The 70,567-nt window shown below is 32.5% G+C and overlaps 8 protein-coding genes across 14 annotated transcripts in view; 5 read left to right on the plus strand and 3 right to left on the minus strand.

Moving 5' to 3' along the window:
• Window positions 1-4,218: 4,218 nt before the first annotated feature.
• Window positions 4,219-18,746, plus strand: LOC107905153 (calcium-transporting ATPase 3, endoplasmic reticulum-type). 4 transcript variants are annotated; one of them, XM_016831728.2, is made up of 34 exons: window positions 4,219-4,454; window positions 4,550-4,600; window positions 4,735-4,768; window positions 5,033-5,050; window positions 5,889-6,025; window positions 6,730-6,804; window positions 7,138-7,183; window positions 7,470-7,529; window positions 7,629-7,709; window positions 8,647-8,732; window positions 9,467-9,568; window positions 9,984-10,037; window positions 10,132-10,233; window positions 10,343-10,401; window positions 11,010-11,154; window positions 11,538-11,645; window positions 12,066-12,218; window positions 12,433-12,537; window positions 12,851-13,047; window positions 13,688-13,799; window positions 13,919-14,017; window positions 14,108-14,253; window positions 14,785-14,842; window positions 14,993-15,085; window positions 15,378-15,428; window positions 15,558-15,689; window positions 15,969-16,070; window positions 16,403-16,457; window positions 16,702-16,787; window positions 17,341-17,489; window positions 17,588-17,693; window positions 17,798-17,851; window positions 18,035-18,083; window positions 18,248-18,746. In XM_016831728.2, the coding sequence occupies exons 1-34, from the start codon at window positions 4,422-4,424 to the stop codon at window positions 18,313-18,315; spliced, it is 3,006 nt and encodes a 1,001-aa protein (XP_016687217.2). In that variant the 5' UTR covers window positions 4,219-4,421; the 3' UTR covers window positions 18,316-18,746. The 4 variants fall into 4 exon arrangements, 3 of the variants coding, with proteins under 3 accessions (XP_016687217.2, XP_040969847.1, XP_040969846.1); XM_041113912.1 differs by lacking the exon at window positions 5,889-6,025 and having other exon boundaries at window positions 4,230-4,454; XR_001686460.2 differs by lacking the exons at window positions 17,588-17,693; window positions 17,798-17,851; window positions 18,035-18,083; window positions 18,248-18,746 and having other exon boundaries at window positions 4,227-4,454; window positions 16,702-16,924; window positions 17,341-17,487.
• Window positions 18,747-18,924: 178 nt separating this feature from the next.
• LOC107902601 (serine carboxypeptidase-like 19) lies at window positions 18,925-31,851 on the minus strand. The gene is made up of 26 exons (XM_041111902.1): window positions 31,639-31,851; window positions 31,412-31,557; window positions 30,967-31,043; window positions 30,743-30,865; window positions 30,425-30,631; window positions 29,719-29,820; window positions 29,185-29,256; window positions 28,966-29,084; window positions 27,554-27,667; window positions 27,226-27,284; window positions 26,641-26,747; window positions 25,636-25,682; window positions 23,773-23,922; window positions 23,550-23,695; window positions 22,887-22,963; window positions 22,663-22,785; window positions 22,449-22,551; window positions 22,341-22,378; window positions 21,540-21,641; window positions 21,370-21,456; window positions 21,160-21,303; window positions 20,997-21,068; window positions 20,760-20,878; window positions 19,511-19,624; window positions 19,362-19,407; window positions 18,925-19,234 (listed from the first exon to the last, which is right to left on the minus strand). Exons 1-26 carry the CDS (start codon window positions 31,749-31,751, stop codon window positions 19,151-19,153), a joined length of 2,691 nt encoding a protein of 896 aa, XP_040967836.1. The 5' UTR covers window positions 31,752-31,851; the 3' UTR covers window positions 18,925-19,150.
• Window positions 31,852-34,677: 2,826 nt separating this feature from the next.
• On the minus strand, window positions 34,678-39,024 carry LOC107957898 (peptidyl-prolyl cis-trans isomerase FKBP62). Of its 2 annotated transcripts, XM_016893519.2 has the most exons (13): window positions 38,585-39,024; window positions 38,391-38,477; window positions 38,048-38,305; window positions 37,857-37,937; window positions 37,680-37,760; window positions 37,379-37,573; window positions 36,890-36,979; window positions 36,628-36,803; window positions 36,231-36,353; window positions 35,989-36,135; window positions 35,426-35,553; window positions 35,226-35,346; window positions 34,678-35,064 (listed from the first exon to the last, which is right to left on the minus strand). In XM_016893519.2, exons 1-13 carry the CDS (start codon window positions 38,787-38,789, stop codon window positions 34,945-34,947), a joined length of 1,812 nt encoding a protein of 603 aa, XP_016749008.2. In that variant the 5' UTR covers window positions 38,790-39,024; the 3' UTR covers window positions 34,678-34,944. The 2 variants fall into 2 exon arrangements, with proteins under 2 accessions (XP_016749008.2, XP_040969848.1); XM_041113914.1 differs by lacking the exons at window positions 38,391-38,477; window positions 38,585-39,024 and having other exon boundaries at window positions 38,031-38,049.
• A 1,958-nt stretch (window positions 39,025-40,982) lies between these two features.
• LOC107960685 (uncharacterized) lies at window positions 40,983-41,468 on the minus strand. The gene has a single exon (XM_016896985.1). It carries the CDS (start codon window positions 41,466-41,468, stop codon window positions 40,983-40,985), a length of 486 nt encoding a protein of 161 aa, XP_016752474.1.
• An 11,598-nt stretch (window positions 41,469-53,066) lies between these two features.
• Window positions 53,067-54,947, plus strand: LOC107957897 (lecithin-cholesterol acyltransferase-like 1). The gene is made up of 2 exons (XM_016893517.2): window positions 53,067-53,683; window positions 53,779-54,947. Exons 1-2 carry the CDS (start codon window positions 53,301-53,303, stop codon window positions 54,686-54,688), a joined length of 1,293 nt encoding a protein of 430 aa, XP_016749006.2. The 5' UTR covers window positions 53,067-53,300; the 3' UTR covers window positions 54,689-54,947.
• Window positions 54,948-62,395: 7,448 nt separating this feature from the next.
• On the plus strand, window positions 62,396-66,067 carry LOC107957896 (uncharacterized). The gene is made up of 3 exons (XM_016893516.2): window positions 62,396-63,383; window positions 64,021-64,208; window positions 65,059-66,067. Exons 1-3 carry the CDS (start codon window positions 62,717-62,719, stop codon window positions 65,590-65,592), a joined length of 1,389 nt encoding a protein of 462 aa, XP_016749005.1. The 5' UTR covers window positions 62,396-62,716; the 3' UTR covers window positions 65,593-66,067.
• A 1,873-nt stretch (window positions 66,068-67,940) lies between these two features.
• Window positions 67,941-68,571, plus strand: LOC107961267 (uncharacterized). Its single transcript, XM_016897443.2, has one exon. The coding sequence runs from the start codon at window positions 68,022-68,024 to the stop codon at window positions 68,448-68,450; it is 429 nt and encodes a 142-aa protein (XP_016752932.2). The 5' UTR covers window positions 67,941-68,021; the 3' UTR covers window positions 68,451-68,571.
• Window positions 68,572-70,114: 1,543 nt separating this feature from the next.
• Window positions 70,115-70,567, plus strand: part of LOC107957895 (uncharacterized protein KIAA0930 homolog) — a 5,167-nt gene continuing 4,714 nt past the window's right edge. For 2 of the 3 annotated variants that reach the window (XM_016893512.2, XM_016893515.2), the window contains exons 1-2: window positions 70,116-70,411; window positions 70,486-70,567. The exon at window positions 70,486-70,567 is cut by the window's right edge and continues 108 nt beyond it. In XM_016893512.2, the coding sequence (XP_016749001.2) occupies window positions 70,380-70,411; window positions 70,486-70,567 (114 nt within the window). In that variant the 5' untranslated portion in view covers window positions 70,116-70,379. Of the gene's footprint in view, window positions 70,412-70,485 lie in introns of all 3 variants that reach the window. The other variant, XM_016893514.2, reaches the window with a different exon arrangement.

The raw sequence follows: 70,567 nt of genomic DNA on the forward strand, positions 1-70,567 counted from the left end.
TTTTTAGATCGTTGACTCCAGCCACTTGCTCGGGGATCGTCAGCTACTCGTCACACTATCTATCGTTTTGGTACTATTATGTTTTGGAATTCGTATGGCATGTATAGAATAGACTTAAGTGAATGATATTTTGAGATGTTGTTGTATATAAGCCATGTGAATATGGTAACTTTTGAATGTCGGTATAAGTCTGAATTTCGATCTTTGATTTTGTTTGGCTATGCATATAATTGCTAATGAACTTATGTAAATGTGAATGTATAAATGTAGTGTTTTGGATTGGTAACTCTTCATAACCCACTCCGGCGACGGATACGGGTTATAGGGGTGTTACAGTTTCACTGTTGTGAATGACGCTACATATTGCAAAAGTTATATACCTAAAGCACTAACTTTCGGTTCCTTATCTATTTGAACTCAGACTTTTATTTACATCAAAGATATGAGTCACACATATATAGTCTGTTATCCACTCAAGATTTAGGTATGTCAAACTATGAATGTCATAAGTTAACAAATCCATAAACAAATTTAGAATCTATTCTTCTTGGGTCCAATCAGTCACATCTATGTCTTTATCTTATAGGAATCATTTGCTCTGATGCCCAAGATAAAGCATCTCCTCAGTTGGACTTGGTAGGCGACATATTTGTCTTTCGATCGGTTTGCTTATTTCTGATTAGACTAAGGACATGTTTAGGTTCGTCTACTAACACAAGTTGTCTTTCTGTATTACGATTCGACCACGAAATACTGTTTAGTATCAATTAAACATTCGACAACCACTGAGTAACATTTACTTCTATTTTGCTTTGCATGCAAAAATCACACGAGGCCAATTATACGAAGTATATTAATGTAATCTATAAATTATTTTATTAACCAATTTGTTCGAAAATATTATAAGTGTACATAGACGAAAATACAACACATAGGGCACCAGATCCAACATTAATGAGACCCCCTAGAAATGTTAGAGGTGTTGCAAACCAATATGAAACTTATCGAGTCATCAGTGGGGCTACCATATATAAGAGAGGTTGGTTGTACATTAGACTTTGTGGGAAAAGTAGTGATGCAAGTTGAGCAGTTGGATCGAGTAATTGCTACGAGTAAGGTATATCTCAAACACTTATCTAGTGTTTTACCTTATGACTTACCATTGACTTGGCAAAGACATAAGGGCCTTTTTAGAGTTTTGGAGTGAGTAAGCCGAAGGGCTTACAAACCAAAGTCAATGACAATACTCAAGGTTTTTGTGTAGATCAAGAAGATCTCGATCGAGGTAAGTCACAATAGGGGGAAAGTAAGCGCGATAGCCTCTTACGATCAAGATGTAGAATAGAGAAATACATTTCGATTTAGGCAACAACGAAGATATAAACTGAGGCAAATGTTTCGAGGAGTGGAACTACTGACAGAGAGACTAGTTGGGAATCAACCAATGCATCAAAATCGTTCTGAGACGAGCCAAACTAGTGTCATTCCTAAGACGCGACAAAGGCATCACGAGAATGGATGGAGGAGAATGTTATGAGTAGTGGATCAAAGCTTGTGACCATTGCACACAAAACGTTCAATGAAGGTCAACTAATTAAATGGGGGCTCATTTGACCCATTTTGGATTTGCCCGACTCATGGAACATATGAAGAAGTTCATCTACTTGAAGCCTTTGGCAGCCGAGTGAAACATTCCAGTAAAACTAGTGTTACCAAGGTAATAAATGTAATTCCTAAGGGATAAAGATGTATAGAGTTTAAATCCTTGTTTTTTCGTTATTCTTTCGTTTCGAGTTGCTTTCACCTCATTTTAGATGTCTTGGAGAATTTCTAATGAGAACTCTAACCTTTGCGAGACTAAATTTTTAGCCCCATGACACTAGCCTCCTTGGTCCTTCTTCTAAAGAAGAAGAAGAAAAAAAAAGGCAAGGGAAGAGGAAAAGGGTTCCTAACACTTTGGTGGTTGAGGACAAGAGGTCTGATAAGGCCACTGTCATTGAGGCTCACCCTATTTCATGCTTTCATGCATGCAAACGAGAATTAGAAAAGAAAATGGTAGAAAGGAAGGCCAAAGGTCTACCTTTGGCGGCCAATCAAAAGGGCTCTCTGTTTTTCTTAGTTTTTTCTCTTTTTTTATTGACAATGAATAACTTCTTTCTTTGTTTTTTTTTCAAGGTTTTGTATTGATTCTTAATCCCTTGTTAACATTTAATATATTTTTGCTTAATCATGTTTTATTTGTTGTTTTGATTTGTTTTTACCCTAAATTTCTTTTCAAAACTGTTTTTCTCAATTTTAATCCATTGTACTGCATTTGGTACTAATTGTATTGCTTGAATTCAATAGTATGAGGGGCCTGGCCATTGCTCTCATGTTCACACCATGCTGTGTTAAAAAATTAGGGTTTCTAACCATAACCATTCCTTAAAATCTTTTTAAGGTTTTGGGCTCTGATTAAAAAACTAGAAATAGGCCAAGAATAACTGGAAAATGGGAATGGCCTGAACTTTGGGCTTAATCTTGCATTTGGGCTTTTGACTCAAATACCTTAGGCTTGATTGGATTTAAAAAACAAAGTGGACTCCAAATTAGAAATAAGTTAGGCTTTAACACAAATTGGGCTGAAAGTTGTATTGTGCTCAAAATTACTACCACTTTAGGACTATTTTGGGCCTTACAAATTAGTAAAAATATTTGGTTTCGTAAAACTGACTTCGACTTTAAAAATTAATTTGGCTCTTTAAAAAAATAATTTGGATTTTTAATTTATCAAATAGTTTTTTTAAAATAAAATAAAATATTTTAAAAAGTATTTATTTTTATTAAATTTTTTAAAGAACCAGGATACCTAAATTTCCACCCACTTTATGCCCAAATTTTAAGAAATTAATTAAATTAAATTAGAAACAATTTGATATTGTTCTTAACTTAATCAAAACCAAAATTATTTTAGAAACAAATTAAAGTTGATCTTAATTTAATTAAAACAAAAATTAAATCGAAATTCAACTTAATTTATTTTAAAACCTTTAAATTTTTTGAAGAAATAAATTTTGTTTTAATTTTAAAGTACCCCAACTAATCATGTCTGGAAATAGAAATTTATGGCTCATGAGTTATTTTGAAGCAAGTTCAAATTGTAGGTACTAGTCTAAATTAAGTGTTTACAACGGAATAACATATTCTCGTAATGATGGTAAAGTGGTCACTTTCATTGAACATTTAATCAATCGCTTCAAATTTTATCTCAATAAATATATTTGTTAAGAATTAATATAATTCATTAATATTAAAAGAGGGATTTTTTACTCATTAAAAAAAAGTTTGCAAAATGTTATTTGTTCGGAGTTGACGGATCACTCTACAAGTTTAGTGTTGTTTGGGTTGAGGGTTTTATCTTCCATTTCTATTGAGAGCTTGAGTGTTTGAAGAGGTAACGTGTTCACAAAGTAAAGCACCTTATAAGATGTTTGAGAAAGTAAACCACGTGCAGACTCTCAGAAGAGTCACTCCTATTTGAACTTTTAACAAAATCGAAAGATAAAACTCTACTTAAAACAATATTAAACATATTGAGAGTCTAACACAATATATGATATTCAACGAAAATTCATTTAAAACAAATTTTAATGATACAATGTTATTAACAAAAAAATTTCAAAGTTTATAATTTTCATATTTAAAATGAATATAAAAATCTAGATCATTTCATTTTCACCTTTACTTCCAAATGGTTCAACAGCCAAACACGTTCCAAATCTAATAAAATTCTCTTGGAAAGTCTAAATCAAAGTCATATGCATGCAAATTCAATGCTTCCATGTTCGCGAGTGGAAAATTTTTTTAATAAATATTAAAAATTTCTATATTAAATATAAATAAGAATTTGGTTGAATTAAAAGAGATTTTTAAAAAAAATTAAGTTGATGTTTATATCATACGTATCATAGATTTATATAAAATCTAAGACTTAAAATTATATTTATATTTTAAAAAAACTTTTAATTTTAAAATTGAATTATTATGTAATTAAATTGTAACATAAACTTAATCATCCTTAGTATATATACATACATAACATAAATCCCACAGAAAATTTATACGCATGGCAGGCCCAACTTAATGTAACTATGCGCAAATTAAAATTCGGTGACCCGAATCGAAACCGAACCCACGAAATCAGATAATAATCCCAATGCTAATTAATTAGATTAATACTAGGCAGTAGGAGAGTTATTGATTTTGGCTATTAGGAGAGGTTTACTTCTATTCTACTACAACGGAGAGCAGAAAAAAGCGTAAATCTCGAGCGCCCGAGCCGAAGCGAAGCAGTTGTTTTTTCAATTTCTATAGAGCGAAGAAAAGAAACGGACGAGGCCAATCGCAAAAAACACCGGCAAACCTTTCATCTCCGATCCTCAATGGAGGACGCCTACGCTAGATCTGTTTCCGAGGTACTTCACATTTCCATTTCTCTAAATTTTTCATTCAAATAAAATTTCTTCTACTTGCTATAAGAATTTGAATTAACTTGTTTCTTTGTGGTTAGGTTTTGGATTTCTTCGGAGTAGACTCGTCGAAAGGTCTGACTGATTTTCAGGTAAGTTTTATTCTTTTTTCCTGATCGGACTTGGAGTTTAATTTTAGTTCATTTATATTATAAGTTATTATATTTAAATACTAATTGCATTGGCCAATTTTTTCTAAAATCGGATTTCGTTTTTGCAATTCCAGGTTTCACAACATGCAAGGCTTTATGGTAAAAACGGTAAGTTATTTTATAAATAAAACTTTTACTTATTTTTTATGTGGAATTGTCAATATGTAAATTTAGGCATTATTTGAGGCTCTGTCATGATCCATGATGGACGTTTCCTTATGGCTATTCATCTTCCTTAAGCTTGCAATATTTTAATCCACCGATTTGATCATGATTATGATTCTTTAATATTGTGAAATTTGATCTTCATTCTCTTCCCTCTTGTAATATTGTTTTTTTCCTTTATTCGCATGCTCGTTTTATCATCTCCAGTGCTTCCTGAAGAAGAAAGTAAGTACCTTCAGAACACCGTCTCATTTTCTGTTTTATTTTTTCAAATTGCTTTCACAAATACATTTCTGCACCTTGTTGTGTTTGTATTCGGTTGTTGTTATAACATTTATTTGAACTATAACATGTGGATAATGTTAGTCAGCTCCTCTGTATTTTTGTGGACTTTTTGGTTGGTTGTAGTTGATGCAGTGCATTTACTTTAACTGTAACAGTTTAGCTAGTCTAATGAGCTTCTTTATATTTCAGTCAACTTTTTCTTCATCAAGCATCGATTTTGAGGTCTGCCTATTTTTAATTGAATTTAACTCAAACTTAAGAAAATTATGTTTTATTGAAAGCCATTTGACATATATGTGGGGTTTTGGGGAGGCTTTTCTCCTTTCAGAATTAGCTTAAAAATATGACTGTCTTGTGAAATCATGATGATCTTCTCATTGGTTGTTGCTTGGAAAAAAGATGACGCTTGCTGTGGGCCTGTGGCTAAAAAATCTGTTTGCTGGAGGTTGAGCCTATTACTAGGGCTATATTTTGTGTGTTTTTGCTTCAATAATTTATTTCTAGCAATTTTGCATTTTGCTCACTAGTGAATCATAAGAGCAGTTAGTCTTAAGTAAAAGTAGTATTGTCAAGAGGAAGCCTGGGGTCTGGGATTTGCCAAGCCCATGAATTATTTCTCTTGCTGCCAGTTAGTGATCAAAGTATTCAAAATTGAATTTCTTGTTGAATGGTGGATGTTAAGTGATGCTCTCTCAATACCTTTTGTGCTCCTGAACTATCTCAGCATACATCATGTTAAAGTCTGCTAATTATTATTATTTCACATTACTGAACACAGGGACTCCCTTTTGGAAATTGGTTTTCAAGCAATTTGATGATTTGCTTGTTAAGATATTGATTGCTGCAGCGCTTGTTTCGTTTCTTTTGGCTCTGATTAACGGAGAGACTGGTTTAATTGCATTCTTGGAGCCTTCTGTAAGATGACCATGCTTGGATTTGACAAACTTATTTCTTTGAATAATTTTCCAAAATAATTCATATGCATTTTTAAATAATTTTTTAAGTTGTTGAACAGAAAAAATGATGAGTCTTTGTCAAGAGATTGTTAAGCGGAGCATTCAGTCTAGTGGTCAAGTTTGACTAAAGCGTATTTTCTAAGGTGGCAATATGATTGATGCTCAAAGCATGGTTTCATTTGGACCAACGTACAAATTGGCTTACAGAATGTTTAATGTATATTTATTTAGTGGAAGCACTGATTGCGAGATTTCTTAGCTTTTGGGGAAAGAGGGGAAAATTCTATGACTTGCAGTAAATTCATTTGAACATGGATTCATGAAGTTAGGTATATAACCTGTAAATTAATAAAATGTGTCTAGTTTAGCCATGCAATCTGTTAAATGGAAAATATGGTTAGGTGGCTTTGAGATTGGCAACTCTGATTATACTGTTCTAGTTTGTTATATGAAGTCTCTCACTTGTCCAAGGAAATATGAACCTTAAATCTTCCATATTTGTTGCCTAACTTATTTATTGGTGCTTGTATTGATTTCCAACTTTCTTACTCTTCTGTTGTCTGCTAATAGCGGAATCTGTTTTGTATTGTAGATCTGGAGGCATCTTAATGCTTGATCTACATTTATCGCTTTAAATAATATGTTTGTTTGTTTAACCCACAGGTTATCCTTATGATATTAGCTGCCAATGCTGCAGTAGGAGTCATTACAGAAACAAATGCTGAAAAGGCGCTTGAGGTATGTTTGGATCTCAATCCGAGTCCAGTACATAAATTTGTTCTATATAAACGAAGCCTGCAAAAGCTGGGGCAATGAACCTATGGTCAGTACATGAGAGCTGGAGAAAGAGAGTGAAAGTATGACCTCATAAAGGCAATAGAAGTCTCTCTCTGACCTGGGATATCTCTGGATCTTTCCAATATATTGATCACCACGAAGCATGTAGCTAGTATCCACCATCTTAGGATGATATTAAAGGAGATAATTCATTGGTCCCTTGGTCTTTTCACACACAACAAAGACTCATTTGATATTTTGTATTCCTCTTTTGTTTATTTATTTTTATTGTAGGAGTTACGTGCCTACCAAGCTGATATTGCAACCGTGCTGCGCAATGGTAAATCAAATAATGATATAATCACATCATTTACGTTATGGTTTTAACGTGGTGGTATGATGAGGCAGTGTTTAGTTTGTTGTTAAATGACATTTTTATATTACAATAGTTAATGCAGATAAATTGTTTGCTTTTTTATTTTTCAGTTTGCTTGTATTGTTTTTTTCCAAAATTTTTCTTCTATGTTTGGGTAATGATTTTCATAACCGATTGTGTTTCTGGATTCAAATAGACTTGACTGAAATGTTAGTTGAATTCATTTTGACATTCTAAGTGGCTATTGCAGGTTGTTTCTCAATCCTTCCTGCAACAGAGTTAGTTCCAGGAGACATAGTAGAAGTTAGTGGTAAGATTGTTAGGTATTCTTAATTTTAAAATCAGTTGTCACTAAATGTTTTTGAACTAACAGAGCTGTTGTTTTTCTTGCCTTCTACAAATTGAATAGTGGGATGCAAAATTCCTGCTGATATGAGAATGATTGAGATGTTAAGTGGTCAGTTACGTGTTGATCAAGCAATTCTTACAGGTACAAACCATTATTCTGTATTGTTGTATCATGGCTTCTAGTTTACCAAGTGAGGTGGCCCTTCTGGACTATCTAATGAATTGAGAGAATATTGGAATTTGGGTTGCTATTTTAGAGAGCACATGACCTAGAGAGATGCTTGCAATAAGGTTTCTCTGAGTGGTGATTTTTATGATCACCTTTGGAGTCAGACCTTCGATTTTTAACTTTCTCATTTTCAAGCTAGATAACCAGGTTTATTGATTGTGCCATTTGTTGAATATTGTGTTTAAACCTTTGACTATTTGAAGTTTGGTTTCAAGGAGAATCCTTTTAGATTCTGGTGATGATCAGAAGAAGACTTGGGTGATGCTTTTTTGTGCCAAATACTTAATTTGTAGTTGAGTTCAAATAACTTTCAGATTTTACTTATTTCATCATGCTGGAAGCAGAATTACAATAGTTTTAGTAGGCCTTAGAATGATTGACAAAATCTGGCAGTGTCTACTTTTGGAAGCCCTTATATGGTTTTAGCCTTTGTTGCATAGATAGAGCCATTGATTAATGTTTGATTATTTTCTTGGTTCATTGGGGAAAACATTTGAGTTCTGAAGTCGTTTCTGTTTTCGAGTAGACAAATGCATGTGCTTTGTTTGCTTCTTGTGTTTCTTTGTGTTTTCCAGGAAATTGGACTATTTGCTTTTGTTGCATCATATTCGAAGTGGTTCTTAAGCCACAGAATGAGAAGGGATTACTTCCCAGAATATTCATGTACCAGACCGTGCTTATAGTTTTTCCTTGTAGCCTTAGGTGTGAGTCCAGTAGACATTTTTTTTACCCTTCCATACTTGGTTTACTGCTAATGACCTTCTGGTTTTTGTTCGATATCTTGTTATCTCTTTTAATGTTTTCTGCGTGCACATGGTCCAATTCAGCTGAGGATTCTCTGTGTTGGTAGGTGAGAGCAGCTCTGTAGAAAAAGACCTTGAGTCTACCATAGCAACAAATGCTGTATATCAAGACAAGACAAATATTCTTTTCTCAGTAAGACTTCAAAATTATTTTGCACTTCATAACTGTGCACGATAAGTTACTTATGCATGTAAGAAATGGAAAGTCATGGTTTCACTGCTAAAATTAGTTTTTGATTGAGTAGAGTCCAAATGTGGTGCATAATGTACCATAATTTGGATTAGTGTTGGCAAGGAATATTTCACCTTTTTCATCTTTTTAAGATTTTCTGGATCATGAATTTGGTGATCTGAACATATTCATCTAATTGATTGCATGGTAAAAATGCTGATGGAGCACATATGTGCTTTAGGGTTATTCCTTCTTGCAAAGGCAAACTACCTATGCTATTTCTACTTCCTTAGCTGAATACAACTACCATGTTATATATGAGTTTGTACTGAGCCTTTTAGGTCATCTGACTACTGCATTCAAATTAATCTGTTGGATGCTCGGGCGTGCTTTCAGTTTCAAGCTTTTAGATTTTTTGTCTTCTTTTTTCTAGTTTTGGGTGGAAATTATATAAAATTTTAACAGATGGTCTATAATTAGTTTGGAAGTGAAATATGGTGAGATTATAGGCTGACATGTTTTTTATTTCTTAAATCTTCAGTCAATAGTTTTTATGTATAAATTTGATCAGTTGTTGAATCAGATTTGAGATGTTAAGTTTTCTTTCTTTTGCAAGTTACCAACTACAGCCTTGGTAAAAACTCCTTGCTTTTCCATGTTATTGACAACATATCTTGACATTTTTGGATTGCCAGGGTACTGTTGTGGTTGCTGGCAGGGCAAGAGCTGTTGTTATCGGAGTTGGTGCAAACACTGCTATGGGCAGCATTCGTGATTCAATGTTGCGAACGGATGATGTATGTACATTTTCAAATTTTTAACTAGTATTTTTTTTGCCTAAATATCTTTCTCCTGGGGGAATGATGTTCTGTCAGCATTTTTCTCTGTTATATCTGTGCTAATATTAACTTCTTTACAAAATTGCTTCCCAAGTTTCAAACTTGTTCATATTTCATGAGGATTAAAAAATTATGATGCAAGATGCTGTTAATAAACAATACAAAATAGATAATAGCTGTCAGACTGGCTAACTTTCTTTTCAGTTTAGTGCTGAGGCTTCTATTTTTGTTTTTCCAAACCTGTAAAATTCATCTCTATTGGAATATTAAATGTCTTGTTATAACTTTCATCCAAGACTGATTTAAATTATGGTTTTACATTGATGAGCAGTGTGTATTTATTCTAATTTTTCTTGTCTAAAACTGGTTGCAGGAAGCAACACCCTTGAAAAAGAAATTGGATGAATTTGGTACCTTCTTGGCCAAGGTGAATGTGAATCATCTCTTTAAGCTTCAATAGACATCAGGTAGATATGATAACCTACTAGGGTATGTATTTTTAAATATTGGTGTACTTTTAGGTTATTGCAGGAATTTGTGTACTGGTGTGGATTGTAAATATTGGTCATTTCCGTGACCCTGCTCATGGTGGATTCTTGCGTGGTGCAATTCATTACTTTAAGGTAATAGCATGATAATTAACTCTATTTGTTCTACTTGGTGTTTGATTTCCATATCAGACATATTTCCTTACATTTTTTAACTTTCAATTACTTGGTTCTGCCTCCATAGATTGCAGTTGCACTTGCAGTTGCAGCGATTCCTGAAGGGCTTCCTGCTGTTGTAACAACGTGAGTGTTTAATCTTCTTTTCTTGTATAAATATCTCAAAATCATTATGATATCTGTTAAATATAAATATGCTGCTTTGGACTTATGCTTTGAAACTGAATGGGAGATTAAAATGCCTATGAGATGATTGTGTATAGTTGAGGGCAATAAGGGTCAGAGAAGGGCAAACACTCATTCTTAGAACCAGCATTATTAAAACCAAAGAGTCAGAGGGCTAAAAGCTCTCAGTTCCTGGTTTCTCTTGTAGCTGGATCCTCCAGAACCACAAAAATCAGTCGAGGGCTGAAGATATGACATAAGAATTTAGAAAGTCCCTTGTCATATAATTTTGTGTGCATCAAATAGCTGAAATAACTGAAGAATCTAAAAGTGTATCTCAATCTTACATTTCATTGGTAGTTGTAAGCTTATGTTGATTGGTGCTATCAATTATCTGAAAGTATTTTGTATATTCCTCAAATATCTGATGAATTTTTCATCACATTGTTTTTATAGACTCGCACTAATGAGTACTAGTACTAAAATCCAATTTTTTTCATTTCTATGAGGGATTGATATAAACTTGCATTTCTTTTTGGCTGCTTTGTGGTGTTTTTCACTTTTTCTAGGTGTTTGGCTCTCGGAACGAAACGAATGGCTCGACTAAATGCTATTGTTCGATCCTTGCCTTCAGTTGAAACTTTAGGCTGCACTACAGTGATTTGCAGTGACAAAACAGGAACTCTGACAACAAATATGATGTCAGTTTCAAAGGTAATTGTACTAGAAACTTACTCACTGAGAGTTTTATATCTTACCTCCAAAATTAGTTTTCTTCTTGATTTGTTTAGTCATTTATATTATTGCTTCTTTTGTTTCTAAGCTGTTGCTTCCACTGTTGTTGATGGTGAAATTTTGGTTTGGTTTGCATGTTGCAAACATTATGGAAGAAAGCAATGGATAAGTGCACCAAGACACGGTCCCTAATTGTTGTTAATTTTTGAATTTTATATAACATAAAATAATTATATAAACTTTAGCTTCATTGAAGCTGGTTAAAGGGAACCTGCACTTATGGCTTCTATATAATCAAAGCTTTACTATTATTTTAGTACCTAACAGAATGATATTTCTTTCTGCATTCTCCTTTATCTCAGATATGTGTGGTCCACTCCATAAAAAATGGTCCTGAAGTTGCTGAATTTGGTGTCAGTGGGACAACATATGCTCCAGAAGGTTTTATATTTGATAACACTGGGGTTCAGGTATTTATTTGTCGATTATGGAAGCTGCCATATACTTAAAATAATAAATACGGTCCCTCTTGTTCATCATCGTCATCCTCATCATTGCTAGGTTGGCCCATAATTTGGACTGCCTGGGTGTACCCCATGGTTTTCACCTATGTTGGAAACTTACCACACAAAATAAGTTTGAATGCTCTGTACAAGACTTGGATATGGCTTGAATCCCATCGCATAAATTGATAGATGCCTCACTATATTCATTAGATGCAATGATTGGTGATTGTGCTTATCTATTCTAGATATACATTCAGAATATATTGTTTGGGAACAACTGTTTTGGCAAATGAAACTAGATGCGTGCATAATAGTTTCTTACTTCTGGATCATTTAGGATTGTTCCATTCTGCACTTCATCTATACAACATTTTTGTTTTGCAGCTAGAATTCCCTGCTCAGTTACCTTGTCTTCTTCACATAGCAATGTGCTCAGCTCTATGCAATGAGTCTCTCTTACAGTATAATCCAGACAAGGGAAACTATGAAAAAATTGGAGAGTCAACTGAAGTAGCTCTGCGGGTGTTGGCGGAAAAGGTTTGTATACTTTGTTCTACTGGCCAGCTAGATGCAGTTCCTTTCATATTCTGCCACCTTCTTTGCATGCATATTATGCGTGTGACCTGTTGCCTGTATGAGACATCAAAACAAGCCACTGCTAGTATTTTTTTTTTACTCCTCTTTCTGTTTATATAATGTTTTGTGATTATTCATTTTCAGTGTAACTTATTTATCTCACTGATTCTTTCAGGTTGGGCTTCCTGGCTTTGATTCTATGCCTTCTGCTTTGAACATGCTGAGCAAGCATGAGCGAGCTTCCTACTGTAATCACTATTGGGAAAACCAATTTAAAAAGGTTTGGATTCATATTTTGTTTTCTTATGATAGGTTTTTCATGTTTGTGGGATTTGAGTCCAATTGTTTGCATAAGGACAATCTGATATGAATTTCTCTGGATGAGAACAGTTTCTCATGTTTAAGCACTTTAGGGGAAAAAGTGTCCTGTTTTTGTTTTTCTGGATGCATGTTCTGGATATTTTCTGGTTCTGCTTGTTGCTACTTGATTGATTGATAAATTTTGTAGATTTATTATTTTCCACTTGAAAGTTGTCCTAAATTTACCATGATGATGGCTGCTCTTTGATTAATTGCTTATTTGTCCCTTGCAGGTTTCTGTTTTGGAATTTTCCCGGGATCGTAAAATGATGAGTGTCCTTTGTAACCATAAGCAGATGGAAATTATGTTCTCTAAAGGTGCTCCCGAGAGTATCATCTCTAGGTGTACAAATATCCTCTGCAATAATGATGGCTCCACCATTCCAATTGATGCTACGCTTCGGGCTGAGCTGGACTCAAGATTCAACAGGTTAGATTTCATTTTGTTTCCAGATATTCATTAATTTTTTGTTTATGCCCTCCCCACTTTCTGGTTATTCTTAATTTACTATGCATCAGATGCCACTAGCATTAGCCATTAGGGATTTACTCATAGAGTTGAAAGAGAGGAGTATGGAGGTGCCTGACAAAATCCGAGTTCCTGTGATAAAAAAAAATTGACTGTTGTCTGCAGTTTAATGCAATGTGAAAAGAATGTGATTGTTGTGCACATTGACATCTCTAGTCCAAAATGTGTGGATATGAAGAAAGCAAACTAAAATGTACCTCGTTTCTTGCATGGCAGAGTGTTATTGAATAGTTGAACTGACTGCCACATATGCATAGACACTCGTATCTGAGTTATAAAATGACAAAAAATTGGTTATTATCTGTGACGTTTATGAAAACTTATGCTACAAGAAGGCCAAAATCATATGTCAGATTTGATGACAATACATGCTAGCTCTTGTTTTTCAGGGTAGTAAAAGTTTTTGGTGTTTTGATTAACTTGTGGAATTACTGTCTGCTGCTTTATTTTCTAGATCAAGTTGTCATTTGAAGTTTTGCATCTTACCAATCAATATCTTCTGGTTCAGCTTTGATTTACGCCGTGTTTCCTCATTGTTCAGTTTTGCAGGAAAAGAAACATTGAGATGTTTGGCTTTAGCATTGAAGATAATGCCCATGGGTCAACAGACACTCTCCTTTGATGATGAGAAAGATCTTACCTTTATTGGGTTGGTATGCTATCTTTTCATGATAGAATACTTGAATCTGCTTTTATGTGATCGTTGTAATTGCCTAATTGGCTATTCAAATTCCTGATATATTTTCTTTTTACTATTCATCCTTTCTAAAAGGTTGGCATGCTTGATCCACCACGAGAGGAAGTGAGGAATGCTATGATTTCATGCATGACTGCCGGTATACGTGTTATTGTTGTTACTGGAGATAATAAGGTATATTGGCATTGTATCGCCTGGTTCTTGCAAATGTCTATTTTCTTTTCTTGCTGTCACTTGCACATGTAATTTCAAATAAAATTTCAGTCCACAGCCGAATCTGTTTGTCGGAAGATAGGTGCTTTTGATCACTTAGTAGATTATGTTGGGCATTCGTACACTGCTGCTGAGTTTGAAGAGCTTCCAGGAACGCAGCAAACAATGGCATTGCAACGTATGGCACTCCTCACCAGGTATTAATGGTTTGATTTATGCAGTGTATCTGTCTAGATGTTATAGGTCTTGTTATCCTCTCAGCTCTTGGGGTGTGCTTGGTTGGGTGAAAAGTGGAAGGATGGGAGGAGTGGAGAAGTGGAAAAAGAATAAATTATGAGTGTGCTAGGTAGAGAAGAAAAGTGAGAGGAAAGAAAATAGTTGGGATGATCATTTTCCATTCTAATGTATAAAAATCAATCCTTCCAAATTGGAATGATGAGAGGAGAGAAAATGAAAGATGTGTATATTAGTTTAAAAATATGCATTTTTCAAATGTTTTATTTTCTTTCCTTTCATTTTTCAACTCTACCAAGCAATGAACGGAAAGAAAAAGTAAATTTCTTTCCATGTTTCCATCTTTCATACCAATTACATCTTTGGAAAGAAAATTTATATTTTCCATCTTTCCAATTTCCTTTCCACCCTACCAAGCAAAGGCTTAATGTTTTAGTTATCTTCTCCTATGTAAAATATTCATTCTGTTGATATTCATTTCTCTAAATTTACAGGGTTGAGCCTTCTCATAAAAGAATGCTAGTTGAGGCCTTACAAAATCAGAATGAAGTTGTAGGTTTCATATATAACGTTTTCTGGTTATAAATTGCAGCATGATTTATTTATTTCCTATTGCTATTGACTTTGCTGTTATTTTTTTCACTTTATTGATACGCTCTGCTTATTTCTCCAATAATTTGTAACAATAGTAACTTTTATTAGGTTGCAATGACTGGTGATGGTGTCAATGATGCACCTGCACTCAAGAAAGCAGATATTGGAATTGCCATGGGATCTGGAACAGCTGTTGCAAAGGTTTGCATAATTTGCCTCTCTCCGGTTTATTTGCTCTCATATGTTCATTTTCACTTTTAGTGGTAGGATGTCTAAAATCACAATTTTATAAAATTGTGTAACCAACATAAAAACAACTATGCATTCTAATGACACAATGATATCTACTTTCTACATTACTGGCTTTTAAAACCATAATCCTTTTCGCCCTGATGTTCTCATTTTGTTTGATATATGTTCACTTTGATGTTATTTGAAGAGTAATGCTCTTTGGTTTTCTTCATTCTCATTATCTTTATTCTTTCAATTACAGAGTGCTTCAGATATGGTTTTAGCTGATGACAATTTTGCTACCATTGTGGCGGTATGTTAGTTAAATTTTGTTCCATATTCTTCATGATATATTTGTATTCTTTTTATTTTTTCTGTTCTAAAGTACATGCATACCTTCATATAAAGGATGTAAAAATTGTTGTCTTTTCAATTTGGGCAGGCTGTTGCTGAAGGAAGGGCTATATACAACAACACAAAGCAGTTCATCAGATACATGATCTCTTCAAATATTGGAGAAGTAGTTTGTATTTTCGTGGCAGCTGTGCTAGGAATACCTGATACCCTTGCTCCTGTGAGTATGTTGATTTAAGAATTATACTTTAAATTTAGCATCTCATATCTGTTTTGAGTACTTTTCATCATATTGATTAAATAATGACAATGATAAGATATTTACATCTTAGCTGTCCAATAGAATATATCCTGATCTGGGCCTTCTTGTTCATATCATTTACATGATATTTTCATTACTTTCTAAGATTTTTGATAACCTTTCTAAGGTTTTCATTGTCTTATTTTGGCAGTCCTAAATAAATGATACTTTTGATTTTTTCTTTTAAACAATGTCCAGGTCCAGCTGCTATGGGTCAACTTGGTTACTGATGGATTGCCTGCCACTGCCATTGGATTCAATAAGCCGGACTCTGATGTGATGAAGGCCAAACCTCGCAAAGTACTGCATTTATTATTTTCATTATCTTATTTCACCAATCAAGATTATGTTTAAGAAGAAAACATGTAAAGAAGAGCCAAATATTTAGAAATTTTACTGACACTAAAGTGTTTTTTTTTTAGAAAAAAAAAACATAAATATAAGATTGGATTGGTTTTATTAACTTTTTCTTATTTTGGTTTTTAAAAAGTTCTTTTTGATAGTTAGGCATATTGTGTGATAAAAATTACAGATTTATCTTTCTATTTTAATTTTCTAATATGATACATTTGTAGATAACTAATTTTTTGTTTCAATTCAGGTCAATCACTTTACTTAACTTGGTTGTGCAGGTAAGTGAAGCAGTGGTCTCTGGCTGGCTGTTCTTTCGATATTTGGTGATTGGAGGTGCATATAAATGCTGTACTTCTAATTTTATATATTCTAATAATTTGGAATGCTTTGTTTCACTTTTGGGGCATCTTCTGAGCGACTTTCAATCTACAATATCATTTTGCTTTGCTTCCTTCACGTATTTTTTAACAATTAAGTTCCAAGTTTTGTTATCAGTCTCTTACATCTTTTGGATAGACTTAATTTTTTATTTTGTAAAATTTTCATTAGTAATGATTTTTATTCCTGGCTGATGCAGCTTATGTTGGCCTTGCAACTGTTGCGGGGTTCATATGGTGGTTCATTTATTCAGAAACTGGTCCTAAACTACCATATACTGAATTGGTAAGTTTCTATTTTCTTTTATGTTTACTAATGTGAAAAATGAGTTCCAAGTTCCTAGGGTTGGAGATGTCTTCTGGTTGGAGTTTTGATGTTAATGAATGTGTGCCCTTGAGAATGTGTTTGAGAAATATGAAGAGGTAGCTGTTTCTTCCTTGTTATTGGCCAGGGTGCAATTTTGATTTATCTCCAATTTTTTTAATGACGAATTGTGTAGGATAAGCCATTCAATAATGATTGCAGTTAGATTGGCTAGCAAAATTGTTTTAGTGAATGTATCTTTTGAGACTTCTTTGTTTTAACGCATGGACTATCATAATTAAAGAGTAATTTGGTCTGTGGGATTTTTTGAACTTGTTCCCCAATTACATTTTTGTATCTTAAATTTCAACATAAAAAATCAAACCACTTACTTCGTGGGAAAAAAAAAAAAAAAAGAATTACTCTGCACTTTTAGCTTTTAGATTTATGATCATAGGCTTCAAAATCTCTCTTCTAGCTTTGTTTGTCTTCATATATTTCTTTCGAAATACCTGATAAAATTCATTTGTTGTAGATGAATTTTGATACATGCCCGACAAGGGAGACAACTTATCCATGCAGTATCTTTGAGGATCGGCATCCATCGACTGTGGCCATGACTGTGCTTGTTGTTGTTGAGATGTTTAATGCGTTGAATAACCTCAGTGAAAACCAATCACTTCTGTAAGTATAGTGTTTCCTTCACTATTATTTGACCAAAATACTAAAAGGAAAAAAAAGTAACATTTTGCACTAATTTTCCCAACTATATTTAATTTTAGGGTTATTCCTCCTTGGAGTAATTTGTGGCTGGTTGCTTCAATAATCCTAACCATGCTTCTTCACATACTAATTCTGTATGTTCCCCCACTATCTACACTATTCTCTGTAAGTTGATTCCTCTATCTGCTATTTGACTTGATATCGAGTCTATTTCTACTTTCTTTTTTCTTATTTGTGGAAATTTAATGGCATATAACTTTGTTTGATAGGTTACATCATTGTCTTGGAATGAGTGGGCTGTTATCCTGTATCTTTCTTTCCCTGTAAGTTCTAAGTAGTAATAACTTTTCTAACGGGTAAATGCCTTGTATATGATATGGCTTTATGTTGCATTGTTTTTCATGGTACACTCATCATCTTGGCCTTCAGCTATCAGTGGGTGTGGAATATGGCTTTCACTGAGATATTATTTATTTTACTCTACCATTCTCTTCTATCTGCTGCAGGTTATAATTATTGACGAGGTTCTGAAGTTCTTTTCAAGAAACTCCCATGGTAATGCTTACTGTTCCTTTGGCAGTGTATCTTCTGACCTAATAAACAATCATGTGTCTTACATTTGCGACGAACGTACAATATATTGCATCATGTTTCTGATCGTATTTAAAAGAAGTGCTGCAACCATAAAATATTCTTTTGTTTGTTTTGACCTGTTGTAGGTATAAGGTTCAATTTCAGATTCAGGAGGTACGATGCACTTCCGAAAAAGGAATTAAGAGACAAGTGATAATTTTGCTTTATGGGATCCTTGATCTTTTACGTATATTTTGAGCGGATACAAGGCACAGCTGACGGGTTTCTCTTCTCCAGAGATACAAATCGGAACATCTTGCACAATTAGAATTATTTTGTTTTCTTTTTCACCGGTGCCTCTAGATAACCAAGCCATAACGAGGAAAGTGAGATATTTTGGAGCCGTATAAATATATAATATATATTATGACTACTGATGAGTTCATCCATCAATGGTTGGCTTTAGAAAGGAAAAATGCCGTTTGTTTTATGTTTACCTCAGAAATGGTTGTAACATTTTTAGTTATTTAATTTATTTGCTTATAGAAGAAATGAACCTTATAGGTCCAAAATCTGCTGCCTTACATTCAATGTTTGACCTCTGATTCTTTAAATAATAATATGAATTTAGTTTTAATTTCTTAACTCCCTTTTGCATCACCTAACTACCTTCTTGGTAGTCTTAAAAAAAATGTATATCGAGATTAGATGGAGATGGATTATGATGTTCTTAGTTTCAACAAAGAGTAATGTCATAATCCTTCCTTTTACTAGTTGTTTTCAGTTCACTATTGATTCTGTCGGTCTTTGAGGCAGAACTTGCTTTGATCCTAAGTCCTTGAAACGCTCTTATTTCCCTGCTTTTCTTAATATAGCAATGATGAACCTTACCAATGTGAACTAGGTAAAATTAATTGATTTGTTTCACCTAGGCAGATAGCAACGAATTACTATTACAAATAGCATGATGGTTCAAATATTCTAGCTTACATATTCGTTAGTTCTGGCATGCTATATCATCTCTATTATGATGATGATGGTGTTCACAATCACAAAGGCTGTCCAGATATCCACCTTGTAAACATTGCAAAACATTCTGCAGGCTTGTACTCCGGAGCCGTATGCCCTCCTCCCTACAAATTCAACCAAACTATTTAGAGGGTAAATATAAAGATGATGAACATCAACAAATTGCCCTTTAATTTTCATTGAAAGACTGAATTAGAAAAAGAAACATAAGTGGAAGAGCAACTTCCTCACCTTGACTGTAGCAAATGTCATCCTGTTAGAATAGGTCCTTGTATATCTACACATTTTGGCCATTCCAAATCTCAATTAGCTTCTCTCTTACATCCAAATTTCAAATAAATAAATTAATTAGAAAAACTCTCAATGATACGTAGACTGACCCTGCAACTTGGCTTTGCACCATCCATGGTCGCCAATCATCAATAATTTGATAGTTCAGAAATCTTATCCATGCTTGAGTTGCCAAGTGCGGCACCACCATGTCATGGTCGCCACTGCATGGAGATGAAAAAGACAACTATACTCCAATTGTATCAAATATAATTATCTATGATGTATATTACAGCATGAGCTTGAATTTTTTCTTTGAACTGACCAATATAATATTTATTGTTCATTATATTACTGAATTTGCCACTTAAATATTTCTTTTTATTATTTATAAGCTTTTTATCACATTTATAGATATGAATTTTAGTTTTACTAAAATATTTGTTTGAATAAATTTACTTCATAATAAACAATTCTAATTTAATTAATTTTAAGAAAAGGAATTTATAGAATAATAAATAAAAAACTTAAACTTTCCATTGAATCAATTTATATTTAAATTATTATGTTTCCATTAACCCCCCAAAAAAACTAAAAAAAACTGTTATTTTAGTTTTAAATAACAATGTTAATTTTTTATGAAATATGTAATTTTATATTTCATATATAAAATTTTATGAATAATACAATTATATAATCTAAAATGATATAATTATAATTAAGATAACTATCCTATACACTCCTAGTAGAATTGAAAAAATTTCACAAACAAGTCTAGGTTGATGTCATTTGTTTTTAGGGTATAATAAAATAATAATTAAATAATTACAAAATACACTTTGTATCATCTTAAATCCACTTAAAATTTTTTTTTACTTCACTGACAGTGGATAGATTAATTACCTTTATAATTATATTAATTATATATTATTGTTGCAATATATCAAATTTTTATAATTTGTACAAATTCTTTAATAATGATTATGAGTTTTTATTAATACTATATTTGAATAATTAAAATAATTCCCTAGAAAACAAAATAATTAATATAGGCTATTTATGTTTGGAATATATTATTTTGAATAATGTCAGTTTGTATTAATTATATAAAATAAAATTATATTGTATATTGAATATGATAAAATACTTTAATTATGATTTGATAATTTATTATTATAACATTCGGATTGTTATATAAATTAATATATTTTAATTATATTTAATCATTTAAATAATGAATATTACTTAACAGTAATTATAGTAATTAAAAATATATTGTTTAAAAATTAATTAAAAAATTAAACGGGTAGAATCATGTAATATATATAACATTAGAAATTAGTAAAATAAAGTAGCCACCTGTATATTAAATAGCGATAGCCTTTGGCGCTGAGGTTTGCATGATACGGCAAGCTGGTTGGGACATCATTGTTATAAGGTAATCCATGATTGCACCGTAGCCACTTTCCTATGCTTCCCTACATCAAATCACAATAGTTGCTTCTTTTAATTCTACAAAAAGACGCACAACAACTTAAAAATAAAGAAAATAGCCGAAAGTGTTGAGATACATCAATTGAACCAATGATGTCATACCTTCCTAATGTGGAGAGCATTTCGGACATTATCATCGTTAGCCCAATAACGACAGAGGTAGTATGCATAAGTCTGCGGACAAATAAGTTAAAAAAAAATCAAATTTAAGTGCAAGAGGGGAGAGCCTAAAACTAGTGAGCATGATCGAAAATGTGCCATTTACACGACAAGCAAGCGGAGGAAGTGGCTCATCATTAAGGAGTTGGTGTCCATCAAGATAACGCCTTCGACCGGTCTTTCTTGGTTTGGGGGAATCCAAACCACAATCAGGTTCCAAAATATGGGCACTGTTGATTCCTGATATACACTGAGAATTGCAATATCATTAAAAAGTTCCTTTTAAATTTATAAAAAAAAAAATTCATGCATATACCTCATCCAAATATTGAATATCTGCTAAACACGCCTTGTTATTAAGATCTACATTTTGATATTGTCCATTACAGTTTCTCTTCAATGACTGAAAAAAAAGGTCAATAACTCATTGCTTGGTAACAATCTTGTTTTTTGGGCGGTGAAAAAATATGAATTTAATAAATTTACCTCATAGAGCTCATCAGAAATTAGTCCCATTCCATAAACATATGGAATCTTAAGTTTCTTTTCAAGATTAGGCACTGTTTTAGGGTTACCCAATATGTATCCCTAAAAGCAATATAGAAAAAATATTGTCAAGTATATTCCAATGATTTAAGCATGTCCATGTTAAATATTACTACTATCTATGAAAACCATATTATTTCAATCTTGTTAGTATATAGACGCAATGCAGTCCTAACCCATGAATTGAACTATCAAATTGAAGAAATGAACATATACATTAGATTTTATATAGAATGTTTGAATATATTTTAAACTTGAATTAGTGCGGCTCAACCTACATCTTTTTTTTTTTGTTTACTCTTATTCAAGGACAGAGTCGGGATTTTACTCCAAGGGGATGGAACTTTTAAATCCGAACAACCTAATACATTTATATCAAATACAATTTGATTAAGGGGGCGAATATTATATAATGTGTGCATCAAATCTAAAATATATGATAATTTGTATATAAAATTAAAAATTTGAAAATTCCAAGGGGAGACCACTCCGCGCCCCTGGATTCATCCCTACTCTTATTTCTCTTTCCTACTAAAGAATTTAATATCCAAGAATTCTCGATTGTTGTTTGTTTGATCCAAGACTTAATAGACTATAAATTTATCTTAAAATAGTTTAGAAAATGGGAATGCATTTAATCTACAAATGAGACACTATTTCATTGGAGTAAATTATAAGCATCAGTGATTGCATTTTTTTTCTTTAAACAGAAGAAGCAGAGTATCGCAGCAAATCTCAAACCTGTAGATGGATTATGGGTTTAATACCTTCTTCGTTTCCTGCATGATGACAGGGGGAAATGAAAAGTGCTAACTTCATCTCTACAAGATGTTAAGGTCAGGGTTTTACCATTTGAGATCTCTTGAGCAAGGACTGGGACTGGAATCCCAGAATACGAGTCCCCACTAACATAGACTGGATTCAAAATGAAGTCTGGATGAGCCATCAGCCACTGTATTCAAATTTGAAACCTTCTATTTCAGATAAATGATTACATTTACATACACATGTAACACTGATTATCTACTTTAAATTAATGGTCGCTGAACCGAAGAAAGCTGACCTTACGAAGAAATTGATGGAGATGGTGAACTTGTTTCAAGTCACCGGTTTGTGCAGCGCGATTGTTTCTAGCATAGGAGAAACCTGTGCCTACTGGTGAATCTATAAATACGATGTTTGACACCTGAAAATATATCATCATTGTTCAAGCTTCGTTATTAGTAATCTTAAAACAAAAACCACAACAACAACGATCTGGTTGAGTAGATGATATGATTTGATCACCTTTGTCCATGCGTATGGGTTGTAAACCAACGTAGGCAAGCTTCCATTGTACACGTCGACCTTGAATTTCAATGGACCTGCAACGCTGATTTCAATTTGATGATCCTATTTGGATATCAACTTATCCTCTAAGATCTGACTTTAGAAACAAATTTGATACATGTTATTTGTTGATAATTTTGAAAATTTCGGACACATTAATATAAATGTAAAATTACTACTCATCAAAACAAAGGTTAACATGCAAACAACTTTTAAATTAAAAAGAAATTAACTTTTAAATCTTCATTAGACCTAAATTAGTCATTGTTGATTATTGATTTTGGAAAGAAACAATTTTTTTTTCAAGTGTTTAAGCATATTTCGAATATACTGTATTTTGATGGTGTCTGATTTTATTTCTAGTTGATATTTAATTTTATTTATAATTTTTTTAACATGTCTTAAAAAAAATTGACACTTAAACACAAATCTGACACTTGAACAATCATTGTGCTTCACAGTTAGATAGTCCATCAAATAAAATTCCATTCATTCTTGGGTTCTTAGATATGAAGCATCTGGTCGTTAGGGGCACAAAATTTAGGTTTGCAATCGGAAGTGTCCCTTTTTCTTTAAGCAAAGAACATGTAATTAAGTATAGTGGAATATGGGTGGGATTACCAATTTCGAAAACAAGACCAGAGAAGGCAGAGCAGCCAGGGCCACCAGTCAACCAAAACAAAAGAGGGTCGTCTTCAGGTTTCCCCTCCGACTTCACAAAGTAGTAAAAGAGTTGAACTTCTTCTGAATCACCCACACCAACATACCTGACAGAAAGCAACATATACACCCATCAAACAACTATATATCTCCACAACCAAAAAGAGGGTAAAATTTAGGTTACCCGGTTTCAAGTTCAAAAGGAAGAGGTCCTTCAAATCCTGGAAGAAACTTGACAGCAGAACCATAAGCCAAAGCGAGCTGAGAAAGATAGAAGAAAAACAATAGGAGGGCCATCTTATGATGTGTTAATGCTGCCACTAACAACTTAGCTCTTCAACCATGGTATCTTATATTAGTTTCACATTCAGAACGTACGTGGGATGAGCTCTTTTGAATCGTCACAAAACGAGAGCGGCTACACGTTTTTGTTTGTGTTTGTATTTTATTTATGTGAATAAAGTCAGTGGCTATGATTTATTGGTTTGGCTTTCGTCCAACATCTTCAATGGACATTCTGACAAAATTGAAGTGAAACAGTCGGGCGGTCATTGTCTATCCTTAATGTTTACATTTTGTATACGTGTTTGTATTTTAATGAGTCTAGAATTCAATCCATTGTTGAATTTAAATGCGTTTGTTTTTTTATTTAAGATTTTAATCCAACCTTTGAACCTATCCAATCATTTTAACTTGATAATAATTTTAATGTAAGCTTAATAAGATAGTAATTTTTTATAGAAAATATATGAATTAGAATTTTTAAATGAAAAAATTAATAGTATTATTTCTAAAAAAATTTTAAATAGACATTCAATTTCAAATTTTGTCATTGCACAAAATATTTTAACTCTTTTTGGGTTTAATTTGAAACCTTATTAAATTGTTTGTTTTTATATTATATTATTTTTAGGGTAAATTATACTTAAGGTTATTAAATTATTAATAAATTTATGGTCTGTTGTTCAATTTAAAAAATTATAAAATAGTTATTGAACTAATAAAAGATTTTCATTTAAGTTACTGAACTATCTAAACTAATAAAATTAAAAACAAGTAGAGTATATATAGGAAAGAGAAAATGACCATTGGAGAAAAAATGTTGGTCAACTAGCAGCTGGTCCCAACAATTTATATAATTTTTTTTAAAAAACCCAGCATTGGAACGAGACAGCACCACGTGGTGAAAATGCACTTTGTAAAACGCGTTTTCACTCTCTCTCTTGCATGTCACTTGAAAGCGCGCTCTACAAGACGCATTTTTACCCTACCCTGTGCCATGTCACCTGAAAGCGTGTCTTACACGTCATGTTTTTACTTTCTCTCTTCAAAATTGGTCTATTTCCCTAATTTCTAAATAAAACAGCTTAAAAACCTAATTGTTGTTTTAAACCAATATATATGCCTAATTTTGCTAAATATGTTATAAGAAATAAATCTCATAATTTTTTTTGAATATATAATTCTCATAATTTATGGTTTAAAAGAAAAATTAGAATCACTTCTTTTTACACTTCCTAATTATTTTTTTAAACAAAAATTTCTCAAACAACAAAATAAACTATTACTTCTAATAATTTTTTCCACTTTAATTAATTTGGATAAAAGATTTTAAGCATAAAACCAAAAATTTGTCTAGGATCTGAAATTAATTCTGTCAATCAGACAGGTGAAATTGAATTAAGATTAGTGACTTGAGAGATTAACTTTGAATTTATTTATTTCCTATTGCTACTGACATTGTTGTTATTTTATTCACTTTATTGACATGCTCTGCTTATTTCTCCAATAGGTTGTAACAATGGTAACTTTTATTAGAAAGCAGATATCGGAATCGCCATGGGATCTGGAACAGCTATTGCAAAAGTATGCTTCATTTGCCTATCTCATGTTCATTTTCATTTTTTTCATAAGTGGTAGGATGTCTAAAATCATAATCTTATTGATGCGGTCGTTGAGAGCATAAAAAATATTCTATTCCCTGTAAAATAATGAAAAAGAATAGTAAAGGGGAAGTAGGGTCGAATTCTCAGGGATCGGATTATACGAATTCTTGTTTCTCGAAATTCTGGGCAGAATCGTGCCCAAGAAAACCTGCGTGACAGAAAAAGAATAACAGAATTAAATATTTGATTCAGAAAAAATAAAAAACAGAATCTAAAGTTGACTGAAATTGTGATTACAAAAATAATAAAAATAATAAAAAGAGTTGAAGGAAAAGAAATTCTTATTGGTAGATTCCAGCCTCCAGTTGTCTTATTCCGCCTTGGGTTCGATCCTCGGCTTTTAAATGATCCTTCTCAACTTAAGTAAGCCAGTTATAATGGAAGAGGACGCCTACGACCACCAGCTCCAAAGATTAGACTTACGATTTTTAAGGAACCTGACTCTAGCGTGTAATCTATGTTAGATCAACGCTTCTCAATGGTGAATCCCACGCCATTTCGTCTCTTTGGCTCGTCAACCTCTAACGCAGTAAGTTAACGAACCGACTATGCAATCCTTCCAAAACATACAAAGCGGCCGCCTTTGCATATGCTGAAAAGCTTACTTCTTAAGGGTCATGGACAGAAGCATCAGCCCATAGTGCGGAGAAACGACGAATACTTGGCGAGAAGGCTAAGAACAGATTCTAGGCCTCAAGAACCCCTTTTTGGGGAATATTGACAACTTTCGACTAAATAGGTTTTAGTGGCTCATGATAATGGTGGAAAAGAAAATAAATATAAAAATGGAAAAGGGAATTTTATTGAAAGAAAATATGAAGAAACAAAAGCCTAGACTTTCAGGGGAGAGTGTTTACAGAAAAAGATGAACACCAAATAGAGTCACTTCACCCCCTATTTATAGTGTTAAGGAGATAGTCTAATTTAACTTAAATTCTAAAAAGATAAATACATTTAATTAAAGATAAATAAAAATAATTAAAATAAAATCCTAAAATTAAATAATCCTAATAATTATCTTAATATTAATGATCCTAATATAAATAAAATAAAGTCTTATAAAATAAAATCTCTTCTTTTTGCGTTTTTAGTCCTTGTATCTTTCATACTCGCACTTTTGGTACAATCTTTTTCCTGTGTCGCATATCAGCCCATTGTGTCTCCAAATTTGCACTTTTGTCCCTTAATTTTGCTTTTGCCTCCAAATCAGTCCCTAATCGATAAAAAGACATAAATAACTCAAATTAGTAGGATCAAGCTCAGAATAAACACATGATTAATACATAAAAATACGTTATTCTAGAGCATTATCACTTATAAAATACCAAAAATATGAGATCTATTTTCTACATTAGTAGGACCAATAAATATCCTTTTCACTCTGATGTTGTTGAAGTTAAAGTGATTCCCATTTTATCTGATACATGTTCACTTTGATGTTACTTGATTCTGTCATAATCCTCTTTTACCTATTATCAGTTCACTATTGATTCTGTCATGGTCTCAGTGCCAGAAGTTGCTTTGATCATAAATCCTTGAAACGTTCTTATTAATTTCCCCAGTTTAAAGTTCAAATTTAATTGATGAGTTTCACCTCGGCAGATAGCAACGAGTTACTATTACGAATAACATGATTCATGTCTATTATTATTTTGGTGTTTGTCAATCACAAAGGTTGCCCTGATATCCACCTTCTAAACATTGCAAAATATTCTGCAGGCTTCTTGTCAGGAGCCGTATGCCCTCCTCCCTACAAATTCAACCAGACTATTTAGAGCGTATAAATAAATAAAGATGATGAAAAAACAACAAAGCTGTCCATTAATTTCCATTCAAGGACTATGAACGAAGAAACATAAGCAGAAGAACAACTTCCGTGCCTTGACACTAGCAAATGTCATCCTGTTAGAATAAGTCCTTGTATATCTACACATTTTGGCCATCCCAAGAACCTCAATCAGCTTCTTCTTTACATCCAAATTTCAAATTAATTAATTAATTAAAATAACTCAGACTGACCCTGCAATTTGGCCTTGCACCTTCCATGGTCGCCAGTCATCAATAATTGGATAGTTCAAAAATCTTATCCATGCTTGAGTTGCCAAGTATGGCACCACCGTGTCATGGTCGCCACTGCATAGAGATGAAAAACACAACTATACTTCAACTTTAACAAATATAATTATCTATAATAAAAATATGAATTTGGGTAAACTTTTGAACTGACCTATATAGCTTTTGTTTTATAAGTTTTATCGTATTTGTAAGTAAAAATTTTAATTTGGGTTCTATCCAATGTTAGTAGAGTAAAAAATTTTCACAAGCGGATCTAAAATGATATCAAATATTTTTTTTAGTTATTTAATTATTATTTTATTATACCCTAATAACAAATGACATCATTCTAGACTCGTTTGTGGAGTTTTTGTTTTTTACTTTAATAGGAAATAGTCCTTTTAATTTTAATAAAATATTTTTTAATTAAATTTACTTCTTAATAAAATTTATCTTACTTATACATAATAATTTTGATTCAATTAAAAGACTTTCATTAAATGAAAAATAAATTAAAAAAATTATTTATATTATTATGTTTCTATTAACCAAAAACTAAAAAGGAAAAAAATATATTGTTTTAGTTTTAAAATAGAAAACTATATATTTCAACTTTGATTCTCGTTCTAAATTAATCTTCAAACGTTATAACATTTTAATTATATTATTAAAATATCAATTTTATATTAATAAGGTCCTTCTACTACTAAAATTATTAATTTAACCATTAAATGAGAGTCAAGATCTTATATAATATAAATTAAAATGAAAAACTTAAAAGAAAATTGTAAAAATAGATATTGTAAAAATATTGATTTTAAAGTTTCTGAACCTTTTATCAAAAATAATACTCAAACTTTCATTATGTTAGTTCTTTTGACCCAATCGTTAGTTCTATTAAAAAAAAAATCATTATCCAATCAAAGTTCTCTTTCCGCGCTAATTCCATCCTTGCTTTAGCTTCCCACAAGAACAAGTAATTAGCTCCAAAGTGATTATCTCATAATATTGAAAGAAATGAAAAACTCTCCCTTGATATCTAAGGGAAAGATTAATTTTGAAACATATCATAATTTGATTGAGTAAGAAACTTTTTTAAATGGAATCAAACAATTGGAGCAAAAATAATAATGGAACCAAAGTTTAAGTACCACTTACTATAAAATTGAAGGGCTAATTTTTCATTTAAGCCCATTGAAACACTCATTTGGCATGAGTTCAAATCGTGTTAACTCCATCTCTTATCGTCAATATTGTATAAAAAATAATATTTGAATTGTTATACAAATTAATATATTTTAATTATATTTAATCATATAAATAATAATATATTATTTAAAAAATAAAATCACAAACTAGTAAAATTAAATACCCACCTGTATATTAAAGCGCGGTAGCCTTTGGCGCTGAGGATGGCATGATATGGAAAGCTAGTTGGAACATCAGAGTCATAAGGGAATTCAAGATTGCACCGCAGCCATTTTGCTATGCTTCCCTAAATCAAATCACAACAGTTGCTTCTTTTAATTGTACAAAAACACGCAACTGCTTAGAAGTATTGTTGAGACATATCAATTGAACCAACGACGTAATACCTTCCTAATTTGGAGAGTGTTTCGGACATCAGCATCGATAGCCCAATAAAGACAAAGGTATAATTCGTAAGTCTGCGGGCAAAGAAGTTAAAAATCAATCAAATTTAAGTGCAGGAATGGAGAGCCTAAAATAGTGGGCATTTTCAAAAAACATGTGTTGTAGTTCATCTTTAAAGAGTTGGTGTCCATCAAGATAACGCCTTCGACTGGTTTTTCTTTATTTTACGACATTCCAACCACAATTAGGTCTTAAAATATGAACTTTGTTGATTCCTGATGTAGACTGAAAATTGCAAGATTATCAAACAAATTCCTTTTAAATTTATTAAGGAAAGGCACTTTTATGTATATACTTCATCCAAGTATCGAACATCTGCCAAACACGCTTTGTTATCGGGATCTATATTTTGATATTCTCCCTTACAATTTTTTTTCTAATGACTGGAAAAAAATAAAGTCAATAACTTAATGCTTGGTAACAATCTTGTTTTCTTGGGCGGTGGAAAAATGTGGATTAGATAAAGATAATTTCACCTCATAAAGTTCGTCAGAAATTATTCCCATTCTATGAACATATGAAATCATGAAGTTTTCTTCAAGATTACGTCTTGTTATGGGATTTCTCAGCATGTATCCCTAAAAAGCAATTAGGAAATTAATATTGTCAAGTGAATTCCAACAATATAAGCCTGTTCATGTTAAATATCAGTACTATCTATGAGAAGACATTATTTCAATGCTAGTATATAGACACTGTGCAACCTCAACTCATGAACCGAATGTATCAAATTAGATAAATGAACAGACACATAAAATTTCATAAAATATTTATATACTTTTTTAAATATGAATTAGTGTGGATTGCAATGTAAATCTTTTTTTTTCTTGGTTCAAGGGATAAACTTAGGAAAAATAATAATAAAACCCTTTTACGAAAAGACAAAAAATATTAGTAAAAGAGTTTAATTAATATAATTTGAAATCAGTTTTTTTATGGAAAGACTGAATTGATTTTTTCTCCAAATTTCGGTGATTACATTCTCATCTATCCTTCCAATTAAAGATATTAATATGCAAGGATTCTTAATTGTTATTTGTTTCCTCAAGACTTAATAGCCAATAAATTTATCTTAAAATAGTTTAGGAAATGGGAATGCGTTTAATCTACAAATTTTAAGCACCAATGATCGCATTTATTTTCAAAAACGAAAGAAGCAGAGTATCGCAGCAGATATCAAACCTGTAGATGGATTATGGGTTTGATACCTTCGTTTCGTGCATGATGAAGGGGGAAAATGAAAGTGCTAACTTCATCTCTACAAGATGTTAAGGTCAGGGTTTTACCATTTGAGATCTCTTGAGCAAGGACTGGGACTGGAATCCCAGAATACGAGTCCCCACTAACATATACTGGAATCGAAATGAAGTCTGGATGAGCCATCAGCCACTGTATTCAAAATTGAAACCTTCTGTTTCAGATAAATGATTACATTTACATACACATGTAACACTGATTATCTACTTTAAATTAAAGGTCGCTGAACTGAAGAAAGCTGACCTTACGAAGAAATTGATGGAGATGGTGAACTTGTTTCAAGTCACTGGTTTGTGCAGCACGATTGTTTCTAGCATAGGAGAAACCTGTGCCTACTGGTGAATCTATAAATATGATGTTTGACACCTGAAAATATATCATCATTGTTCAAGCTTCGTTATTAGTAATCTTAAAACAAAAACCACAACAAAAATGATCTGGTTGAGTGGATGATATGATTTGATCACCTTTGTCCATGCGTATGGGTTGTAAACCAACGTAGGCAAGCTTCCATTGTACACGTCGACCTTGAATTTCAATGGACCTGCAACGCTCATTTCAATTTGATGATCCTATTTGGATATCAACTTATCCTACAAATAATCAAGAACCATAGATATATTTTGAGAGTGTCACATATTTTGATGGTGTCTATTTTTATTTCTTCTTCTTTTTTTCCTTTTTTTTTTTGGACATGACACTTGAAATATTTTGACAGTGTCACATATCTTACTATTCCGATCTTTATTAGACTTAGATCCGACACTTGAACATTGGTTGTGGTTCATAGTTAGATGGATAGTCAAATAAAATTCCATTAATTCTTGGGGTTCTTAATATGAAGTATCAGCTGATTAGAGACACAACCTTCTTGTTTAAGCAAGTAACATGTGATTAAGTAATGTAAATTACCAATTTCGAGAGCAAGAGCAGAGAAGGCGGAGCATCCAGGGCCACCAGTCAACCAAAGCAGAAGAGGGTCGTCTTTAGGTTTCCCCTCCGACTTTACTAAGTAGTAAAAGAATTGAGCTTCTTCTGAATCACCCACACCAACATACCTGACAGAAAGCAACATATACACCCATCAAACAACTATATATCTCCAGAACCAAAGAGAGTGTAAAATTTCGTTAGGTTACCCGGTTTCAAGTTCAAAAGGAAGAGGTCCTTCAAATCCTGGAAGAAACTTGACAGCAGAACCATGAGCCAAAGCGAGCTGAGAAAGATAGAAGAAAAACAATAGGAGGGCCATCTTATGATGTGTTAATGCTGCCACTAACAACTTAGCTCTTCAACCATGGTATCTTATATTAGTTTCACATTCAGAACGTACGTGGGACTCTTTTGAATCGTCACAAAACGAGAGTGGCTACACGTTTTGTTTGTGTTTGTATTTTATTTATGTGAATAAAGTCAGTGGCTATGGTTTATTGGTTTGGCTTTCGTCCAACATCTTCAATGGACATTCTGACAAAATTGAAGTGAAACACTCGGGCGGTCATTCGGCTCTTTAAGGTTAGAAACTGTTGGGCGATCATTGTCTATCGCCAATGTTCATATTTTGTATATGTATTTGTATTTTAATGAAATCTAGAATTCAATCCATAGTTGAATTTAAATGTGTTTGTTTTTTCGATTTAAGATTTTAATCCAGTCTTTGAACCTATCCAATCATTTTAACTTGACAATAACTTTAATGTAAGCTTAATAAGATAGTAATTTTTTTTATAGAAAATGTTCCAATAGTGTCCATGATTGTATTAAAATTTTTAAATGAAAAAATAATAGTATTAATTTTTTTAATCTTTTAAATAGATAAATTCAATTTCAAATTTTATCATTGCACAAAAAATTAGTGACATATTTTAACTCTTTTTGGGTTTAATTTGAAACCTTATTAAATTGTTTTATTTTATATTATATTATTTTTAGGGTAAATTATGCTCAAGGTTATTAAATTATTAGTAAGTTTATGTTTTGGTTGCTCAATTTAAAAAATTACAAAATTGTCATTGAACTAATAAAAATTTTTCATTTAAGTTACTAAACCATTTGAAAGTTTTTATTTAAGTCATTAGGATGTTAAGTTTTTTATTTTAAAAAGTCTGGCTAGTGAGCTCTAAACGAGCATTTGATGTTCTATATGGAGGATCAATATTCATAGACAAGTAGAAGAGCATACTTTAATTCAAGTTTATCTAATGATCAATTTCAGAGATCAAAGAAGAAAATTGTTTGGATTCTGATTCACAGATTCGTAATATTCAAAGTTGTATCATGAAAAAGAATTAAATTGTAGAAGAAAAGGGGAAGAGAGCTTACGATCGGTAAAAAGGTGTTGGGAACAAAGAATACCATACAACAACAATTTTAACAACTCAATGACTTAAATAAAAACTTTCGAATAGAATGACTATTTTGTAACTTTTTAAAATTTAGTGAATAAAATATAAACTTACTAATAATTCGAATCTAATTAAATCCAACGTTAATTAAAATAATCAATTAAACTTTTCTATTAGTGATTTTGGTCATTGATCACATTGACCATTAAAATAAATTGATAGATCAACCATATTATGATATATGGCAGCTTCTGGTTTAATTTAATATTTTTCCCATAAAATTTATTTAAAAAATCATAAATAATTATAAAAAAATATAAATACTATTAAATATTTAAAAATATGAAAATTGATATGAAATTATAAAAATAAATAAAATATAATTTTTTTATAAAATAATAAAACATATTTAAAATATTTAAACCTTTATAAAAATGTATTAAAAATCTATAAAAATCATAAAAATTATAAAAAAAAACTTATTAAAGTTGATATAAGCTTATAAAAATTATAAAAAAAATTATAAAAACTTGAAGTGGATTGAATCGGTTGGTCGGATCAATTAGACCGAAATCGACAAGGATATTGATTCGAAGAAAGCCATTAGACCAATTGACTTGGAACCAAATGGTTGAACCAATTTTTTTTTAAATTTTTATTTTTTGATTTATTATGTTTTATTTAATTGAACTGGACGAATCAGTCAAACTGGTAAACCGATGGCCTATTCTGTTTGACCATTAATCCAGTTCTGAAAATCTTAATTAGAATATTTCATTATGGCATATGCTAATAGTTGGATAATAAAATTTTGGTTTGATAAAATATCAAAAAAAATTTGATTCAATTGTCCGGTTTCCCAGTCAACCGGTCTAATATGGCTTTCTCTGAATCAATACTCCTGCCAATTTCGAGCTAACCAGTTCATTTCAAGTTTTTATGTTTTTTATATATTTTTTACAAGTTTATATCAATTTTAATATTTTATAATGTTACAATTTTTTTAAGAATTACAATATGTTTTTTTTTAATTTTAAATAAGTTTTATGAATTTTATATTTTTTATAATTTCTTAGAATTTTTAAAATTTTATGTTTTTTAAATACTTTTTATATTTTAAAAATTTTTTATGATATTTTTTATTTTTAAATATTTTTTATGGAAAAACATTAGATTAAATCAAAAACTACTACGTGTTATCATCTAATTGGTCCATCAAATTATTGTAATGGTCAACATGATTAATGACAAAAACTATTAACGAAAGGGCATAACTGATTATTTTAATTAATAAGAAGAGCTTAATTGGGGTCTTAATTGTTTTTTTTTGCATTTTCTTAAAAGGTTTTTTTGACATATAAGTCAAATTAATTTAATTTTAAATTTGAATAACTTTACATTAAGGTACCTCACTTCAGGTTGAATAGTTTGGATAATTATGGATTTTAATTTATCATTTATAAAAAAATATCTCGTACATAAACTAGATTTTAAATTGTTATTCAAAAATAAAATTATTTCACAAGCAGATAGTAAATTGTAAGTTTAAATCGTGTGGGATACAAAATTTCTGGTTATGCAAAATTTTCAAATCTAAATCACAACTGATAAAAGTTTAGACGTCTCATCTGCTCTAAAAATTGTCGGTAGGAACTGATTTTATGTTCATGGAGTAACCATACATACGGTTTAATGGTCAAAATCCAAGAGTCCTACATTCCAAATCAACATAGTGAAACGAGTGAGGCAGACAGAGGAGTGCTCTGTTAATGAAGAACAATCAACCCACCTGTGTTCAACTACAAACAACAGAAACACATACAATGTGCAAGATTTTGGTTAAGGTTCAATGTTTATGAATAAATATGAAATATTAGAACATCTTAATCGCCTCTTCATATCGGGATCATCATTTCTTTCATCCCTTCTTTCAGTTTATAGGAATTAACATTTTAACACTGGGTTCGGTTATACTAATTTTCTCCTCTCTTTCCTGCTAAAACTTACAGGCGAGCAAGGCTGAGGGAGAAGTGCTGGTTTTTGAACATTAGACCTTTTTAACCTTTTGTTAGATGGATAACAAGTGACAAATGGAATTTCTCAACTCTGATCAACTGCCATTCTATCTTCAGAAGGTGTTGAAGGTTCAGCCACGCATTCCCTTTCAGTTGCTGCGGCCTCTTCACTCTTCTCAGGCTCTGCTATCTCAACCTTCAATTTCTGCCATAAAATATTCAAATAGATTCATCTCAATCATCATTAACAAAACAACATGTAGCTCGTCACCTATACAAGTTATGGAGTTGATACAGAAGAGTTTTCCTTCAATATGAATTGTTGTACATTCACCACATATAAAACATTGTTGGAACACCACTCACCTTAACGGGCATTGATGATCCCTTCGACATTTGTGCAAACATGTTTGTAAAGAGTTTAGCATCCCTCTTGTTGCTTTCAACTTGGAGTTGTCTCAGGGTCTTCTGAAGTAGCTTCACCTCCCTTGCAAATGTAAGGAACATGATTATTGACAACTTGGCCATTACAAAGAACTTGCAGATTGAATAAGTTCCGTCTTTACCTGTTTTGGGGGTCAGCCTCAAGAGCTTTCTTGATGTCCATTTCAGCTGATATTAGATCTGAAGTTTTCATATAGGCTTGTGCCCGCCTATATAGAGCTTTCACATTGTAGGACTCGAAATCTAGTACCTAGAGAAAGATCAAGCTTTAGAATGAAGTAAGACGCATGTTTTCCAGCTAATCAACCAGAGCAAAATTTATATGTGATCTTCAGTGCTAGATATAGTACTTAAAAATGCCAGCCTTTGTCTTTAAATTTTGAAACTAATGCATATACCTTCAAGAAGCTAGTGATGACATGAGATATGCCCTCATTGAGAGCTCTTTCACTATTACGTATGCCAAACAATAAAAGGCACAAAAGTGAATATATAATAGTGAAACAAAAGTAAATTCCCAATTTCAATGGAAACAGAGGTTGAACATAAAAGAGGTTTAATTTTGCAAGTTCATCCTTTCATGCACTAATGGCCAATTTCCAAGACATCATTATTACCATACTAACTGGGGGAATCATCTACCATTTCAATCATACAGATTTGTGTTGGTAGCTTGGCAACTCACCTTGGAACATAACTGGATCGCCCCCCAGAAATCACTTAGTTTGAGGCTACATGCTGCACCATTCAACCAGCAAGAAATCCTCAATGCTTTTATTTGCTTTTGCTCATCATCCTGAAAGAGTCCATCTTCACTGACATAATCCACAGCCTAATGGTACAAAACAGATAGCAGAAATTAATTATTTCAAATATACAATCTAGGCTTTGTATTTTAATCAGACAAAATCAATGCTTTGTGATTACCTTATCATACTTTTTTCCTGCTCGTTGATAGTTCCCATCTTTAAAGAGAATATTCCCTTCTTCTTTCTTTTTCCCAGCAGCCTCAATTTTCTCTTGATTATTCAGTTCCCACGGGGCTTTTTCCTATTAAATTCATTAAGCAGATATAAAACACAGCAAATAATAACATGACCATCTAACCTCAGGAACAGACTGACTGGAAAAGAAGAGGGGGGGGGGGATGGGGGATGAGGAAAGAATCCCAAATAGACCAGGATGGTAGATAAAGATTTAGAAGAGAATTTGGACCCAACATACCAGAACTAGAGATCAATGCCTAAGGAAATACCTACTACAAATTAGTAAGGGACTAAAGGAGCTGTCATGTTTAACAAGTCTATAGGGCTACAGTTGTCACCTTAACAAAATCCAACATTTCAACTTCATAGACTAGGTTTGAAGAAGGTGGGACTACAGCAAGATCACGCTCTGCTACAACACTACCAAAACCATACTCAGGACAAATTGTCAACAATGCTTGTTCCCCCTTCTTCATCGTTGCTGCTGCTCGGTCCAAACCCGGAATCACTTGTTCTATTTGTCAAATCGGTAAATAGTTAGATATGGTCCAAAGTTTTTTACAGATCATCTAGCAAAATTGCAATATAAGGTACACCAACCTTCATCTGTTATAAATTCCAATGGCTGCCCTCCATCAACTCCTTTTCTCTCAAATACAGTACCATCTTCTAACCAAGCAATATAGCTAACTGCAAATAAGGAGTAAAGCGTTTATAGAAGAAGCACTGGTAAAGATATTTAGAGCATAGGAATTATGCAAGGCCATGGGATCATCATATAATATATTGGTCGAGTCACCTCAATGAAACAATCCATAATCCCCAACATTTCCCAAACAAGTTGGAAACAAATTTTTCATGTCCAGTTTCTTTATTGCTAAAAGAGCAAGCATAAACATACACCTAAACCTTAAATACCATAATTTTTTAAGCAAATTTACTGTTGACATATCTTACACCTTTAAGATATAATCCAGTACTAATCCCATTCCAAACCTAAATGGAAAGTGGAGCAGTATCCACTACCTCTGAATCTAGTTTGATTTGGAAGAACACAGATAAGATATCATAATGGGTGAATATACTCACTAGTTACTGCAGCACCTTCATTTGCTACAAGAGCACCTTCTCCCTCTTTCAGAATTTTTTTGAATACCTTAGAATCTCCTGTAACATCAATAACAGGCTTGAAAGAGACCAATTCCAGTTCAACGTTCAAAACTGAATTTGGTGGGATACTTGGGAACCCATCAGTAGCCTCCTTCCCCTTATCTCCAAAAGCATCTGGCATTGAACTCAATAGACTGTAAAACTTGCAATATTGGTCTCTTGGAATAAAAGTCAATCAAGATTTGAATTGCAGTAATCCAATTATCATATGACAACATACACTTAGGTTGAACAATTAGCTTGACCTTCTCTCCCCTTTTCATTGTTATAATTGCTTTTGTCAATGCTGGAAAAAGATGACCTGCAAAAAAAGAAAACATGTTGAGAACTTCTGTTTATAAAAAGTTTAATATCTCTTCCCAACTACCATAAAATTTCAACATTCAATCAAAGTTACCATCTTTCACATAAAACTCATATCCTTCTTCAGGGGTTTTTGCTACGATAGTCCCACCGGCAAGCGTCACTTGATACTTGACTGCATAAAGAGGATTTAAAATGAAAGCAATCACTATAAACCTCCTATTAATCAATTTAAAAACAAAGCAAATGATGAAAAATTTTGCAGTACTTAAGAATTCAGAGTACCAAGAACTTCATCTAAATCACTAGGCCGTTCATTCCTCTCTCCCTTCTCCATAATCTTCTTAATGATACCACCATCTTTGCATATGTCCACAACAGTGATCCACGAAAGAAGTTCAACCTCAAATTGTACAATTGAATCAGGTGGGACACCATCACGCCCTTCAGCTCCATAACCGAAATCCGGAGGCAATGTGAACAATACACGTTCCCCCTTCTTCATAGTTGTAATCCCATTATCCAAACCCTTAGCCACTTTACCTATCAAACCCATTAAAACATAAATTAAGCTGAATAAAACAGTTGATCAGGCAGCACCATCAAGATTAAACCTCCAAAAACTCACCTTCACCAAGCTCAAAAGTTATCGGTTCACCATTATCCCTTGTGGAACAAAACTTTATCCCGTTAAGCAAAGTACCCACGAAATGAACTGCATAGTTTCGATCACTGTTTACTCAAAAACTAAAAATAAACCCAAAACAAGGATATTTTTTTTAAAAGAAATTGAAGTCTTGAAATAAATATAATGGAAATCACCCGTGACTTCGTCGCCGAACTCGGGCGTTTCCCAATGGATACCATTGTTGAGGAGTTTTTTCTTGATACCGGAATTACCCAACTCTCTCTCCTCACCAACCTTAAGAGGCGGAGCTGATTCAATTTCCTCCCCAGGTTCCTCGTCGAGGTCATCTTCGCCCTGTACGTCTGAAACGTCGGTTCCTTTCCCTTTCTCTACTTCCATCGAAGTGGGTAGACCACGAAGATTTTGGGCGACGGTAATGTAATGAGTAGATGAGTTATTTGTGAAGTGAAATTAGGAGAATAATGGATGATCAGACAAAATACTGATTATGTGAAGATGGCTGAAGTTAAACGATGTGTTGGCAAGTGTTTTATGTTTCTGTGTGTCGCCTGTGAGTGCATGATTTGCTATTTTTGTTGAGGTTATAGGGGGTGCTTTATCAATTTGCTTTCAAGTTTCTAGACTTATCATTTTACCAGTTGATAAATGCTGTTTCTATCTAGCCCAGTTTCAAACAGAATAGGCCATTCAATTGGAAAGGCCCAAACTAAACAGTGGTGGAATTTTGGAATTTGCTTATGGCCTAATGTCCAATTTAACCCTTAACTTTTACATATTTTATCAATTTGGCCCTTAATCTTTCAAAAAGAGTCAAATTTGACCATCAACTTTTTGAAAAAGAGTCGAATGATGTTTTTTCAACGAGAATACTAACTAAAATATTAATTTTTTTAACATGACAATACACATGTACTCCATGCTAATATTGTTTGAAATTTTTATATTTTTTTAATTTTAATTTTAATCTTTATAATTTTTAAATTATTTATTGACGTGACATATAAGACTATTGGTATTATGTTAGCACAATGTGTACATGGATTGCTATGCAAGTTGCCACGCCAATAATGTAAAAGATTTGTGTTTTATTCATTATTTCCATAAAAAAGGGTAATTTGATTCTTTTTTGAAAGATTAAGGGTAAAATTTAGCTCAAAAAAATTATAGGTAAAATTGATAAAAAATATAAACGTTAAGGACTAAATTTAACAATATGCCTTAATTTATTATGTTGAACAATGCTTTCGTTAGGTGAATTTTAGCCAAAAATTCATTGGTTCACATTATTAAAGTGAGATACAATAGAGATCCAACAAGTTAGAAGCAAGTAAAATACAAAAATACAAGTCGGACAAGAAGCAAACAAAAAAGATAAAAGCAGAGGTTGCACTTAATAAAGCCTTCATCAATGTATCTTAATTACTATAACTCGCCTAATGATATGATTTGTTCTTAAAATGAGAAAGATCAACAGATACCTCAACTCTTTACACTGTAAAAGCACAAAAACAATCAAACAAATAAATAAGAGCTATTAAAACACATAAAGCTACAAATAAACAAGAAAGTAGCCTCATTTCCAAAACATCATATTTGCACCCCAATCCCATACTCATCACCATCACAATCAATGCCTAAAATGGTCTCTGGTTTCTTCAACCCAACTAAAGGTTAATAGAAAAAAAAATCTTGAAAAATGATTGATCAGAAAATGCAGAAATAAAACCTCAAACATAAAAATTAGTATCAAAGAATAAAGAAAACAAAAGAGCAAGAAGCGCTCGGCTTCCACACAGAAAAATGAATGAAGAAATGAGGCATATAAAATTACAAATCTCTCAGGAAAAATGTTTTCTTTCTGATTCATTCTTCATTTAATTTTCAAATTAATAGATTGTTAAATACCTAATTTATTTATAAGGTTTGTTTTAATGTGTAATTTTATAAATAATTATCATTGTCTAAACTTTGTTATATAATTAAATAAAAAAATTATATGCATAATCGCATCGAAGTATTTCAAATAACCTTGAGTACCCATTTCCTGCTAATGCCTCATGTAGAGTAGAAGAGAAATGGAAATGTCTTTATTCTATGTTTCTAGTTTCTACATATGCCTTGACGATTTTCTATGTGCTAAGGGCCAAGGCCATCTTTGGCAACGCAAATGCAATGGGTTTAGTGCAGGCTTATTACCGTTAGGCCTTTCAGATCCCATAGTCTCCATTTCTAAAACTAGACACAATTCTGTGCTTCTTCCCCATTGCAATTATGTGGAGACTCATGAAAGAAATTTCCCACTAAGAGATGTAATTCACGGCCGCAATGCATAGAGCCAGGAACTGTAAATTTATTTCCTGCAATGCCTTGAAATTGATTTATTATCTTTTTTGGCTATCATTGCTGTTGTAGACTTTCAACAACTGAGGTTAAATTACACTAGTCTTGGATTCTTCTTTGGGAATAGTTTTCCCAATTTCTATAATATCTGGAAACAACCTTCTAGAAAACATCTCACAACAACAAAAAGAAACTAAATGGAGGGTTCTTTTTTACGTCCCCTTTACATGATCAATAGGAATCAAAAGAAGTTGTTTTAGTGACAGCATAGCTTCTGCTCCTCGGATACTTGTTTTTATTCACAACAGCAGCAGCAGAAGCATCATTTTCTTCAAATTCACAAGGCTTTTCTTCATCAATTCTTCCCATCACAGTACTGCAACTCTTGGGCAAGGCTTTCGATCCCATCTGCACCCTCAACTGCTGTTTCAAGAGCATCTCCATTTCCTTCCTATGACCCAAGCTCGTCGCGGATGCAGCCCTAATGAGCTCTCTAAGATCTTCATTGTCATTACACGTTGCCGACATTGCACTACTAAAGCTCCTCGGCAACCCTGAGTATTGCGCTGAGCACCCGCCCGAACCATGCCCGTAGCTCACTTTTGAAGCACAACTTGTCAAGCTTCTAACATATAGATCCCTGGCCTTGACTAACGCTTTAAAAGGAACCGTAATGAACCGCATGAACTTGTTATGGCTATGTCTTTTGCTCCTCATTCTGCAATTTTTTCAGGTAGAATATCTGGAAACTTAACGGATGAAAAGTGAAAAGAAAAATGGGGGTTTTGATCTAAAAAACAAGAAGCTTGAATAAAGAAATTCGAGGATAAGAATTAGGTTGAAGAGGTGGGGTTTATTGAGGAAACTAGTAGTGAACCTTTATAAGGTGGTTGAGTAGCAGCTATCAAAGGGAAGAACACATGTTGCTGGATTTGGAATTTTTATCTTTCAAAGGCACGCAGAATTGGACAAAACCCCCTTTGATAACAACATTATAAAACCAGCAGCCGTAGAAGATCATGCTTCAAGTTGACTGCCGCTGCTCTCGATTATCTGCTATGGTACCAACAAAATCAAATTAGGTCCACACGGTCTAGAGTTATTTTATATATTCAATTTACAATTGAGAGAAGTAGTACCAAATCCCAAAGTTGTCTGAGATGGTATACTGTTAAAATTAAAAATCGCACTAATTTTAACGAAGAAAAGGAAATGAGTATTTTATTTTTTGAAAGTTTTAGAAAATGGTCTATAAGAAAGATAAGGCCGATTATATTTTATTTGAGGTCACGTATCTGTTTATTACATCACTTAATGGTTATATTTTAAAAAAGTTGATTTGATTTTAAAAAGTCTTATCTCAATTCTCCAACGATTGAGCCGTTTGGAAAATTAGGTTCCAAGAAAAGCCTACCCGAAGATAAATTTCCAAAGAAAGATCTAGCAACCCATGTGTAATACAATTATTTGTGAAAACAAGAAAAGTAAAAGGAAAATTCAAACTTAGTTTTCGAATGGTGACTCACCTTGGCCTGCAAAGTTTCATATTGATTGTTTCGTGGATCCCCAACACAACCTGAGACTGTGGAAGGAGTGACAACTTTTCTGCCTTTTATTTATTTCATTTTATTTTTATATTGTCTACTATCTAATACTTACATCCGTTTTTCATTAAACTTGCAATAAATTGATTTCAACTTTCGTACGAGAGTAAAATTTTGTTCGCATTCTTTCTTTTATCTATAATATCTTAATCCGATATTTTATTTAAAAATTATTAAAATTTTATAATTCGATTTTTATTTTGAGTACGAAACAATTTTAAAATTCGTAATTAAACTCGTACAATAATTTTATATCATCCTCTATTAAATAAAACAGATGTTATAACTTAAGTCCATCATTTAGATTTTTAATATTTATTTTTTCAACACTTATTTTCAACATTTAATTTTTCAATTTTTCAAACTTAAACTAAATTTATGATAATTTAAGAAAACCAATTATTATTCTTTACAATGTGAGTAGTGTTAGCAAAAATGACGTTGCTAAGAGCAAAAACAACACAATCAAATTGGTGTCTAACTTGATGGGCACTTCTCTAGGCACTAAAAAATAAAATAGTAAACACATAAGACACAATAAGATAATTGCGCAATTCAATTTCTCTATGTCTGCAAAGTCTTAATCAGTGAAAATTTTACACTCTCTTCAACAATTACAAAGTGAACCTACTCAATCATACATATTGTAATTGTTTTTCTCACTCTTGCAATTCAAAGATACAATACTTTCACCATTATGACCACCTCTTATGATCACAACAAGTAAAACCACAACAAATGGTTTTACTATAAAAATAGCACTCTTACAAAAGTATTCTCTCAAGGATAGATAAAGTGCCTAACATTCAATATTTTTTTCCTAGGCAAGCTTCTCGAATATATAGACATTAATTTCGAGACTTGCTTATAATAGAAGATCTAATACAATCCCTATATTTTATTCAGGCTGTAAATTTTAGAATATAGAGAACTTCTATTTCTTCATACTAATTCGTCTTAAAATTCTACATGAATTCTTCATATCTTAAAACTTCTATTTGCATAAAGCCTACGAGAGAGGAGCATAGAATATAGGCAGAGAAATGGGCACTCCCTCTAGCACCAAATTTACAATTTCATATTTTTCAACAATCTCTCATTTTGGCAATTTGTTGAACAAAACAAATAAGGCAAGAAACATAATTCATCTATCAACATAAGGTCCCCTTCATCACATACTTATTAACAATAATTAAACAATCAATTATCAATGCTAGGATAAGTTTGCATCAATAACTAACCAACAATAATTATAATTAAGCAAGTTAATAAAACAACTATTAAAGAAACTAATATCTATATCATAACGAAAAGAAATCGAAGTTCATCTCTAGCAGCAACAAAATAAAGTAGCAGCAAAATCAACTTGTAGTTGTCCAAAAATTGTAAACAAAACAAAAGCTCATAAAAAATCCAGTCCAGATTATCTTCCTCTCAAAATGAGCATCCAACAACAAAAAAAGCAATAACATTTTCACTCATCCTATCTCATTTCTCCCCTTTTTTGTTCTACACAATTTCCAAATTAGCCAACATCGGCCATAACTTGAATATTTGCTATCAAGACTATAACACCCCTAACCCGTATCCGTCGTTGGAATAAGGTTACGAGGTATTACCGGACATATCAGAACATTCACATATACTTAAGCATAACATAATCAAAACATATAATAATCATTCACAATTGTCCCTTATATAGGTCTACGAGACCTTAAACATGCTTCAAAAAGGGGTCGGAACTAAACCGAGCTCACACAAAATTTTTCAAAACTTAAACATTTTTCAAAGTTATAAAGGTCACACACCCGTGTGAACAGGCCGTGTGTCTCACACGGCATTAGACACGCCCATGTATCTAAATCGTGGCAAAACAGGGCATACATACTGACTTGTCCACACGGCCACATGACACGCCCGTGTGCCAGGCCGTGTGAAAATTAGAGAGGCTATTGACTTGGGTCACACGGCCAACCACACGCCTATGTGCCAGCCCGTGTGGTACACACGACCGATAGACACGCCCATGTGTTTAGGCCGTGTCAAAACTATAGGGTATACTGACTTTAAAACTGTAGGGTACCCCAAGGGACACACGGCCGTGTAACATAACTGTGTGTCGCACACGGCTGAGACACACGCCCGTGTAGACAAAAATAGGCCATTTGCAAGACCAATTTGCCACCCTAATTTTGGGTCCTCCTTACATGATCAAAACCAAACATTTTATGCCAAATTCTCAACCAAATTCACAACTAAAACATACATTATTCATGCCATTTCACTAACAACAAATTTCATCCTTTTTAACCAAATCAAAACATACCAAAAATTACGTAGCAAACTCATTCATTCTAACATATCCTTATCTCAATATTTCACAACCAATCTCATGCCAAAACCATAACATTTCCACAACTATATCACATTACCAACTTACCAAATTGGCCATTTCTCACTAGGTCATTCATGAACACATCATATGAACATTATTGAATCACATACTTCATACCAAAAACTCATTCATGTACACAACTAAAACCAAGCCAAATCACATGGCTGGATATACACATTACCAAACATATTCACAAACTTCTAGCCTATACATGCCATCTTCAATATATACATGCCAAAATATAGTTCGATAGTGTGGTGATGATCATCGATGATCCCCGAGCTCCCGGTAGCTTCAATATCTATAATACAGTTAAAAACACACACAAAGTAAGCTTTCAAAAGCTTAGTAAGCCATATACAAATATACTCATCACATAACATATTTATAAACCATTTCATTCATGTAGTTTATAACAAAACATAACCACATATTCACAATTCTCATATAACTCAATTGTTCATAAATCACTTACACATAATACATTTTATACTCATACAATTCATACATTTTTCATATGTCCACATATAAAAACATACTTACCTTTCATTCTTAATCATAATATACATTTCAAACGTACCTGAATTTGGTTACACATTCTCATATTCATTCATTTCTCAAAATACCCTTGAATCGTTCGGAATTAAATAGGATACTCGGAAAGATCTTACAATGCCAACGTCCCGGATGTGGTCTTACATGTAATCAAATATCGATGTCATTGTCCCAAATAGGGTCTTACATGAAATTAAATACGATGTCGATGTCCTAGACATGGTCTTACACGTAAATCATAAGTCGATGCCAAAATCCCAAACGTGGTCTTACACGAAAACACATGTCGTATCCTATGTCATGACATATGTATTCTAACTATTCCTATGGTTCGTACAGGGCTTGTCGAATGTCGTTACATTATCGGAACTTTCTCGGATATCATATATTGAGCTCTTATATAACCATTCATCACAATTCAATGTCATATAAACATAAAAAAATCAATTCAAATATGTTTATTTGTATATTGACTTACCTCGTACAGTTTCGAACGAACGGAATCGACTACTCGACAATTTTCGACTTCCCTCGATCTAATTCTGTTTTGTTTTGTTCTTGATCTATATAAATTCAAATTTAATTTATTCAAACTCACATTCATTCAAATCAATCCAAAAACACATATTTAGGGCATTTTGCAAATTAGCCCTCACATTTTCACATTTTGATATTTTAGTCCCTAATTCATAAAATCACAAAATACACAAAATTTTCTTTTTCACATGCTTAGCCGAATCTTCATAGAGTTCATATACGTCTATATATTTCATTTATTTCACATTTTAGTCCTTCAAAATCTCATTTTTATAATTTAGCCTAAATTACTCAAATTCATCAAAAATTCAAAGATAAAACATATTCATATAACACATATCTTTCATTTTCTACCATCTAACTTCATAAAGCTCACAATTTCATTAATGACATACTTCAAAATCATCATCAAAATCGTAAATATAGGCATGGGCTTGATAGAGCACAAAGTAATGATCACAAAAACGTAGAAATTATCAAAAATCGAATCAAAACCATACCTTAATCAAATATTAGAAGTGCCGAACCCTAAACAACTCTTTTTCTTTTCTTTTATTTGTATTTTTGACAAGAAGATGAGCATAATAACAAATTTCATGTTTTCTTTTATTTAATATATCATTTATACTTAATTTACTAATATGCCCTTAATGAAATAACATTTAAATTCTATTAACTTAGGCATTTTTGTCCATTCATAAATTCAATGGTATAATTGCATCATAAGGACCCCACATATATAAAGACATAGCAATTTGGCACTTTAGCAAATAGAATACATCTTTTGCATTTTACGCGATTAGGTCATTTTATCAAATTAAGCACACAAATGATAAAATTAACACAAGAAACTTTCACACATGCTTAAAAACATACTGTAAACACGAAAAATATTATTAAAATATTTTTTTGACTCGGATTTATGGTTCCGGAATCATTATTCGGACTAGGGTCTAAATCGGGCTGTTACAAAGACCTTTTGTTTATTAATAATCTTCTTAATGGCCTTTACTTTTGCCTTGAGTTTATCATAATGCTTTTGAAGAAAATCAATAGACGCTTGGAGATCTGCAACATTCCTAGCCTTCATACCTTTCAAGACAGGAATGGTGCTCGCAGGAGTAGGCATTTCCTAACTTCCTTCTTCCTCTAAAAAAATTCATCCTCTGAAGCTTGAACTCTTCCTGTCTCGTTCGACACATGTTCCTTCTAACCACTTATGAGAAAATTTCAATTTAGGCACAGTTTTCTCATAAGTTTGTTTTAATCTAACAAGCTTTAAGTCTTGTGAGAAAGGAGTTTGAAGATGAGAGACAGAAAAGGCAGTAAAAACTTCTCATAGTAGACACTATCAAATTTAGTAATTTCATTAAAAATCAACTGGCCTAAATCAAATTCAACCATTTCTACCACTTTTTTTAGAAGAACAACCACTCTTTTTGTAATAGAGTCTTTTTGGCTATTAGGGAGCCAGTTCCTAATTGCAATAGCATAAAAAGCAACATACATAGGATCAAGTGAAGCCTTAGGTGAGAATGAGGCATTTTTATCCTTTATGGATGGGTTGAAGCCTTGGACGAAGTAAGAGTTGCAACATCTAGGAGTCAAATAACTTACCAAAGCACAATTGTAGCGAAGTCTTTAATTGAGCTGGTTTAAAGGAAATACAAGTTCGAGTCCTTCAAGCCTGAAGCGAAAGGCAATGGTAGGGAAGATGAAGAAGGACAAATTAAAAATAACAATGGTATAAGTGGTGGTAACGAGAAACCACATAATGAAAAGTGAGAGCCCAATAACAAATCAAAGGAGTTAGTAAAGTGTTTCTGTAATATCCTGAATTAGGGCTTAATCGGAATAGTGGTTTCGTGACCACAAATCCGAGATATAAATAATTATTTTATAATTATTTTGATGAATATGATATGATTGCATGATTGTGTGAAAATTTCGTGATGAAATTCTATGCCTAAAATGCTTAAATTGAAAGTAGGGACTAAATCGAATAAGTTGCAAAATTTGCATTCTAGAAGTTTTTAGTATGAAATTGCATTGAAATATTAATTAGGAGGTCTTAAATAACAATTTGACCAATTTCTAAGTCTATGGACAAAAATTGGACATGGATGGAATTTTTGGAAAGTTTAGTAGTAAGGGCATTTTGGTCATTTAGTTATTAAAATGAATTAAAAACAAAATTAAAAGCCAATTTTTGTCCATCTTCTTCATTAGGCCGAAATTTCAAGGGTTCTCCATAGTTAGGGTTTGTTTCAAGCTTCCAAGCTCCATAGTAAGTGATTCCAAGCCCCGTTTTTAATGTTCTTTACGTTTTTGGAATCCCGGTAGCTCGATTAAGCTTATGTTAGCAATAATTCAACCTAGGGTTTATATTTGGAAAAATACCCATAGGTGAAATTTGTGTATTTTGATGTTTTATGATAGAATATAGGGTTTTAAATTATGTTAGACAACTTGTGCTACTCGGTTTTGAGTGAAAACGAGTACAAGGGCTTAATCGGCAAAAATACCTAATAGTCACAAGTATATGTTAGAGTAAGAATTTGATGTTGCCATAGAAGGGAAAAATATCAGCATGTTATAAAACATAAGAATAAGGAATAAAGTTTAATTCTCGAGCCTAGGGGAAAAAGTGTAATTATGCAAAAGTTTAGGGGCAAAAGTGTAATTTTTCCAAAGTTCGTATTAAATGCTATTTTGATGAATGTATGTATTAAATAAGATTAATTTGGCATTATAGATCAAGAGAAACGAGATTCAAGTCGCGATCGAGGAAAAGAAAAGATTGTGGACTAAATTGCAAAATCTTTATATTTTGGTACCAAGGTAAGTTCATGTGTAAATAATGTAGCATAATTGTTATTTTTAAGTTATTGATATTAATTATATGATATGCTGATTTTTATTAAGAAATATATGATTTGTGGTTATTTTCGAATAAAATGCAAATTATGTGTATTAATTGTTAAATATAAAGTACTACCGAGTATTGGTTTTGGTATTTTACGGAAGATGGCAAGGATATGTGTTCGAGGAAAATCCCGTTTGAGCCTTAGGAATAGATTAGGATACAAGTGACATGTCACTAGGATGATTGAGCATCCGAACTCGTTGAGTTGAGTCCGAGTTCACTTATAGATGCGAATGTCTGAACTCGTTGAGTTGAGTCCGAGTTCACTTAGGGGCGGGTTACATGATTTCTTGATTTCATATGAGGCACTTATGTGCAAATTATCCGTGTATCCGAGTTGTATTCCGATGTGTTCAACGGGTGAAATTTCTAGTGAAATGGAAGAACACTTAAGATGCAAGCGACGTTTTGGTAAGTGTTGTGAAATGGACACTTTGGACAGTTATGTTCTTAACCCTCGGGTTGAAAATAGATACAACAACGATAAGGTGGTAAGATGATGAATGATGTTTAGAAATGTGATATATGTTTTGGTGATACCATGCTAAAGTTGTTTGGTATATTTGTATTGTTATGTTACTTGTTATTTACATATGAACTTACTGAGCATTTATGCTTACTCCCTCCTCTTTATTTACTGTAGTTTTGAACAAGCCAGCTCGGGAATCGGGACGGGTCGAAGGTTCGATCACACTATCCAAAGGATTTTCATCTGGGTAAATGGCTTGTAAAACTTAAGTATGGCATGTATAGCAATATACTTATTTTGTGTAAATAATTTTATGATATGGCCATGATTGGTTGAGAAAATGTTTGATATTGATAAGTCATGGTGATGGTTAAATTTAGATCATGTTTGATATCATGGAAGTTTAATAGGTTATCTAGTTCATAACAACTCATGAAAAGATGAAATTTACCTTAAAATAGAATATTGCTGCAGCAATGACATGAATTTGAAAAATCACTAAAAATAGTATAAATAAATGATGAGCAAGTTATGAAATTGAAGCTTAATGAGTCTATTTTCATATGGATAAAAAAAAACAGGCATATAAATTATACTTTATGAGATATTTGAAACCTTGTGAAACAGGGCCAAAGTGATTTCTAGATCCTCTATTTTGACTTTAAAAATTCATAATAAATTGTAAAAAAATAATTAGAAGTCATTCTTTATATGTACAGATTCCTTATTGAGTCTAGTTGTAATAGAAACAAACCTCGTAGTCATTGAAATTCTGTATAGAGAGATATCTGATTTGTAATACATAGATGTTAGAGCAGTCGAACCCTGAAACAGGGGAGACTTTAACTAATAAACTGTACTAATTGGCCCAACCAAAAATTCTAGAAAAAAATTAGTAAATAGATATATGAGTCTAGATTTAGGTAAAATTTACGGATCTTGATTTCGAGTTTCGTAAATCGAGATATGATTTTTCTTGTAACTGTGACGCGGGTAGCTAGAAAGCTGTGAATGTAGAAACAAATGATTTGAAGTTCTTAATTTGATAAATTATGTTCGGTAACCCCTCAAGCTCGACTTCGGTGACGGTTTCGGGCGTGGGGGCGTTACAGTTTCTTATGTAGTGGTCCGCATAAGGTGCAAGATTGCCAACAATAATCCATGTTGTTCACGATCAGTAAGAAGATGAAGCAGAGCTTGATGAGAAAAATGTATTAAAGCATGGGTTGATGATACTCAATTTTGCTAAAATGAAGAGGGATCACAATCTAAAAAGGTTGATGTTTGTGGACATCAACATCGTAGGCCAAAGAAGGAGTGCTCTTATAAATACGGGGGCATCTGATTTATTTATATTGAATAAAGTCATGGGCGAACTTGGTTTTTCAATTAGCAAATTGACTAAGAGGATCAAGATGGTAAGTTCCAAAGAGGTCTCAACTATGAGAGTAGTATAAGGAGTTGAGCTATAGATCAGTGAGTAGAAATGAAGACTTTGAGGTAATACATTTAGATGATTACGACTTTGTGTTTGGTTTAAATTCCTTTGACCAAATTAATTCTCTTTTGGTTCCTTTTGCCAATTGTATATGTATCTTGGATACTCATAAATGATAATGCATTGTGTGATGAAAAAGGTGGAATTAATGTATTGTTGGCAATCTAGCTAGGTGAGGATGTCCATTGTGGTAAAAGCACCGAGTTGGTAGATCGAAGTTCAATTACATTCATTAGAGACCCTCTATTTTCTATTTATACCAAAATTTTATAATCATTTTACATTTTATTCACTTTAGTCTTTATCTACAAAACTAACAATTAAACATTATAATCTAGTTCTTTTTCATAATCTAGGCTTAAAATCTATCAACTTAACACCAAAGTTTTCAAGAAATCAAAAATGGCAACTTTCAAAAACTTTAACAGTTTTACGATTGGTACATGGGCTAGTTAAATCAAGCTCTCATGACCTCAAAAACATAAAAATTGTAATTAAAAAAAAAGAGTTGAAATTGCTCACCAATCAAGGGTCGAATGCTTTGAGCTTCAAAAATGGTTTTTCCTTAGGTTTTTAAGCTTAAATAATGGGAAAGAAGAAAGAAAGATAACAACTTTGCACTAATTCACCTTTTTATACTTGGATTAAATCTTAATTAACCTAAATTAATTAATTAAGCCTTAATCATTCTTAATAAAAAATAGTGGAAGTTAACATCTTCACCCACTATTTGATGTAACAAAATGTTTTATTTACCATTTTGAACATTTGGCTAATTAAAAACCTATACCAATTAGGCTTTTACAATTTAGCCCTTACACCCAAATTAAGTAAATAATTGACAAAATTGATGGACCAAACAGTAATATACTTTTATAGGAACTCTGTAAAGGTTCATATTTAATATCTATGGACTCAGTTTACGAAAATGGGCTTTCGAAGCCACTTTTTCCAGCACCACTGAAAACATAATTGTTATAGAACTACTCGATAGAGGGACTAGTTGGGAATCAATCGTGGCATTGAGACAGTTCTAAGACAAGTCAGACCAATGTCATTCTGAGGACATGACGAGGGCGTCGCAAGGTCATGGATCAAAGACCGTGGCGAATGCACACAACCATTGATGTAATTTAATTTGTACCATTAGATCTGGGAGAGCCTTTACTTAAACCCTTGGTGTGTTTAGCTTTCTTATAGCTTTTCTGTTTGCTTCTTGCATTTTCGTCTTTAGACTTTGCTTCTAATTTATTTTGGTGCCTTGGAGAATTTCCTTCGAGAATTATTACTTTTAAGAGATAGGCTGATTCAGAGGGATTTAAAGCAAAAAAAACATCTAATATCAGACTAAAATTCTAGACTCATAACACTAAGATCATATTTCAATAGATAATTTTTTTACCTTAAAATGTGAAGGTACTGGATTTTTGGTAGCAGAAAAAAAGCTAGAACGTGGCAACAATAGAAGGAACAATTTCTACAATGACATGTATTCTCTTTTCTTATATTGGTATAGATATTCAATTTTTTGATTGAGCGTATATATTACAATTTTAACTTAATAATTGCAAATGATTAAAAAAATTAATATGGTGTGTTCAAAATGTCAAATATAAATCTATTAGAAAACAACTTGACTAGTAGCATTGTGAAATAGATTTATCACACGGTACTGTTATTTATCACATTTTGAATAGAATTGAGCCCAAAAAGCCACCTATTTGATTGGTTTTAATAGGTAATAAATAGTGAGTTAGTTTATATATACTTGTAGAATTTTTAAATTTCACAAATAAATATTATTATATATTTGTTTATATTATTTATCTTTTAAATAAAACCATATGATAGATTATTTTAATATTATAAAAGAAAAAAAAATCTAAACTCATGGGCTTTTTTGGGTACAAATTAAAAATGTTTAGTGTAATAGTTATGAAAGAAATCTAGACTTTTAAAGTGTGAATACATAACTTTAGTCATTTGGGTTTGCAATTTTGATATCAATTTTCAAGTTTAGAAAACTTATTTGTTTTCATTCATTTAATCTCACAAGTTAAAAAGTGTTTGTATTCATATTTGGTGACAGTTGGCTTAAGAAATTAAATGTTGGGTAGAAGCAAATTGTTGCGAAATTCAAATACCCGATAGACGAGCTGTGATTTCTAAGGAAACAAAAATGAATGGCAAAGATTCATCTGTTCATTGATGTATGCAAGTGTAGGAGAGAAAGGCATGTTTATAGCAAGAGTGTACATACTAGAAGATGAGGAGACGAGAAAGATGGAGAAGTTAAATAGGAAAAGGAATGAAATAACCTGACAGAAAAAGGGAAGCCAAGCATTGGATTTTGTTATAAGTGTGTATACATTCAACTTCGTTCCAATTCGTGCTTGTATTAACATTGACGTGGATGCATTCTCCACCTCTTATTCCATCTGGGGATGTTCAAATGCCACGACAGTAAATGTTATCCCATATATTATATGCCCTATTCTGCTCAGCTCGATTTCTAGGATTGTAAATAGATAAACCGATAAGGAAACAAAGAAAAAGTAAGACAAAATGCGTGGACTAGGCCTCAAGCTAGCTCTACTCCGCATTGCCATGATGCTGTGCGTATGTAAAGCCACCTCCACCCTTCACCCTCTAATTTTGGTACCAGGGAGCGGCGGGAACCAACTTGAAGCGCGGCTAACAACTGGTTACAAGCCCTCGGGCCTGTTTTGTGGCCGTTTCTACCCAATTTCCAAGGATAAAGAAGGTTGGTTCAGACTGTGGTTCGACCCCAGTGTGCTACTGGCTCCATTTACCAAGTGTTTTAATCAACGCATGATGCTTTATTATGACCCTGATTTAGATGATTATTGCAATGCTCCTGGGGTTGAAACCAGGGTCCCTGAATTTGGTTCTACCAACTCCCTTCTCTACCTTAACCCTAATCTCAAGTAAGCTTGTTGTAGCAATTACTTTCATTCCTGCAGGATACGACTTGACTTGGATTTGGATCTTTTCACTGTAAATCAATGCTTGCTATGTGCAGGAGTCTCACGGCATACATGGCACCGTTGGTGAAGTTCCTGGAAGGGATTGGTTATGTGAGTGGTGAAACCATGTTTGGAGCTCCGTACGACTTTCGATATGGCTTAGCAGCTGAAGGCCACCCATCCCACGTGGGATCCAAGTTCCTGCAAGACCTAAAAGATTTGATAGAAAAAGCAAGCGCTTCCAATGGAGGGAAACCGGTGATTCTCCTCTCCCACAGCTTGGGAGGCCTTTACGTACTCCAGCTTCTCAACCGAAACCCACCCTCTTGGCGCCGAAGATTTATCAGACACTTCATTGCACTTTCAGCTCCTTGGGGCGGCACGGTTCAAGAAATGCTCACATTTGCTTCTGGGAGTTCATTCGGGGTGCCTCTGGTTGACCCATTGCTGGTGAGGGGAGAACAAAGGAGCTCCCAGAGTAATCTCTGGCTCATGCCTTCTCCTAAGCTTTTCGGCCCTGGAAAAGCTCTTGTAATTACTCCAAACAAGGCTTATTCAGCTCATGATATACCAGAATTTTTGAAGGACATTGGATATCCGGAAGGGGTGATTCCTTATATATCACGAATCCTCCCCATGACTGAAGCATTAGCAGCTCCCAATGTTGGTTTGACGTGCATATTTGGGACAGGGGTGAATACCCCAGAGACTTTGTTATATGGGAAAGCAGGGTTCAATAAGCAGCCAGAGGCAGTTTATGGGGATGGGGATGGGACTGTGAACTTGGAGAGTCTATCGGCACTCGAGTCACTGTGGGTTTTTGAGAAAAACCAACCACTTAAGGTGATAAGACTGAGTGGGATTTCTCATACTTCAATACTTGAAGTGCGTGCAGCACTTGATGCGATAATAGCGGAAATTTCTTCCATCAATTCCAAGGCCCAGGCCGAGGTCTCTTTCGAGTAAAGCCGTCGAATTTGGACAGCAATACAAACTTTTCAGATATTCCATTGTAACTAAGAAACAAATTTCTGTGTTTCGTTGCCACACAGCTTATAGTTGGAGCATGTAAGCTTCGGACTTTGGGTATAATTGTCTCGTCAAGGCAAAGGCCGAAAATGAGAAAAATATACTTCATCCAAGCTGAGACCGTTGGATTCGAGTTAGAGGCAAGTTAAATTAGGTTAAAATCAAGTTAATCAATCGAATAGATGTTTTAGGTGAATTGAGATTAACACATATTAACTCGATTAATCGTTTTTTGAAATGATAATCAAATTAATTGAATTTATATAAATATACTAAAATCATATCCATTATAATATTTTTCAAATCCAAATAAATATACTCATAGTTGTATAACAAAACCCAACCAAAATTCATTTAACATTCAACAAAAATTTTAAATATACAATTCTCGAGTCTCAGCCAAAGTGCCAAACCCTTCTAGAATCTGGTCAAATGCAGTGTTCCCCCTTTGGAAGCACTGAACTGGTATGGTTAAAAACCAATACAGATGAGTTGGGTGGCTTCTGCAGGAAAATTGGTGGATGCTTGGTGATACATGTCGAGCTATGGGCGGTGCTTGATGGGTAAAACGGTTGCCTGGGACATTGGAGCCAAGAAAGTTATAGTCGAAAGTGATGATTAATTTGATCAATGACAGTCAAGCTACTGATAGTGGAATGGCACTGGTGAGACGTATATAAACAACTTTGTTTGAGGCAATGGAGCATTATGTTCATACATACATGTTTACAGAGAAGAGAACCTTGCCGCTGATTTCGTGGCCAAGTTCTGATTCAGATATAATTCTGGGCTGAAACGAATCAACCAACCTCCGGCGGGAGTGCAGAGAACTCTTACCGGGGATTACTTAGGGAAAAATCTACTGAGAAATGTTTGTTTGAAATGTCTTAGCGTAGGTTGCTTTGGTGTACCAGTAAAAAAATATTTTGGTTCAATAATGTTGTGTGTTGGGTCTAACTCCTCTTTACTCTAGATATAATTATTCAACTCATAATATATACTCTAAATTTCAGGAAATTTAGAATATAAATATCAATTTAAAAATTATATATAATAAATAATAAAACATATTATGTAACACCCCTAACCCTAAACCGTCGCCAAAATAGGGTTACGAGGTATTACCGAATAATTAGATAATTTACGATTAATATTCAAATAATTATCGAACATATTATAATATAATCATAAGTTCATATAAAACTTTTTTTTAGAAAAAAAATCAATAACCCCTTTATAAATATTTAACCTTTCCTGCAAATTCAAATCGCAACCAATTCAAAACCAATATCGCAACTAAGTTAGGGTTTAGGTTTTAGGGTTTAAAGTTTTATATGGTTTAGGGTTTAGTATTTTATAGGGTTTAGGGTTTATGTCTTTATGAGGTTTAGGATTTAGGGTTTATGGGTTATGGTTTTATGAGGTTTAAGGTTTTTAGGGTTTAGGGTTTAGGGTTTATGGTTTGTGGTTTGTGGTTTAGGGTAATGGTTTAAGGTTTTAGGGTTTATGGTTTAGAGTTTAGGGTTTATGGTTTGTGGTTTAGGGTAATGGTTTAAGGTTTTAGGGTTTATGGTTTAGAGTTTAGTGTTTTTAGGTTTTATGGTTTAGTGTTTTTGGGTTTAAGGTTTAAGGTTTAGGATTTATGGTTTATGGTTAAGGTTTGGCTTAGGGTTTAGGGTTTAGTGTTTAAGGTTTATGGTTTATGGTTTCATGGTTTAAGTTTAGGGTTTAAAGTTTATGGGTTTGGGGTTTAGGGTTTATGCTTTTAGAGTTTAGGGTTTTTGGTTTTAGGGTTTAGGTTTTAGTGTTTTATGGTTTAAGGTCTAGGGTCTAGGGTCCAAGGTTTATGGTTTATGGTTTAGGGTTTAAGGTTTTATAAGGTTTATTTAATTAAACCCTAAACCCTAAAACCCTAAACCATATAATCATAAAAATTCTAAACCCTAAACTCTAAAATCCTAAACTTACTGTAACACTCCTAACCCTTATCCGCTGCGAGAACAGAGTTTCAGAGCATTACTACCTTTTGCAGATCTCTTAAAAAAATTAAAATACTTATCGATTCAATGCATCATATAAAATAAATATATTACCATTCAATCAACAGTTTGGCACTTGTATAAGCATCAAACAACAACATTGTTAATATTCTTGCACATATCTCATATAAATTCAACATTGGTATATCTATTTTCTCGACATGTCGCACTTGAGTTTAATAATAGTCTCAATTACATAATTTTCTTGTATCAACATATCAAAGGTAATCATTTATGTACATGTCATGAAACATATCATGCTCTTACCGTTTCTTCACAAGCATATATCATTCATTTCATTATATCAATATTTTATGCTTCATCATTTCCATATATTTTATGTATATTTATTCTGGTAATAGCTTATATCAAACTTAACATAAATTATATTCCATGTACTTATACTTATTTCGTTTATCCATTTTCATAACTATTTCATACAACGCTTTTGTACATATATTTCCATATGACCAGTTCTTGTAAACATTTTACACAACCATTTCATGTAACCATTCGTCATCTGATACATTTTACCTGAATATCAATTGTTCAACAGTTGTTATAGCGTCTCCCATCCACGGTCTTATTTATCTTTGACGTGATGCCATAGTGTCTTTCAACTATGGTCTTACTCATTTTCTGCATGTTGCCATGGTATCTTTCAACCATGGTCTTATTCTTTTCATGTCACGTTGCCATGGTATCTTTCAACCATGGTCTTACACATCTCATATCAGGTTGCCATGGTTATCAACCATGGTCTTACACATTTCATATCAGAGAGCACACTCTCGCGAACCTCATCCTTACAGTGGGATTACTAGTCCAGGCTAAATCCCCTGTAATATAAACTCATAGAGTATTGTCGGGATTACCAGTCCAGGCTAAATCCCCTACAACGACAATTACTCTAATGAGTTTGGATCTGAATTACCAGTCCAGGCTAAATTCAGACCCTAATTCGGATTACCCGTCCGGGCTAAATCCGTTTTACACATATTCTTCGGGAGGGCTATATCAGGATAGGATCACCCGTCCGGGCTAGATCCTTTTTACCGTCAATTGCTTTTCAGAGATCCATCGAATTTTCCTTTCATTCAACCGGGATTTCTTCTCCTTTTATCAAATTTATCAATTATCAAATTTATCAATGTTTCATAAATTTTCATACAATGAACATTCAAATCATATTCACATAAATAACATACAATCTCAAGCATTTAAGAATATAATTCAAGTTACACGAACTTACCTCATTGCTTGTTTGTGTTTATAATTTCATTAATCTGATATCTTTTCTTTTCCACGATCAAGTCTCATATTTGAGTCGTCCGGATCTTTATAAATAAATTTGATCATCATTTTCATTCATTTCATATTCTAATGCATTTAATTAATGCTCTAGGCAAAATTACCATTTTACCCCTAAACTTTTAATTAATGACGATTTCATCCTTAGGGTCAGGAAAATAAAATTCTTGCAATTTAATCCTTATTTCCAGCTATTATTCTCATATATACTTATAACAATCCATGAATTCTATAAAATATCATAATTTTTCATAATTTCAACACTTTTCAATTTAATCCCTAAAACATGTTTTCCCCCGATCTTGAACTAAATTAATAATTTCATTCAATTTTGTAATTTAAATAATAAAATAATCCATTTCATGCAATTTGGTCATTTCTGACATGTTTACAAAATTGCCCATAAAGTTTTACTTTTATTCAATTTAGTCCTTGAGCCTAAAATATGCAAATTAGCCATGCTAGATGAATATTCATACATATTTTTCCTTCTTCTCCTCTCCATTCCACATCCTTAATGTAGATAACACACTTGTAAGAAACATTATCCATAATTTTTATTATTTACTTTTATGAATATTCAAGCTGTCTATCTACATCATAGTCACTAAATTATTTATATCTGGATATATAGACCTCCAAATTAATATATGATAATTTTCCATGAATCTAGACTCATATATATTCTTACCATAAAAATTTCAGAATTTTTCGTTTAGCCAATAAGTACAGTTTATTCTTTAAAGTTACCCCTGTTCTGCTATCTGACAGTTCTGACCCCTCTTCACTAAAAATTAATTATCTCCTAATACAGGATTCAAATGATGTTATTGTTTGTTTCTATTAAAAACAGACTCATTCAGGATTTTATAAATATAAATTTAATCACATAATTATTTTTATTCAATTTTTTATGATTTTTCAAAGTCAGAACAGGGAAACCTGAATTCATTCTGACCTTGTCTCACAAAATTCATTATATATCAAAATTTACGAATCCATCGCTTACACTATTTCTTCTATGAGAAACTATACTCAATAATATTTAATTCCATATTTTTTTCATCTTCTAATTCGATTTCTACAATTTATGGTGATTTTTCAAAGTTAGTCTACTGCTGCTGTCCAAACTATTTTTGTGCAAGCTATTAATTACCATGTTATAACACCCCTATTTTCTTTTTCTACACCATTTCTCATCACTTTCTCTTATTTTCTCTTCACTAACATATCAAAAATATAGGACCTTATGTAAGAAAACTCTACTATAACATTATTTCCATGCTTTGTCAATAATAACAAACTTAAAAACATATTGAAATCTTGATATACTTACCTTGTTCTATTGATACTAATCTTTAATTTGATTTTCTCTCTCCTCCAGCTTCTATTTCTTGAATCCAACTTGATATTCTAACTCGTCATGCTTTCCTTAACATTTTTGTCTCTTGATAGCTATGGAAATTCATTTGATTTTTGGGTGAAAATGGTAAATTTTTGATAAAAGGACCAAATTGTAAAGAAAACAAAACTTTCTTTCTTCCTCTCTTTCTCTCACGTTAGTGCATGGGAAAATATGGATGAGAATTTCTCATCTTTCTTTCTTTATATACTAATAAAATAATAATAAAATATCTTATTAAAGTATTAATAAAATAATATTTATCTAATTAAATAATTATAAAATATCAAAATATCTCTAGCATCATTATTACTTTCTAGATTTCTCTCTCTTTCAATTGACCATTTTGCCCTTCATTATCTTTTAAAATTCCATCCTTGAGTCATCATTTAATTTGGTAAAATTGTAATTTAGTCCCTCATAGTTCTTCATCTATTCAATTTGGTCCTAATTCATCCATTTTCCTTAGTTTCTAGATCATTCCACTCTTAAATTATTTACACTATTGGTCCTTCAAATTTTTCATATTTACACTTTAACCCCTCAAATTATGAATATTTACTCTTGTGCAACAAAACTTTTCTCACTTTTACAATTTAGTCCTTTCTTGAATTAATATATCATAATATACTTATCAATATTGACATAACTCAAAATTTCCCTTTTTGTCACTTTATTTCCTTATTTTACTATATCAAGGATAATATCTTATTGTAAAAATTTTCAAGGTATTACACTTACCAATTAAACTTCAAGTTCAAATCTTTAGTTTTCCCTTTTTATTTTTCTTTCCTATTGTTTCTTACCCTAAACCCTAAACCCTAAAACTCTAAACTATAAAATCCTAAAAAACCTTAAACCTTAAAACCCTAAACTTACCAATTAAACTTCAAGTTCAAATCTTTAGTTTTCCCGTTTTATTTTTCTTTCCTATTGTTTCTTCGCTTGTTCGAACAGCCTCTGTTCTTTTCCCTCATTTGTTTCCTTTCTATATTTCATATCTATTTACTTTATTTTGATTTGTTTTCTATTTAATTAATTAATAAGTAAATATAATAAACAATTCAAATGTACTTATAATAATTAATTAATTAATACATCTGTCTTTTATTTTTATCTTACACTTGTCTTTTCTTAATTTATTTCATAATATAATAATTAATATAATTTATAGCTTAATAATAAGAATAATAATTAATATGAATTATAGACTTGAATTTAGAAAAACTAGAATTTTTTCTAATTTTTAATGCCATACTTAATATAAACTTAATACTTAATATAAATATATAAATATAACATATTTAATATAATAATGGTAGATTCAATCAAATATTCAAGCTAATGTTGATAGAATCTAATAATTATAATAATTCGATTTAAATTAAAATTTTATATATATTTATTATTTATCTATATAATTAATATCTTTTTTTATATCTTAGTTATCCACAATTCCATGAGCTTGGGCTTCTGTTGCTGACATAAAAATATCTCTTTCCATGTCTTCGGATACAACCCATAGGGGCTTGCCCGTTCTTTGTACATAAACCCTACATTTGTCACACAACTAGATTTATCTATTTATTTATCTATAATTCATATTATAGTAAATGGCATATTTGCCATTTTGGCCCTTTTTAATTTATTTTAATCTATAATTTAATTTTTACCCTTTATTCAATTTAGTCATTTTTACTATTTTCTCTAAATTGAGCTAATTTCACTTAATTAAAGCCTAATTAAACACATTACTAGACTCAGAATTATTCCTAATAATTATTTACGAACTCGATTTACTAAGACAGAGGCCCGATATTGTACTTTTCCGATGCCCGTGAATTTTGGGTCATTACACATTATTTAAAATTAATTAATAATAACACATGAAATATACATGTTATTAAAACGAAAAAATTAAATTAAATTATTTATCATGATGTTGTCATCGATCTTGAGTCGGCACCAAGTTAACTTATGACATCAACTCGATCAAATACATTGTTAATATATACAATTGGTTAATGTAATAAAGTGTGCATAATAAACTTAAAATGTATAATATATATATAAATTTTTAGTTGAATGGTAAATTAAAAGTTTTATTAATGTAACTGGGGTGGGTTTAATATATACAATTTCAAATGCATATTTTTATTGTTTTTTAAGTGAAAAGACCGAAATACCCTCAAATAATATTACTTACTTTAATTACGAAAGGGTATTCCCGTAACTTTTTAACCGAGTTGGTGACCTGATTGAGGGTAACACCACTCAATCAAGAGCTTAAATAATAGTATAGATATACAATTAATTGAGATAATAAAATGTGCACAATAAAAATATAAAAATATTTTAATAAAATTTTAATTTGGTGGTAAATTGAAGGTTTTATTAATGCAATTGGTGTGAGTTCAAATCTATTATATGCATAATTTTATTTTTTATTTTAAAGTGAAAAGATTAAAATACCATCGAATCAAATTATGTATTATAATTACAAAAGAACATTCTCATAACTTCTTAACCGAATTGGTGAACTAGTTGAGGATGATACCAACTCAATTAGAAGCTTAAATAATTGAGAATGATACTCTCTCGATCAGAAACCTAAATGATAGTATGAATGTAATAGAAGGAAAAGCTGAGACTGATATTTAAAAAATATGTCCAAAATATGGGTTGATATTGAATGAGACCAGAGTTTTGTGGCATTGATTGCTTTTAGACCCAATGAGCCTTTGGAAAAATAATAAGATAATGAAGCAGTCAGAAAAGCCCAAAACATGGGGTTAAAGCCCAGTCAATTTCCTGAGTAAAATAAAAACAAATTTGATTTTGGAAGTGTTTTTTGTTTGAAAATCAAAAGGGGAAGTAACCAAACCAACAGTTAACAAACAACCAAAAACAGGAAAAAGGACTCTGTATTTCACTGAGTCAGAGCAAATCCAAGACAGCAGTGAACAAATACAGTGGCAAAGCCAGAGCATAACATTCAGGACATAAATCCAGACCGCAACTGTGCTTATGGTGGTCCAATGACCATATGATTGCCCCACTCTTATATTTAATTAATTAATTAATTAATTAATTAAAGCGAGCCTTTTTAATCCAATAAGCCAAGCTTTCAAGTTTCGATCAATCACTTTCTCACCCTCTCCCGTTAAAATCCAAAAGGCAAAACAAGTGAAAAAGAACAAAAGGAGAAGAAGAATGTCATGGTTGGCTCGATCCCTAGCGAATTCCCTCAGTCTCGACGACGATGGCAATGAATCAGCTTCTTCAGGGGATGAGGAAAACGACGACGTAAGCCATGACTCCCGATCATCGGCTCCTCCGCTGCACCTGATTCATAACGAGGAAACCGAGGCCAAGGGGGAACACCGATCGCTGGCCCCCGAACAAGTAGCCGAACTCCAATCCCATGGCATCAAAGAAGATCTATCGGAGCTCAAACAAACCCTGACGCGACAACTCTTCGGTGTCGCTTCCTTTCTCGCTCCGCCACCGCCTCCTCCTCCTCCTCTTTCTTCAACGCAATTCAATGGCCAATCGAATGGTCGATCATTCTCTAATTTGAATCAATCTGAGCCGTCGGATCAATCTATCTCACGGGACGAGGAGGATCCGTCTGATCCTGCCGCGGTCGCTGGGGTTAGAGACGATTTAGCTGAGATCGGGGGAACGTTGTCTAAGATGGAATCCGACTATTTTCCGTTTGGACAGGGGGAAAATGGCGAAGAAAACGAATGCGAGGAGGAAGAGGAGGATTTCGACGTGGTTGGGATCACGGATGAGGTGTTGGCGTTTGCGAGGAATATCGCCCATCACCCAGAAACGTGGTTGGATTTCCCTCTTGATCCCGATGAAGACTTGGACGGTAATATTGTTTTCTTCATCAATCATCATTAATTTTGATCTCATTGTATAGTAATATACTCTTGGTTGTTTTTCCATATTCTCTGCCCTGGGATTCTTGCTTTTCAGCTCAGTTGTTTAGAGCTCAACTGATCAAAATGTTAATTTTATTTCGATTTTAGTTGAAAACTAGATAGTTTGAATAAAAAATACGAAATTCATACTACCATTATTTTCCATGTTGACTTTATGCGCCATTGATTCTGTTGTTGGAATCTTTGCAATATTGGATCATAAAATAAAGGAGTTAATTATGATTAACAGTAAATGTAGTGATCTGTGGTTCCTGCCCGTGACTTTATTATTGAATTGGTTTGCAGTTTGAACCATTGCTTTAGTCTGTGCTTCTCTTGTCAAATGATTGGACTGAAAACCTATTTTTCTGTTTGCAATTTCGATCAACATCCCCCATCTATGCTTGAATTTTAGATACATAAAAACGGTTATGTTATCCTTGATCCATCTAACACATTCTTCATGTTTGGCTAGCTAATTTTGGTTGTAATTTTTGCGGTTTTATTTTTATTACTTTTATAATTATTATGTATAGGTTTATAACATGACAATCAGAGTTTGTGCTTTTGTTTTTCTTGTTTTAGATTTTGACATGTCAATTGCCCAACGAGACCATGCTATGGCTATCGAATATCTTGCTCCGAGACTGGCAGCTCTGAGAATTGAACTCTGTCCATGCCATATGAGTGACAGTTACTTTTGGAAAGTTTATTTTGTTCTCCTGCATTCAAGACTTAACAAGGCTGATGCAGAGATTCTGTCTACACCTCAGGTAAGTGACTTCTTGTAGATGTAATATCAAAAGAGAGTTTATATAATATTGAGCCCTAATTGAGCATTCAATTAATTTCTGTTTCTGTCTCCTTGTTTTGTTTTCCTGGCTGAGGTTACAATTTTACATTTTTAACTTTTAAATCTCAAATCCATATGGGAATAGAAGATATTGCAAAGTCTGATAATTGATATGAATTCCTTTGAGTTTTCTTGAAATTCACTCTTACACATTGGCTTTGCATGACATCCACATTTTACACTTCCACCTACTACCTAGCTAGTTTTCTCCATGGATTCACTATTATCATTTCCATAACTGTAATAGTTTTTTTTTTTATAAACATCTCTGCAAGTTTACTTAGCCTCTTCAAAGTCTGGCATGCATGCTCTTGTCCTGGATTAATCAACCCTTTCATGGCTTGGTTTCCATGGTTCCTGAGTCATATCTGATGTACAAAGATGTGAGAAAATTGTTCCATTCTTTCGCTTAAGAGATTTATTCTCTCCATTTTGTCAAGAAGACTTCTTACAAATTTGTCAGCCAAATTGATTTTGGATTCTTCATAACTTCTTGATCTTTAGCTGAACTTCTTATATGCTCAGTACAGAAGCATTTCATATCATATAGTTTCATGGAAATTTTCTTATGATTTATTTGAATTACCAACAGGGATTTGTTTGCCTTAAGTGTAGTTTTTCAAGAGATAATTTATGTACCTATTTCTCACTATATTAGTATGGTTGGTACAATAACATTTCATGTACTTCATGTTCGGCAGTTATTAAGCTTACAAGCAGAATGTTGATCAATTTTCAATTCTCTTTGGTGGTTAATTTATTGCTAGCAGGTAATGGAAGCTAGAGCATTGTGGATGAAGGAGCTGCAAGAGCAAACAAAGCCTGAAACTGATTGGTACGGGGGAAGCACTTCCCACTTAGGAGACAGCCATAATATAATGCAAAATGATCTTACTCCTTCCTCTTCCAATTATTTTGCCTTTGAGACCATGTCTCCTCGGACCTATGCTTCTGAACCCGCCTCTAGCATCCGAACAGACTACGTGACTGAGACGCATCCAGTTGAAAGCACTGAGATGCCATTTGTGGACAAGCCTGTTATTGAGGAAAAACAGGTGTCTAACACTGAGGAAAAGGGTAATGTGGCTGGTCCATCCTCAAAAATATGGATTCCAGATTTTGATGATGAAGAGATTGATTGGCCAGAAGATGATGGTCCTGATGTTGGTGGTTATAGTGGGGCTGCAATTTGTGCGGAGGATGTAGAAGATATTTCTTTCAGTGATCTTGAGGATTTCGATGATAGTAGCACCCTTACAAATTCTAAGTTAGTTTCAAAAGGATTTGAAACTTCTAAAACATAAACCTGAGATTCGATTTAGCTTGGCATAAGCTTTGCTTGTTGGATCAAAGATGGAACCAGACGGCCATTTAGTTTAATGTAGAACCTTGGATGTTGGACGCCAACAGCATCATTGATGCAGGGGAAATGGTTGCAGGTGGTGAAGGTGTCTCGGAACTTGGGAGCTTGTTTGTATATGATGAGTGATCAATCAAGTGTTAATAGAGTGTTTTTCCGTTGATTGTTGGAAGGATTCTAGGATGGAAAAAGGGGCAATGTCAAAGGACAATTGCTTATGTTCATAGACAGAAATGTGGAAGGAGTTAGAAGCATTGAGAACAATTTTTTTTTCTTAGTTTTCTTTGATTGGGATACAAGATTTGTACAGAAAAATCTGTAAGTTAAAGTTCCATTCTTAGAACTTGAGATCACGATTCATGTAATTTTTTAAATCTTTCTGCTAAAGATTATGTAATAAAAGAAGAGATCATTGTTCATGAGAGTCAATAAATGGTAACAAAATGGTTGTAAGGTCATCTGATTGACCAATCCAAAGCATCAAAATAAAGTGAGAGACATTATGGTTTCTGTCTGTAGTGCTGTTGCAACGCAAGCGAAAACGTCACATCAATAGAAATGAAGTGAATAACTGAGGTTCGAACGTCCTTTTTGTTGTTACTGGTCTTATCTTTAGGAAATACTTTCCTTCAAATTATTAGCATCATTACAAATACTGCCGTATACCTCAATGTGAGGGTATTTGTTTTGTTGCACTAAATTAGCTTAAGCCATCTATACAAATCATTCCAATTTATTTATGGTTTACAATTGAACCAATATCACTTCATGGCTTATGGTTCTGAGTATAAATATAATCCAAATGAGCAGCAAGGGTTCTTCGCATCAAGCTCTCCTCTTTCCCAACTCCTTCACAGTTGTCATCAACATCAACTCTCTGCATGAACCAAAACCCATAGCCTTATTATTAATCAAAGAAATAATATAAGAACAAAAAAAAAAAGAAGAAGAAGAAACATGGAAATGATTGGGTTTGGTAAGAAGAATAGAAATGAAAGAAACAATGCCTGGTGCTTGGTTAAGAGCAAAGCAGGGTCGGGATGAGCAGCATAACATAGCATAAAATTGAGGAGAAGGGCAGCAATGAAAAGGGTGAAGAGCTTAGACATGTTTTTCATTTGGAATTCAAGAGAGCATCATTGGAGGTACTTGTTAAAGGTACAAAAACGTTCAATTTATAAAGGCAGCAAAAGAGAGACGCTATGAGATTAGGTCAATCCAAACCCAACCACTTAATTTATCACATGTGTGTGGATATGCTTCGGCTAGAGATTGGTACCAATCAGTAAAGTATTATTCATTTAAATATTAAAGCCATTCCCCATTCAAGACTCAAATCAGCCATAGCAAAATAGTAATTGAATGGAATTATTGATGGAAATAAAAAAAAGTCCCATTAGAGCTTCGATTGGTAAGATATTAACAAGGAGAACTTTCTTTTGCCTAATCAAAACTGAAGAAATCTCTGGGGATTTTGCAGTCTAGTAGTGCTGGTATTGAGAGGTTTGATTACGGAAGTTATTAACAAGGAGAAGTCTTGAATGATTATTAAAAAAAGAGGCAAGGAAATTAAGGTGTCTAATAGTAACAGGGTCTCCTGCGAATCAAAACCCATTGAAGAAAGAGGCAAATGGCGCACATAGTGAACCCCACCCTCGGGAGCTGCTCTGTTGCAGATTGAATTACAGACCCAATATCAAATCCACCTAGTCCATTCAAATGGGCCCAATTGTTGTGCTTTCAAAAAAACACATGTTTGGAATCAAGAGTAAGCTTATAATCATATCATAAGCAATGTTAAATTAATTATTTAAAGGTGTTTTATAATTTATATTTGAAATTCGTGATTTTATTTTTTAATAATATTATTTTTTAAATAATAAAGTTTAAATTTATGTTTTTTTATATTTAATTACTTGATTCATTCAAACTCAAAAATAATATTTTGTAGTTTTTTTTTTGAAAAATTAATTTTTGAGTCAAGTTTTAATCCTCATTTATAATCTAATATATATTTTTTAATATTTATCTTGAGTGTATAATTATTTTATTTTTTAATTTTATTTCAAATAATGGTTATATTTTACTATTCGTTTATATATTCAAATTAAAATTCAAAAATAATTTTTATTAATTATTTAAAAATATTTAAAATTTATATTTTATGTATCAAAATATTAATATAGAATTATAATAAATTAGTTTTTATATTTTTATTATAATTTAATTTGGTATTTCATGTATTATAATATTAATGAATTTAAATAAGACATACTTGTAATTCCACAATGGATGAAGGGCATGTGTAGGAATTAGACTTATCTAGTAATAATTAAAACAACCACCATATTTCAAAGTCTCTTTTAATAGCTCATGGGGGATCCTTTCAATTCCACCCCAAACCCTCTCTCTTTTCTGTGGTTTACTTTCAATTTCAGGGCTTTCACAGCCAAATTCATGGCAGCCACTACTACTTCCAGTACTACTACTACCACCAGTAGTAACAGCTCTGGTTTTTTCAACCTTCGATCCAACAACGTCAGGCCCTCATCATCCGCCACCCGTGGCTCACCGCCAGCTGCATGCGGAAAGCTCGATGGTGTGGGTGTATGGTTCGTCAATGGCGTGGCGGCCGCTTTCTTTGCATCGCTAGAACGATGTTCTTGCATCCGTATAGCCACCGAGGACGATGGCGAGGATGCAAACGATGTGCCCTTGATTCAAAGTGATGGGAATGTGAGGCATCTTGCTGGAACTACCAGCAGGAAGAGAACAAGGAAAGGGAACAACAAACAAGGCTAAAGTGCTGCTCCTTATATATATATATATGTTCATTTTCTAATTTGGTAAGTCAAAATATATGATGGGCTTTCTTGGATTTGTGAATGTTTTAATGGAGTTTACGGGTTTACAGTTCATGGAATTTATGGGTTTTCAGCCATTGTTTACAGTTCAGATTGTTTATATAACTAACTACTTTAATGGATAGAAAAATGAATCGAAAAATTCGTAGTCTAGATTTTTTTAAAAAAAAACGAAATTAAATATTATATTTATGAATTAATTAAAATAAAATTAGATTTTGAAACTCATTTACTGGTTCAGAAGTTTATAATTTTGGTTCTAGTGTGTAGGAAATTGGGCAGTGTTTATGTTTGAAAATTAAGCACAACTTGATTGAATACTAAATATGGAGATTGGAGAACATGCTCATCCCACATTTATTAATTTTTGCAAAGAATAAGAGTGGAATTAAAGAATTCAAAATCCACTTTCCTTTTGTTGCTCCATCATTTTGAATGATGTTTTATAATGTTGTTTGCTGGACAAAAGTTCCTTTTGCTTTTGCTTTTCTACTAACCCAAAGCACGCAATCCAAATTTTTAGATTTTTTTTTTAACCGCAAAATACCCATTTTTTTCTTCCTGCCTCCTATTCCTTCGTTGACAAAAACATGCAAAGGAAAAAAAAACACTTCAAAAGAGAGAATGCACAAGTCCAAGGAAAAAAAAAATAAACATGAGGAACTGTTTTAAGACCAAACAACACGTTTCTGTTCTCTTTTATTGAAAAAAAACAAGAGTTAATTACGAATTTATAAAGTTATAAAATGCTGTCGAAATATGAATCGGATAATTCTATTAAGATTTTGTTTTAATTTTTATTTGATTTATTTAATTCAGGATCATATTAAAAGCAAGCTATTAATGACAAATGTGAAATCAGCCCCACTAAAAACATGTTCATAATGGTTATTATCCTTTATTTTAGCTTTTAACTTTTTTTATTTTGTTTGATTAGCAATAATTTTAGTTATGAGTGTTTTTTTTATCTGACAGCTAGCTTAAATAATAAAATATATTTATACAAATATTGAATTCTTAATCTAATCTAATTAATATAAAATTAGTACTACACAATTACTATACGGGTGAGATTTTTAAATAAAAACCGAGTGAAAATTTTAAATAACATTAATATTTTTTTTAGAAAATAAAATGTATGGTTTCACACGAGACATATATATGCATTTTTTTAGTGTAATATAAAATTTATTATGAAAATAAATTTATGTGATAAATATAAAAATATATATTTTTATATGTTAATTTTTTTATACAATATAAAAAATATAAAAAAACGTAAAATGTATATTTTTATTTATTATTAAAAAATACATTTAAACGTTTCCAAACTATATATTTTTATTATTATAAATTAAGATGCAATAGGTTAATTCTCATTTCTTAAATAGAAGAAGTAGTAAAGTTTTATTGGGAGGAGGGATAAATTAAAGGTTTCTGTTGTTCTTTTTTTTTTAAGTGAAATGTGGACCACGGAAAATGAGCCCAAGCCCAATATTAGATTTAGTATTTCAAATAGGCTATGGGTCTAGTAGCTCAAATAAAAAGGGCCCAGAAAACCTCCGCTATGCAGAAAACCAGGTCGTTTAGTTGTTCACAGCTGGCCTGGCAGTGACACCAAGCTTTCTAAACTGGAAGTTAGAATGAAAGTTGCATCTTTCTATTCTCTCTCAGCACGTAACTGGCCAACTAAATAACTGCTCAGCAACATCCGATCAATGTCGCGCCACTTTCAATTTTGCCCTAAACTTTTCCCATCCCTCTCCTAAATCTTCAAAATAAATTTAAAAAAATCATTTAACGGTACAGTAAACTGTAATAATTTGATCGAAAAAACCGCATCTCGTCAACCGCCAAAAAAAAAGCCATGCTCGGTGTTGGAGAAGAAACGCCTTCCAGGTAAACGCATTCAAAATTGATGGTTTTTTTCTTTTACAATTTTAATTGTTAATTTTTCCTAGTGTATGGTGTAGGTTTGATTTACTTAGCATGGTTAAAAAGCACTCGAATTTGTTGGGGAAAACGGTGGTGGAAGAAGAAGATGCTTCCGACGTT

Source organism: Gossypium hirsutum, chromosome A05 (assembly GCF_007990345.1).
Source record: "Gossypium hirsutum isolate 1008001.06 chromosome A05, Gossypium_hirsutum_v2.1, whole genome shotgun sequence".
Lineage (NCBI taxonomy): Eukaryota > Viridiplantae > Streptophyta > Magnoliopsida > Malvales > Malvaceae > Gossypium > Gossypium hirsutum.

Excerpts from the sequence above, each read along its gene's own strand:
- LOC107905153 (XM_016831728.2), top strand. The coding sequence starts at position 4,422 with ATGGAGGACGCCTACGCTAGATCTGTTTCCGAG. Across the intron at positions 11,646-12,065 it reads TTGATAACACTGGGGTTCAG|CTAGAATTCCCTGCTCAGTT; the intron begins GTATTTATTTGT and ends TTTGTTTTGCAG. Across the intron at positions 13,048-13,687 it reads CTGGACTCAAGATTCAACAG|TTTTGCAGGAAAAGAAACAT; the intron begins GTTAGATTTCAT and ends CTCATTGTTCAG.
- LOC107902601 (XM_041111902.1), bottom strand. The coding sequence starts at position 31,751 with ATGGCCCTCCTATTGTTTTTCTTCTATCTTTCTCAGCTCGCTTTGGCT. Across the intron at positions 21,304-21,369 it reads ATATTCAATATTTGGATGAG|TGTATATCAGGAATCAACAG; the intron begins GTATATGCATGA and ends TGCAATTCTCAG. Across the intron at positions 19,408-19,510 it reads GTGCAAAGCCAAGTTGCAGG|ATATACAAGGACCTATTCTA; the intron begins GTCAGTCTACGT and ends CAAAATGTGTAG.
- LOC107957898 (XM_016893519.2), bottom strand. The coding sequence starts at position 38,789 with ATGGAAGTAGAGAAAGGGAAAGGAACCGACGTTTCAGACGTACAGGGC. Across the intron at positions 38,306-38,390 it reads AACTTTTGAGCTTGGTGAAG|GTAAAGTGGCTAAGGGTTTG; the intron begins GTGAGTTTTTGG and ends TGGGTTTGATAG. Across the intron at positions 36,804-36,889 it reads GGAATTTATAACAGATGAAG|AACAAGTGATTCCGGGTTTG; the intron begins GTTGGTGTACCT and ends TTTGACAAATAG.
- LOC107960685 (XM_016896985.1), bottom strand. The coding sequence starts at position 41,468 with ATGAGGAGCAAAAGACATAGCCATAACAAGTTCATGCGGTTCATTACG.
- LOC107957897 (XM_016893517.2), top strand. The coding sequence starts at position 53,301 with ATGCGTGGACTAGGCCTCAAGCTAGCTCTACTCCGCATTGCCATGATG. Across the intron at positions 53,684-53,778 it reads TACCTTAACCCTAATCTCAA|GAGTCTCACGGCATACATGG; the intron begins GTAAGCTTGTTG and ends TGCTATGTGCAG.
- LOC107957896 (XM_016893516.2), top strand. The coding sequence starts at position 62,717 with ATGTCATGGTTGGCTCGATCCCTAGCGAATTCCCTCAGTCTCGACGAC. Across the intron at positions 63,384-64,020 it reads TCCCGATGAAGACTTGGACG|ATTTTGACATGTCAATTGCC; the intron begins GTAATATTGTTT and ends TTCTTGTTTTAG. Across the intron at positions 64,209-65,058 it reads AGATTCTGTCTACACCTCAG|GTAATGGAAGCTAGAGCATT; the intron begins GTAAGTGACTTC and ends TATTGCTAGCAG.
- LOC107961267 (XM_016897443.2), top strand. The coding sequence starts at position 68,022 with ATGGGGGATCCTTTCAATTCCACCCCAAACCCTCTCTCTTTTCTGTGG.